General features: G+C 45.2%; 1 protein-coding gene, 2 long non-coding RNA genes and 1 pseudogene across 3 annotated transcripts; 2 read left to right on the forward strand and 2 right to left on the reverse strand.

The window, feature by feature from the left end:
- Positions 1–11,517: 11,517 nt before the first annotated feature.
- LOC124672614 lies at positions 11,518–17,871 on the reverse strand. Its single transcript, XM_047208818.1, has 3 exons — positions 16,423–17,871; positions 14,886–14,991; positions 11,518–13,025 (listed from the first exon to the last, which is right to left on the reverse strand). The coding sequence occupies exons 1-3, from the start codon at positions 17,869–17,871 to the stop codon at positions 11,518–11,520; spliced, it is 3,063 nt and encodes a 1,020-aa protein (XP_047064774.1).
- Positions 17,872–26,970: 9,099 nt separating this feature from the next.
- Positions 26,971–27,993, forward strand: LOC124669310. Its single transcript, XR_006992119.1, has 2 exons — positions 26,971–27,217; positions 27,801–27,993. It is a non-coding gene; the product is annotated as an uncharacterized LOC124669310 (long non-coding RNA).
- Positions 27,994–28,080: 87 nt separating this feature from the next.
- On the forward strand, positions 28,081–30,438 carry LOC124677857. The gene is made up of 3 exons (XR_006994254.1): positions 28,081–28,361; positions 30,099–30,203; positions 30,305–30,438. It is a non-coding gene; the product is annotated as an uncharacterized LOC124677857 (long non-coding RNA).
- Positions 30,439–52,635: 22,197 nt separating this feature from the next.
- LOC124672615 lies at positions 52,636–54,231 on the reverse strand (annotated as a pseudogene).
- Between the last annotated feature and the right edge of the window lie 17,858 nt (positions 54,232–72,089).

A 72,089-nucleotide genomic window follows, 5' to 3' on the forward strand; every position in this document is an offset into this window, starting at 1 on the left:
GGGCCGCGCCACCCTATGGTGTGGGCCCACCCCGGGTCCAGCTGGCTCCCCCTTCGGCTTCCTCCGTCATCACGGAAAAATAGGATTTTCCGTAAAACTCCCTTCCACGAGTTGATCTTCCGAAATATCGCATCTGACGGTGCTTTTCCAGCGAGAATCCTGGCTCCGGTGCTCGATCTCCAAATAATCATGAAACATGCAAAATAGATGAAATAAGATAAGTATTGTGTCCCAATATGAAATATATCAATGAATAACAGCAAATTATGATATAAAATAGTGATGCAAATTGGACGTATCAACTCCCCCCAAGCTTAGACTTCGCTTGTCCCCAAGCGAAACTGAACTCGGTAAACAGGTCCACATGTTTATGGAGTGAAGAGTCGATAAATAAAATACGGGCAAGAAGCATCATATTCATTCACACAAGACATTATAGTAAACAATTTCCTCCTACAACTCAACTTGAAACAAGTAAAAGGTAATCACAAATAAAGGTGCATAAGGAATCATAATTGGTGATGGCAAACTTTGTTCTTGGTCAGAGAACATTTAACAGATTATATTCATCTATTGAGCAGCGCTCTCATATTAAAGCTTATGGTAAACTTGCATACTCAATCATATTAATCATTGATGACTTTCAAGGCTATATTCATTCAGGTAAAACTTGTACTAAACAAGAAAGAGTAAAGACATGATGAAGCAAATCACAATATAATAGTTTGATCACAACAACTCAAATGCTTGCTTGAGATGGAGGGAAATAGGTTTACTGACTCAGCATAAAGTAAAAGACAGGCCCTTCGCAGAGGAAGCAGGGATTAAATCATGTGCTAGAGCTTTTTCAGTTTTGAAATCATATAAAGAGAATAAAAGTAAAATTTTGAGAGGTGTTTGTTGTTGTCAACGACTGGTAGCGGGTACTCTAACCCCCTTGCCAAACAGGCCTCCAAAGAGCGGCTCCCATGAAGGACGTTATCTCTACCAGCAAGGTAGATCATCCCTCTTCTCTTTTGTTTACACATGTATTTTAGTTTATTTAAGGATGACACTCCCCCCAACCTTTGCTTACACGAGCCATGGCTAACCGAATCCTCGGGTGCCTTCCAACAATCTCATACCATGGAGGAGTGTCTATTGCAAAATTAAGTTGCTTACTGATGAATCAGGGCAAAACATGTGAAGAGAATTATTAATGAAAGTTCATTAATTGGGGCTGGGAACCCCGTTGCCAGCTCTTATTGCAAAATTATAGGATAAGTGGATGAAGCCACTAGTCCTTTAGTGGAGGCTGCCTAACAAGGCTGAAAGATAAAACACCACATACTTCCTCATGAGCTATAAAACATTGACACAAATAAGAAGTAATAAGTTTTGAATTGTTTAAAGGTAGCACATGAAGTATTTACTTGGAATGGCGAGAAAATACCATGCGGTAGGTAGGTATGGTGGACACAAATGGCATAGGTTTGGGTTCGAGGTTTGGATGCATGAGAAGTATTCCCTCTCGGTACAGGTCTTTGGCTAGCAAGGTTAATTAGCAAGCATAAGAGTTGAGGGAAACAAACAAATATACATGTGATAGAAACAATCATGCATCTTACTTGTAAGCACAAACAGTTTTAACTTTAGAATACTAAGCTAAGAGCTGATAAGAAAGATAATAACATCTTCTACATTTGTTTCCTCTATTCTTCTAAAACTCAAAGTGTTGTTGCTATTGACCATTGCTAAGTTTGCCAAAGCCAAATAGATTAACTCAATGCTCCCAAAGTGGTACCAATACTAAAATCAAGATCAATCATATAATAGAAATTGCAAACTAAAATAAGGTGTGCAATATGTAAATGATAAGACTTCTCATTAATATTCCATAACGATAACTCACACCAAGGGATACATAGACAAACTAAAGGAGAGATACTTCCACACTGCAACCCATCTCATACGATAACTTCCCTACTCATGATATGACATTACTTGATAGTAAAAAGTAAAAGGTAATGATAATGTGATACCGCGGCACTCCCCCAAGCTTGGAACAAACCAAGGGAATGCCAATACCGATGATGGATTACTCCTTTGGTGATGGTGATGATGAATCCCTCATGCGCTTCTTACAGATCTCCTTCAGCTTCAGCTTCTCAGCTTGGCAAATCTGCACTAAGTCTCGAAGAGATTCATTGTTATCCGAAGTCGGTGATGGCGAACCTGTGACGGGCATCAAGTAATATCCCAGCATTCTACGGAGTCGGTAATTCTCCTCCCTGAGTATCTCCACTTCCCTTCTTAGAGCCCGGTATTGACCGCAAAACTCATCGGTAGTCCGCAGAGCTTCTTCCAGCGCGAGGGAAAGAGTCGAGGCCGAGAGCAGGGGGTAAGGGTCCACTGCAAGTTATGAGAGAAAGAACGACGAGTATCAACGAGATCCCACCAAGACTTGCTTACTCCCCACGACTTGTTGCTCTTGCTTTGACGACACCCTTTTCACTTCTTCCTTCGAAGGCCCCTTGCCCTTGTTGTCGGAGGCCATAGTGCTCCTAGATTGAAAATAGATCTTGGCAGAAACAGCTCGAAACAAAACACGTCGAGAAAACGATATACGGACCTCCAGGGGACCGGGGGATTTTATAATAAAATTTTTCGGAACAAACGGAAAGTACCGGATCGAACCGAGTCGGAAAGGGGCAACGAGGCGGCCGGACCATAGGTTGGCGTGGGCCCGAGTCGGGCCGCGCCGGCCTGTGGTGGCACCCCCTCGTGCGTCTTTTCCACTCCGTTTCGATCTCGTAATTTTTCTTATTTTCCAAAAACAACAAAAATAATGTTCGGAAAGTAAATCGCGAACTTTTCATTACCAGTACTGTTACCTATTCAAAGTTGAGTTCTGGCGGACTGTCAATTTGTCCCTTGATGAAAGCCTCCAGTGTTTCCACTCGAATAATATCAACATCAACATTATAAGAATCACCGAGATATAATGCTTGAGTCTTTGTCCATTCACCACTTGCGTAGCATTGCCTTGGAGAGAGCTAATTTTAATTGCTCCACGAACGATACACCTCCTCAACAACATATGGTCCTTCCCATTTCGAGAGTAATTTCCCTGCAAAGAATGCGAGACGAGACCGATACAATAGGACTTTATCCCCAATATTAAACTCTCTTTTGATGATCCTTCTATCATGCCATTTTTTAACTTTTTCTTTAAAGAGTTTAGCATTTTCATAAGCTTCACTTCTTCATTCATCTAGAGAACTTAATTGTAGCAACCTCTTATCACCGGCAAGTTTAGGATCTTTATTTAATTCTCTAACGACCCGATAAGCTTTGTGTTCTAGTTCTAAAGGTAAATGACAAGCTTTTCCGTAAACCATTTTATAAGGTGACATTCCCATGGGGTTTTCATAAGCAGTTCTATAAGCCCATAGTGCGTCTTTCAATTTACTAGCCCAATTCTTTCTAGATTTATTAACGGTTTTCTGCAAGATAGATTTAATTTCTCTATTTGATAGTTCTACTTGACCACTACTTTGAGGGTGATAAGCGGAAGCAATTCTATGATTAATACCATACTTAGCAAGAGTTTTTTCTAAAACCTCCATGAATAAAATGAGAACCTCCATCGGTCATAATATATCTAGGTACTCCAAATCTAGGAAAAATAACATCTAAAAGCATTTTTAAAGAGGTCTCACCATCGGCACTTTTTGTAGGTATGGCTTCCACCCATTTAGTAACATAATCAACGGCAACAAGTATATGAGTGTTACCTTTTGAAGAGGAAAAGGTCCCATGAAGTCAAATCCCCAACAATCAAACGGTTCAATAACAAGAGTATAATTCATAGGCATTTCATTGCGTACGGAGATATTACCAACCCTTTGACATTCATCACAAGATAAAATAAACTTCCTTGCATCTTTGAAGAGAGTTGGCCAATAAAAACCTGATTGTAGAACCTTTTGCGCGGTTCTATCTCCGGCGTGATGTCCTCCATAAGCACTACCATGACATTTACTCAATATCTCTTGTTGTTCATATTCGGGAACACACCTTCGCATAATACCATCCACTCCTTCTTTATATAAGTGTGGGTCATCCCAGAAATAATGCCTCAAGTCATAAAAGAATTTCCTCCTCTGCTTAGCTGAAAAGGTTGGAGGCAAGTACTTGGAAACAATAAAGTTAGCATAATCAGCATACCAAGGAGCTGTCTCGCGAGCTCACCTTTATTACAGCCAATTGTTCATTTGGAAAACTATCATTAACAGGAACGGGATCATAAGCAATATTTTCCAATCTAGACAAATTATCGGCAACGGGATTATCGGCACCTTTCCTATCTACAATATGTAAATCAAATTCTTGCAAAAGAAGCACCCATCTAATAAGCCTCGGCTTAGCATCTTTCTTTGTCATAAGGTATCTAATTGCAGCATGATCGGTATGAATTGTAACTTTTGAATCAAAAATATAAGATCTAAATTTATCACAAGCAAAGACTACGGCTAACAATTCTTTTTCGGTAGTAGCATAATTTCTTTGAGCAGCGTCCAGAGTCTTGCTAGCATAATGAATAACATTTAATTTTTTATCTACTCGCAGTCCAAGAACAGCGCCTACAGCAAAATCACTAGCATCACACATAATTTCAAAAGGTAAATTCCAATCAGGAGGTTCAACTATAGGAGCAGTTGTTAAGGCTTTCTTTAGAGTTTCAAAAGCTCCTTACAATCATCATCAAAAACAAAAGGTACATCTTTTTGAAGAAGATTAGTAAGAGGCTTTGAAATTTTGGAGAAATCTTTAATAAATCTCCTATAAAACCCAGCATGACCAAGAACACTACGAATACCTTTAACATCCCTTGGATAGGGCATCTTCTCAATAGCTTCAACTTTAGCTCTATCAACTTCGATACCTCTCCCGGAAATTTTATGTCCCAATACAATTCCTTCATTAACCATAAAGTGGCATTTCTCCCAATTAAGAACAAGGTTAGTTTCTTCACATCTCTGCAAAACTTTATCAAGGTTTCGCAAGCAACTATCAAAAGAATTCCCGTAGACGAGAAAAATCATCCATGAATACTTCCACAATACTCTCACAAAAGCCATGAAAAATAGCAGACATGCATCTTTGAAAAGTAGCGAGGAGCATTACATAAACCAAAAGGCATACGCCTATAAGCATAAGTTCCATAGGGACAAGTAAAAGTGGTTTTCTCTTGATCTTTAGCTTTAACGACAATTTGTGAAAACCCAGAATAACCATCAAGAAAGCAAAAATGAGTATTTTTAGACAATCTCTCTAGCATTTGATCAATAAATGGTAAAGGGTAATGATCTTTTTTAGTAACTTTATTAACTTTTCGATAATCAATGCACATTCTATACCCTACAACTACTCTTTGAGGTATGAGCCTATCATTATCATTAGGCACAACAGTCATTCCTCCTTTCTTAGGAACGCAATGCACATGACTAACCCATCTACTATCAGCAATAGGATATATAATACCAGCTTCAAGAAGTCGTAATACCTCGTTTCTTACCACATCCTTCATCTTGGGAATTAGGCAACGGCTGAGGTTCAACAACAGGCTTCACATCATCTTCCATATTAATGGCATGTTGGCAAATAGAGGGAGAAATCCCCTTCAAGTCATCAAGAGTATAGCCAATAGCACCTCGGTGTTTCTTCAATATTTGCAATAATCTTTCTTCTTCAAACTACGTAAGCTTAGAACTAATAATAACGGGATATATTTTCTTATCATCAATATGAGCATATTTAAGATTATCGAGGCAAAGGCTTTAAATCAAAAACAGGATCTTCCTTTGGTGGCGGTGTTGTACCCAAGTCTTCCACTAGGTAAATCATGCTTGAGAATAGGTTGGCGAAGAAAAATCTCCTCAAGCTCATCTCTTTCTTTCCTAAAAATTTCACTCTCGCTATCCTCCAAATGTTGCTGCAAAGGATTATTAGGAACAAGAACAATAGATGCACATTGCTCCATTTTAAAATCATTACTAGGCAAATCAGCTTTATAAGGAGTTTTAGTAAATTTAGAGAAGTTAAACTCATAAGATTCACCAGCAAATTTAGTCAAAATTTTCTCTTTCTTGCAATCTATAATAGCTCCACAAGTATTTAGAAAAGGTCTACCAAAAATGATAGGACAATAATCACTAGCGAGCAGAACCAAGTACCAAAAAGTCAGCAGGATATTTAATCTTACCACATAGAACTTCCACATCTCGAACAATACCAATTGGAGAAATAGTTTCTCTATTAGCTCGACTGAATAACCACATCAATATCTTCAAGTTCACAAGAATCAATTTCGTGCATAATCTCCGTGTAAAGCTCATAAGGAATAGCACTAACACTTGCACCAATATCACATAAACCATAATAGCAATGATCACCAATTCTAACGAGATAGCATAGGAACACTAGCTTGTTTGGGTTTATTAGGATGTGAAACAATATTAGAAGCATCTTCACGGAAAATAATATGACCATCCTCTACATTTTCGAGTCACAAGATCTTTAACTATGGCAACGACGGAGTTCAACTTTTATTTGTTCTTCGGGTTCTCTAGGTTTTTTTTCACTTTTATGAACCGCACTATTTATAACGAGTACTCTTTCATTTTAGCGAGGAAAAGGAGTTTTTTCAATATAAGCTTCGAGAATAACACGATCAACGGTTTCAACTACAACACACTTATTAATAGATGAATCAATTTTATCTTTATACGGTTCATGATACTTATCAAAATTCTTCTTAGGCAATTCATAATGAGAGGCAAAAGCTTTATAAAGGTTTGCGGCAACTTGAGAATCAAGACCATATGTAGCACTCATATTACGAAATGTATCGATATCCATAAAAGCTTCAATGCATTTATAATCATAAATTATACCTGATTCTCTATCTTTGTCGTTCTCCCAACCTTCAGTATTTTCTTGGATCCGATCAAGAAGGTCCCTTTTAAACTCTTCTTTATTGCGTGTAAATAATCCAGAACAAGAAGTATCCAGCAAGGTCTTGTCTTGAAAAGAAAGTCTTGCATAGAAATTATCAATAATAACATTACCAGGAAGCTCATGAATGGGGCATTTGAGCATTAAAGACTTCAATCTCCCCCAAGCTTGGGCAATACTCTCTCCATCATGAGGCCAGAAATTATATATGCGGTTCCGATCTTTGTGAATTTCACTTGGAGGATAAAATTTGGAATAAAATAAAGGCACAATGTCCTCCCAATCAAGAGAATCACCATTCTTCAGCAATTTATACCAATGCGCCGCTTTACCAGACGGCGATATAGAGAATAGCTTCTTCCTAACTTCATTCATAGCAATACTGCACATTTGAATAACCCGCATAATTCATGCAAAAACGAGTAAATGATCACCGGGATGGACGGTTCCATCCCCTTCATAGCGGTTATCCATAACATGTTCAATAATTTTCATAGGTATTTTATATGGTATCACTTCCTCACCTGGCGCCTCATCCACTACCGTTGCAGTAGTAGTAGATTTCCCAAATAGAAATTGAAGAGAAGATCTCTCCATAATGACTTATAGCAGCAGGCAGAAATAAAATCAGCACAAACGGTAAAGGTTTTCCTTACCAATTCCGCTTACCAATAGCGCTTCACTCCCCGGCAACGGCGCAGAAAATAGTCTTGATGACCCACAAGTATAGGGGGTGTATCGTAGTACTTTCGATAAATAAGAGTGTCGAACCCAACGAGGAGCGAGAAGGTGTTGACAAACGGTTTCGATGAAGGATTCACTTGTAAATGCTCACGAGACAAGTATTCGGGGGATTTTGATGTAGCAGATGAATAAAGTACAAGTAAGTAAAATGCGAGAGAAATAATTGCAGCGAGTGGCCCAATCCTTTTTAGCACAAAGGACAAGCCGGTTTGTTTACTTATAATGACCAAACGTTCTCGAGGACACACGGGATTTTAGTCTAGTGCTTTCGCTACATACGGTCTGATTAATCTTCATTGTTTTGATAAGTGTTGTGTGGGTGAACCTATGCTAATGTACCACCCTTCCTAGGACTAATACATACTTGTGATTATACCCCTTGCAAGCATCCGCAACTACAAGAAAGTAATTAAGATAAATCTAACCACGGCCTTAAACTGCGAGATCCTGCGATCCCTCCTCGCATCGATATACCAACGGGGGTTTAGGTTTCGTCACTCCGGCAACCCCGCAATTGGAAAACGAGTACAAGATGCATTCCGCTAGGCCCATAAATGGTGAAGTGTCGTGTAGTCGACGTTCACACGACACCACTAGAAGAATAACACCACAACTTAAATATCATAACATTGAATATTACTCAACCATAGTTCACTACTAACAATTAGACTTCACTCATGTCCTCAAGAACTAAACGAACTACTCACGAGACATCATATGGAACATGATCAGAGGTGATATGATGATGAATAACAATCTGAACATAGACCTTGGTTCAATGGTTTCACTCAATAGCATCAATAACAAGTAGAAATCGATGCCGGGAGAGTTTCCCCTATCAAACAATCAAGATCAAACCCAAATTGCTACAGCGGTGACGATGTCCAGCGGTGGAGATGGCGGTGATGATGGTGGAGATGATGATGATGATGATGATGGTGATGGAGATGATGTCCAGCTCGATGGCGGTGACGATGGCGTCGATTTCCCCCTCACGGGAGGAATTTCCCGGCGGATTCCTGCCCGCCGGAGAGCTCTTTTCTCTCTGGTGTTCTCCGCCCCGCGAGAGGCGGCTCGTAACCCTTCGTGAGGATTCCTGCGTGGCTTAGGTCTTCGGGACGAAGGGTTTCCGAAGAAAAGGAGGCGAAAGAGGCCGAGGGGGCTCCACACCACATGGTGGCGCGGCCGGGCCATGGGCCGCGCCACCCTATGGTGTGGGCCCACCCTGGGTCCAGGTGGCTCCCCCTTACGGCTTCCTCCGTCATGCTGGAAAAATAGGATTTTACGTAAAACTCCCTTCCACAGTTGATCTTCCGAAATATCGCATCTCGACGGTGCTTTTCCGGCGGAATCCCGGCTCCGGTGCTCGATCTCCAAATAATCATGAAACATGCAAAATAGATGAAATAACATAAGTATTGTGTCCCAATATGAAATATATCAATGAATAACAGACAAATTATGATATAAAATAGTGATGCAAATTGGACGTATCAGCGAGGGCGGGCCCGTCTCCACAAGGACTACTTCCACCTCACCAATCCGGTGTTCCCGGAAAAAGTGTTCCGGCGCCGGTACGAGGATGTCAAGGGACCTGTTCTTGGTCATTCTACGGGGCGTCAGAAACTATGACCCCTACTTCCAATGCAGGCCCGATGCAACAGGTGCGCTAGGCTTCACCTCCTACCAAAAATGCTCCGCGGCTATTCGCATGCTCTCATATGGAATGTCTGCGGATATATTCGATGAGTATCTTCGAATGGGTGAGAGCACCTGCCTTGAGGCCATGTACAGGTTTTGCCGAGCCGTGATTGTCGTGTTCGGAGAGTATTACTGTAGGGAGCCAACTGTTGAGGATACAAGGCGGCTCCTGTCTATCAACGAGTCTAGAGGGTTCCACTGGAATGATTGGCAGCATAGATTGCATGCATCGGGAGTGAAAAAACTGTCCATTTGGATGGCGAGGTCGGTACATCGGGCATGAGGAGGGACGGACTGTCATTCTTGAAGTTGTTATATCTCAAGATTTATGGATTTGGCATTCATTCTTTGGCATGGCCGGTTCCAATAATGACATCAATGTGTTGCACCGATCACCGGTTTTCAACCGGCTCATGCAAGGCAAAGCTCCCCGGGTGAGCTATGAGATCAATGGAAATGCATATGACAAGCCATATTATCTTGTTGATGGCATCTACCCTGACTGGGCCACATTGGTGAAGACTGTCCGTAATCCAAACTCCGAGAAGACGAGGAGGTTTGCCAAGATGCAAGAGGCTTGCAGGAAAGATGTGGAGCGCGGATTTGGTGTGCTCCAAGCTCGGTGGGCAATTGTCCGTCACCCGGCAAGAACTTGGTCGCTGAAGACAATGCATGAGGTGATGACATGCTGCGTGATCATGCACAACATGATCGTTGAGAACGAGCGTCCGATGGCCGCAATGAGAACCACCGAGAATTCCAAGGTGAGCTGGTTGCACCACTTCCCGGAGTTTTATCTTGGGCCGACTATCTACATATGAATGTAGAAGTCACTAATGAGAACGTCTGCAAACAAGCTGCAGACGGATCTGATTGAGCATCGATGGACATTGGCTGGCCATGAAGATCATGCCTAGAGGAATATTATCTTATTTTCATGTAGACTTTTCAAAATTCAAATGTAATAACTATGACTTCGTTGAATTCCTTATTTTGTTGTTTGGAAACTTCATAATTGATGGAAACGCGGAAATACGTCGGGCCGCTGGAACCACCCCTAGGTGCTAACGGACGCGCAGACAAAAAACGTCTATCTCGCCTCCGCCGCGCGACGCAAACGGACGCTGGCGGACACCGAAATGCGTCGCACCGCTAGAGATGCCCTAAGAGATCCGATACGAAAGAACATTGCATGCAACGCATGCGATAAGGTTCAGGTCATGTGCCCCTACACACACCATACAAAAAGATGACAAGTTGAGAATTGAACCGCTCAATGCCTCCTGTAGTTTTGTTTTTTTTTTTCAAAATGGAAGTATAACCTGGCCTCTGATTCTGACGCATACATCTTTGATTTTATTGCAAAGTTTAAGTTTTCAATCTTTAATTCTCAAGGATCACTCGGGTGCAAGTGGATCAAATGTGTAGCAATTAGGCCATGACAATGTAATACTTGTTGTTTAACATAGAACACATTTTATTGAGAAAACAGGAAAATATTAATGCGACGATAAACAATAGAACTTCTAAAACGATCATCCAAGATAAACTCCGTGCAAATCATTTAGTTAAATTGACATGAAACAAGTCTAATCCCCTAGCATATTCTTGTATAGTGCCATAAAGTGTCACCGTGTTTAGAATTCTAATTCCAAATGGTTTCAATATTATATACTCATAAGACGGGTCTTGCTTGAAAGTCCTCTTGAGGAACTCAAATTTGCAAATGAGCCTTTTGGTTCAAAACTTGACCTAGAATCGAACTTTGGAATAAAAGGAGGAGGTTGATCTAGCTTAATGGACGTGGCTAGTTTTCAGTCGACCTTGAATTAACTTAATTTCCGGCGAGATGACTACCACCCAATCTCATGTGTATGTATAGTTTATACAACCGGGTTACATATCTTTTTTCAATTCCACAACTTGTTCTAGAGTCGGCATAGAGCCAACTTAAAATTCTAAGTAGACCTAGAACTAGCAAAAGGTACGTAGCTTGATTGGACGAAAAAACAAGTTGCGCAAAAATTAGCAATAATGATCGATCACAATTCACAACATTGCCATCTCTGCTAGCTACCGTGCCTCGTCATGGTTGTGCTTTGCCTCATCTGGTGCGTGTCTCCTTCCTTGGAGGAATTCCATAAGCACCCCTAGCGCAGCATCGACATCCTCGCTCCTTAGCAGCATCTCTGACACCTCGGCCGGCGTCACCTCCACCACCGCAAGCAGCTCCTGTATCTCCGGGAACAGAGGGTGGTCATCGACGAGGTGATAGTTCCGGGCCAGCGTCTTGAACGCCTCCCAGCCGCAGTAGCCCATGTAGACATGCATGTCCATGCGTCCCGGCCGCAGCAGCGCCGGGTCGAGGCGGTCCTTGTAGTTGGTGGTGAAGACTATGATGCGCTCCTCGCCGGTTGTCGACCACAGCCCGTCGATGAAGTTGAGCAGGCCCGACAGTGTTATCTTGCGTTCCTGCTGGTAACCTCCCGTGTTGTAGTTATCGTACGTGTCCTCATTGCGACCTTCCCTCGACATGGTGTCGAAGCAGCAGTCAATATCCTCGATGACGAGGATGGACTTGTTGGGCATGTCGATGAGGAGCCTCTGCAGGTACGAGTTGCTGAACACCCCAGAGAGATCGAGGTCGTAGAGGTTGAAACGGAGGTAGTTCGCCATGGCGGCGACCAGGCTTGACTTGCCGGTGCCCGGGGGGCCGTAGAGCAGGTAACCGCGCTTCCACGCCTTGCCGATCCGCTGGTAGTACTCTTTCCTCTGCAGGAACCGGTCGAGGTCGTCGAGGACGGACTGCTTGAGTTCCGAGTCCATGGCGAGCGCGTCGAACGTGGCTGGGTGGTGGTGGTTGATGCCTTGCCACGCCCCCCCGTCGTTCAAGAAGATCTTGAGCGCGCGGTCCTGCCGTCGCAGTTCCTCCGCCGCGGACATGATGAAGGGCACGTACTTCTCGAGCGCGATATCCGCGTGCTCCGCGTCAAAGCTGAGCTCCAAGGACTCGCTGCCGCCCTGGCCCCTATTGCCGTTGTCGCCGCCAGCGTCCATGTACATCCAGCAGAACTCAACGCCTTCGAACACGTCTGTGGTTGAGCCCCCATCCTCCATGCTCAGGAGCGTGCGCCAGCTGCAGGTCCCGTCGGGCTCAATGAGGGGGGAGCGCGAGAGGCGGAGCCGGGGCACGGCGCGCGGATTGATCTTGCTGGCGAGGTACGTGCGCGCCGCCTCGAAGAGGCTGGACCCGTCGTCGAACGGGGCGCAGTGGTTCTTGTCCACCGTGCGGCGGATGATGATGGTGTGGCGCTCCTTCTCGCGGGTGCCGAGGCGGGAGCGCACGAAGGACGCGCCCCAGCGCACCGCCGCCCGCAGCTCCTCGGGGACGAGCTCCCGCGCCATGCCGCGCGCAAGCATGGCGTAAGCGCTCACCGAGGCTGCAGTGGCGAGCGCCTCCTTGTACGCGTTCAGAACCTTTGCCCCCTCCGCCGACGACGCCATACCCGCCAATGGCGATGGCAAGTAATCCATGGCTACCCTAATTTGCTTCAGTTTCCGTCGCTTCGTGTTGCCGGTGTCTTATATTGCAGATCAAGCCGCAGAATCTAATAAGTTAATAGATCCTACTTGAACTCGACCACGCAAGCTCTAGTCGGTATCGGATATAGTACTAGGTTTTTTTCTTTTTTGAGCATCGGATATAGTACTAGGTACGATCTCCTGGAGCCTTCCAAACTCAACACGGGAAGCAACGGACACGGCCATGCAAGCCCGGCAAGGACTCGTGCAAGCCCAGCAAGGACTCAAGCAAGCCCGAGTAGGTTTTAACGAACATACTCGACCGGCAGTACTTCTAGGTTGGATATAATTGTTCATGTAGTGTAAACTAAGTGAAAGCATATTTGGTGCACATGAGTACCGGTGCTCTCAGTTTTTAAATATTTAAAAATTATGTATTTTTATTTCAAAAAAAAATCATATTTATTTTATGAATACATACATATGTCCTGAATACTCGTGTGAAGTTTTTGGTCGAAATTGCATTGTATTTTGAGCTACATAAAAAACAAATTTATGGCTACGCATAGGAGTATATATTTATCATAAATTTGTATTTTTTGTATACCTCAAAATATACCATATTTTTCTCCAAAATTTCTACCGTACCTTCGAAATGTTTATATGTATGTGGGTATTTAATTTCAGTTTTTTTGGAATTCAAAAAGTATGATTTGTAGAAACCGAAGCGACTGGTGCTCATGTGCCGAACACACTTTTTCGAAACTAAGTCTCTTTTTATGAGTACCTTTTACTACCACAGGAGGTGGGTACTAGTATGAACTTAAATCTAGCAATTGATCTTCAGGGGTATTATAGCTTTATTATACACTAAATATCCTGTTTATTTAGCCTAAAACCTTGATAACCAGATCCATTTTTTCGATTTCCATATCTAACCTTCTATATTTGTCTAGATCCCTATAGATTTTCTGAGTTCAATGTGCCCATGATGGCCAGACGGCCGGTCGCCACGCAGCACACCACGCCAAACTCATGCCAACGGAGATAGCTTGGGCTTGCCTAGTCTTCTCAAACAGAGGTCATACAATTGTATCATGCAATTGCTATCTAGGGGCACCAAGTTCATGTCAGCACATTACCTCATTAGTATCAGGAAGCAAAATTTGAACTTTTTCATCTGATTTTCTTTTAAGTTAGGGAAGCGCATTAGTGATTGTCGTGACTCGATCTTTTTCTGAGATACCCATCAAAGGGAACTCTCTCACGGCATCTCTAACTGAAGTACAAAACTTTAGAGGAGTAAACAGATGAGTAAATATTTAGAGGAGTAAAGTTTTTTTTTGCCCCATTTCTTTCTAGAAATCCACATATGCAATCATACATCTCAAATAGAATTCATACAAACAATTGAAACATAAGGACAATTCGAAATAAAAAAAACATGCAGAGAGTTCATCCAAAAGTAGACTTCATCACATCAAGGTCACCCAAACGAAAATCATCGACCTTGTTCGATGCAAAAAACCACTAACATATCACCTCATATGTTGTGGACCACATCTCCACCTCCTCCTAGGCCAACACCATCACCACCACCATCACTTGCATCTCCACCATCACCACCACCACCTCCTCATCCAAGTCTATCACCACCTCTTCCTCCTCGACCAACTCCATCACCACCACCAAAAGATCTTTGAAGGATCTTTGCACGAGTGAGCTCCTCATATTTCCTAGCCGTGGCATCCATGTTGCTTTGGTCCATGAATATGATAGCACGCTCATCAATCTCTTTCTCTTTTGCAATCCTCTCCTCCTCAAGTGCAATCCCCTTCTCCTTGGCAATGGCTTTCCTCTCTTCGGTGGCCATCTTCTTCTTCCACTTCTTCTCCTCCATGGCCTTGAGCTCGGCCTACCTTGCCGCCTTCTCCTCTCTCCCCTCGGCCTCCAATGTTTTCTTGGTTTCAACCATATCACAAAGTTCTTCCTTGGATCCTCCTTGTGCACCTCTTTTCTTCCTCTCTTTTGCAAGATTTTTCCCTCGGGCCTCTTGTGCGGGTCTTCATCTTCCTCATCGTTGGACTCAACGGAGATGGTAACCCTTGACCTCTTGGAGTGGTCACCCAATTCCCCCGCACCCAATTTTCATTGCTAATAGACTATTTGTAGCAATGATGCAAGTTGAAAGCTTTGCCACCATTCTTCTTGTTGTGTAGCTTGTAGAGGTCTTGGATGATGGTCTCATACTCCCTAATGGGCACTCCACTAGGTGGGTTGGTGTGCACTTGATCAACACAACTAGACCAACAGTTACATTGCTCTAGAATGGCGCCCAACCGGTGGCCGAGAGAGCCGTGTGCGTGAGTGATTGGAACGGCGACGATGTTGTTGTAGTAGTCCTCGATACGAGCCCAAAACTTCTCTTTGGATTGGTAGGTGCCAACCGATGCGTCGAGTGGCACATTCATCCAAGCATAGCACAATGCAACATCCTCTTGTTGGTTATAGTTGGTGAATCTTGTCTTCTTTGTGCTCCCTTGTGTCTCCTCCACCACTTCCTCGGTGGCCTCGACCTCTTCATTGTCGAAGAGGATATCATCTATCCCGGCGGCATGGCTCCAATCCAATTGTCCCATGAAGTTTGCCACCTCCTCCTCCACCGCACTACGATTCATCACAACAAGATCACCGCATGTCTACAACCATCACCGAATGAGACGTGAAGAGAAAAAACGAAAAAATTACCTTGTCGGCGTTTCAACGAACACCTCCCTGTCATCGACGGTGACGACGACCGGACGGGTGGTCCGGCCTCGGGGAGGGTTTGCCAGCGAGTCCTTGCGAGACGAAGGGGTCGGTGTAGCCTTCGGAAGCGCTTCCGCGACCTTCTTCCTATTCTTGTTAGTCACTACCTCGGCGAGCGCCATTTTTGCTGGAGTGGGCTTGCTCTGCCGCCGACCGGCCACCGGAGCTAGCGGAGGACAAGGCGCCACCTCCGAAGCCTCCACGCGCTTGCCGCCCGGCCTTGCCGGAGGGCTTCACGGCCGTGGCGAAAGGCCGTACCACGCCGTTGGCCCCCAACCTCTTCCTCCCAGCGGTCGCGGTGGAGATGTTCGATTACGGCGGCGTCGGGGCGTTGGAAACGCAGGGGATGGAAGTTGGTGCGGCCGAGATTTGCGCGTCGATTTCGGGAAGAGTAGGCGACATACATCACGCCGGCAGGGAATTGTTGATTCTTGCTGTCGTTTTTTTTGGTAAGTATATGACGGATGGTTGGATGGTAAGCGGGGGACGTTTAGTAAGATTGGACTGTCAAGATGTTTTCAATCTTTGACATCAAACATTTTTAATGACATAAGAACTCACATATAATAGTAAAGAAATTAAGAGATGACAACATTGCTTTCTCTACTCCTTTGCTACGCCGTTCTCGTCCACTGCCTCATCTGGTGCGCGTCTCTTTCCTTGGAGGAATTCCATGAGCACCCCTAGGGCAGCATCGACATCTTCGCTCCGCAAGAGCATCTCGGACACCTCGGCCGGCGTCACCTCCACCACCGCAAGTAAAGCTTGTATCTCCGGGAAGAGAGCGTGGTCGTCGACGAGGTGGTAGTTCCGGGCCAGCGTCTTGAACGCCTCCCATCCGCAGTGGCCCATGTAGACGTGCATGTCCATGCGGCCCGGCCTTAGCAGCGCCCGGTCGAGACGGTCCTTGTAGTTTGTGGTGAAGACGATGATGCGCTCCTCGCCGCTGGTGGACCACAGCCCGTCGATGAAGTTGAGCAGGCCTGAGAGCGTGATCTTGCGCTCCTGCTGGTAACCTCCTCCTGCTCGGCGCTCGTACTCCTCGTGGTCCTCCTCCTCCTCCTCCGAGTAGTAGGTGTCTCCCGCCCCAGGCGCCTTGCGGGGTTCCCTTGACATGGTGTCGAAGCTGCAGTCAATATCCTCTATGACGAGGATGGACTTGTTGGGCATGTCGATGAGGAGCCTCTGCAGGCACGAGTTGTCGTACACCCCGGAGAGATCGAGGTCGTAGAGGTTGAACCGGAGATAGTTGGCCATGGCGGCGACCAGGCTGGACTTGCCGGTGCCAGGCGGGCCGTAGAGAAGGTAGCCGCGCTTCCACGCCTTTCCGATCCGCCGGTAGTACTCCTTCCTCTTGAGGAACCGGTCGAGGTCTGCGATGACCGACTGCTTCATGGACGGATCCATGGCGAGCGTCTCGAACGTGGCAGGGTGGTGGTGGTTGATGCCTTTCCAACCAGAACCCTGGTTGAGGAAGATCTTGAGGGCGCGGTCCCGTAGCCGCAGCTCCTCCGCCGTGGACATAATGAAGGGCACATACTTGTCGAGCGCGGTTTCCGTGTGCTCCACGTCGAAGCTGAGCTCCAGGGATTCCTTGCCCCTGTTGTTGTTGTTGCCATCACTGCCGCTCTCGACGGACGTCCAATGGAACTCAACGCCGTCGAAGGCGTCGGTGGTGGAGCCTCCGTGCTCCATACACAGGAGCGTGCTCCAGCTGCTGCTCCCGTCGTGCTCCTTCTTGCGAGACTGCTCGAGGCAGAGCCGGCGCATCGTGTGCGGGTCGATCTTGGTAGCTAGGTACGTGAGCGACGCGTCGAACAGGTCGTTCTCGCCGCCGTACGCGCTGTTGCCGAGCTGGCGCCGGATCACGATTGTGCGGCGCTCCTTCTCGCGGGCGCCGAGGCGGGAGCGCAACAGCGCCGTGCCCCAGCTCACCGCGGCGCGCAACTCGTCGGGGAGGAGCTCCCGCGCCATGCCGCGCGCAAGCATGGCGTACGCGGTCACCGAGGCCGCTGTCGCGAGGGCCTTCTTGTACGCGTCCAGCACCTTTGCCCCCTCCGGCGACGACACCATACTGGTCTTTGGCAAGTAATCCATGGCTTCCTAGTTCCTACCAAGGATTTAGATCCAAGATTCTGGAGGAGAGCCCCAAAGAAGACAATTGACGGTAGTTTTTCGATACAATGCCGATCTCCCCGTGTATTTATATCGCAGATTTAACTACAGGATCCAACTTTAATATGCGGATTCTACTCTGACTCGACATCCCGGATAGTACAATGTAATATCCAAAGATCGTTCTGAACTCAACGCGTGCACGGCACGGAAACGGCGATGCCGCGTGGAGGAACCAATTAGGAGTAGGAACGTTCCAAAGAGGACGTTCATAAGGTTTAGCGAACCGACTTGGCGACTTACTACCACTAGTAAAGGTGCACGTGCCACACACGTATTTTTTTAGAGAAAAAGGTGCATGCCCCCGGTTCCAATATATTGAAACCAAACATCTCAGTCTTACAGCATTTTCCAGCAGTTTAAAACCTTACACATCAAACTCCTCGCAGGGGAAACTTACTTATTACAACTCCAGACAACACACGAGAGAACCAAACACATAGAACTAAACCACCAGAAGAACACAGGCAAAGTCACTGCCTCCCCATGACCTGAAAGCAAGCTCCATCTCCCACCAGGACCAGGTCGTTTGCATCCAGAGTTCTTGCCAAATCTTCCGCAGTCATTAGCATTGGGCCCAATCCTCTCGCATTGTTTCGTCACAAACCTCCAGAGTAGTTCTTGCCTTCTTCTGTGGAATCACCCAGGATCCGGCCACAATATCATTGGTGGCAATCTGGCCACTCCTTCCAACCTGTTCATCAGGCCAATCAACCCTTCTTTTTCCTCCTCTTCCAACAGAATTTTCCATCAGGCACAGTTGTTTAGCAAGCGTCTCCACAAAACCTGCATGCCAAACCATTGTACCCGATTGAAAACATGGTCATTTCTGGTAATCCGAGATAGCCCTCAAAACAGCAGCAAAAATCATATTGCATTTTTTATATTTCTTTCTATTAGCCCACAAAGCAGCAACATCATGTACATTTGAGATATTCAAATTTAAACCCAGAGCACCTAAAACCTTTTCCCACATGTTAGCAGCAACAACACAATCAAAAAACAAATGTTGACATGACTCAATTTCATTGCAAAACACACAAGTCAGATCATCAACATTCTGTCTCTTGACCAAATTATCTCTAGTGAGAAGCTTATTATGGGAAAGCAACCAAAGGAAGAAATGAATTTTTGGGGGCACTTTTATTTTCCAAACACAGTGAATGTCAATGGTTTGAATCCCACCAAAATTAACCACAGCATATAAGGACTTAACACTATAGACCCCATTTGTTGCTCATTTCCAAATCAAACAATCTTTAGAATCATTTAAACAGAGAGTTTGTGCAATTTGCTGAATCTCCAGCCATTGCAACATAAGCTTGTGGTCAAAACACCTTCTAAAAGTCATTTTCAGAGAAGTACCATCCCATAGATCAGCAATAGTCTTATTTTGCTCATTAAGCAGGAAATAAACTTCCCAGAATTGAATAGCTAGAGAGCAAGACCCAAACCAATGGTCTTCCCGGAACTTAATAGTTCTACCATTACCAACTTTCCACATATAACCCATCTTAGCAGCCTTGGCAGCCCAAAGCACCCCTTTCCAAAAGGGGAGGCCCCATGATCGGAACACGAGAAAATATTAGGGTTATTCACCTCATATTTGCTATCTACTATCTGTTTCCAGATTTTGTTATCATCCAGGTGATATCTTTTAATCCAGGAAGCTAAGAGGCAAATATTCATCTCTGATAAGTCAGGGATACCCAAACCTCCATACTCCTTTTTCCTAGTGACCAAACCCCAATTAGCTAGGTGGTACTTATGGTGCCCCTCATAATTATCCCACAGACAGTGAGCCATCTGAGAGTTAATCAGAGTAATAGCCCATTTGGGGAATTTAATCACACTAAGCAGATAAATTGGAATACTGGCCAGCACACTTCTAACCAGTTCTAGCTTAGCAGCATGATTAAGAAGTTTGCCTCTCCAACCAGCAACTTTTTTAATAATTTTATCCACAACAGGTTGAATATCTTCTTTTTTAAGCTTACGGTAATGCAGAGGTACCCCTAAATACTGCAAGGGGAACTCACCCAACTTACAACTCAAAGTTTGAGCAAAAAGTTGTGCATCACCATCAAGAACATTAATAGGAACCAGATCACACTTATGAAAGTTGATTCTCATCCCAGACATATGTTCAAAACAGGCTAAAATCCACTTTATATTAATGGCAGAAGACAAACTTTTTTCAAGGAAGAGTAGAGTATCATCAGCATATTGCATACTGATGATGCCCCCTCCCCATGCCTTGCATAAGGCCAGCAATCCTTCCACCGAAGCGGCTTTATATAGAATTTTAGTAAAAACATCAGCCATAAAGTTGAAAAGAATGGGTGATATAGGATCACCTTGTCTAACACCCCCTGCTAGTAAGGAAGAAATTGCTATTGCAATCATTAATCCTAACCCCAACGAGAACCATTATACGACGAGACCCTCAATAATCCTCATCCACTTGGGGCTAAAGCCCCTCAACCTCATGACTCTAAGCAAAAAATCTCTATCAACCCTATCATAAGCCTTTTCATAGTCTAGTTTAAAAATAAAACCAAGTATTTCCACTATGAACAAGCATCATGAATAACTTCATGGGCAGAGACCACACTCTCAAGAATAAATCTTCCCTTAATAAAAGCGAGTCGATTAGGAGAAATGAGTTTCTCACTCACCACACCTAGTCTATTGGTAGCACATTTAGAGAAAATTTTGAAACTACGAGTTAGTCAAAGCAATAGGTCGAAATTTCCGTATAGTTACGACATCAACTTCCTTAGGAATCAAAGTCAACAGGGAGAAATTTAGCCTAAAAAGGTCAAGATTTCCCTCATTCCAATCCTTAACCATATCCATGAAATCAGCTCTAATGAGCTCCCAGAAATGTTGATAAAATAAGAAAGAGAAACCATCTGGGCCAGGAGCACCTTCAGCATAAGAGCCAAAAATAGCATCCTTTATCTCTTTCTCGGTAAAAGGTGCATCAAGCATATCATTATGATTCCGTGACACCATATCATCTGGGTCCCAGAAATCATCAACTATATCAACATCAAGACAAGGCTCTTTACAAAACAAAATCTTATAGTACTTAACAGCAATATCCAGCATACCTTTGTTATCCTCCACCATACCTTCATCACCTTGCAACTGACAGATTTGTTTCTTCCTTCTTCTTTGATTAGCTACAGAATGAAAGTAAGAAGTGTTACGATCACCTTCCAAGATATACCTTTCCCTGGATCTCTGTCTAGCTTTAATCTCCTCATTAGTCCAAATTTTAGTGAGCTCAACAGAAATATCTTTCATCCTTTTCTTAGAAACAGGAGAAAGACACTGAGTTTCAGCAATGATATCAAGCGAGATCATATTCAGCAACTAATTTTTGTTTGTTCTTCCTTTGAGCAGATTCAATATTAGCAGCCCAACCTTTCAAACCTTTTCTAGTATTCCTAATTTTAAAATTCCATCTGTCAATAGGTTTAATGAGATGACAAGGGGCTTGCCAAAATTTGGCAACCACCTGATCAAACCCCTCAATGTTAAGCCACCACTTCTCAAATCTAAATTGCTTAGTAACAGGAACTTTCAAAGCCCCGAGTATCCACAACCAAAGGAGTATGATCACTCCCAATTCTAGCTTTTGAAGATAAGCTACTAGCGAGGAAGAGAGCATCCCAACAAGTAGTCACAAAAACTCTATCAAGCAAAGCCATAACCAGATTATCCTGATTATTTGCCCAAGAAAATTGCCTACTAGGATTTTTAATTTCCATCAAACTAAATTTATTAACCCAATCATTAAAGAGATTGGCCCAGTGTTGGTTGATGTTTCCAGTGTTTTTCTCACACTTTTCTCTAATGAGATTGAAATCACCCCCAACCAGGGTAGGACCATTCCAACAAGCCATAACATTATGCAACTCATTGATAAAGTCTAATTTGTGTTCCTCATAAGCAGACCCATACACAGCAATCACTCTCCAAATGGCATTATCTTTTTTAGATTTAATCCGAACAGATACACAAGTAAGAAAGAATCTCCCATTTAATAACATCAAACAAATCAAAATTAACACCAACAAGGATCCCTCCAGCTAGTCTTCATGACCAGGCAACCAATTCCAGGTAAATTTCTCTCCTGGATCTAATTGCTTAAGCTGTATGCTAGAAAAGTCCTCCTTCTTAGTTTCAGAAAAACAAATAATATCAGGGCATGTCTCTCTAATGAGGTCATGCACTCTAGTTAGCTTATCAGGTCTATTTAGACCTCTAGTATTCCATATTAGAGCTACTACCATGTTTAAAAATCAATTGTCTTCTACCCTTTTTCTTACTTTGGACTAATGTCCAAGGTTCATCTTCATCGTGTACATCACTAAAGTGATCCTCCCGATCGAAACAACCTCATTCTCATCAACAAAACCAACCCTCATCTCCTCCACAGATAAACTAATGTCATTTGGGAGGAAACTCTCGGGATTAGAGTTATGAAAATCTATAAGCCTTTTTGTTTCAACTTTTTTAATTTCATTAATAACAGAATCAACCTCTAGACTTTTATGACCTAGGCTAATGCCAGCATTCTTTGCGGTGTCATATAAAGAAACATTATCAAGAGCAGCAAAAGAATTTGAGAAGCCATGTATTTTATTACCTTTAGGAATCTCCAAATTTTTAGCCTTCAATAAATCTTGAGCTTTTTCTATGGCAGATTTACCATCTCTTGTAATCCTGGAGCTCATCCTTGTAGCTTGAACAGGTCCCCAGTGTCTTCTTCTCTTTCCAAGCCATAGCAGACCGCCACGGGAGCAGGATTGTTGAGCACAAGACCATCTTCCTTCCGGATCCCAAGCATCGGCTTCCTCCTCACTTTCATCATCAAAATGTCTGTAGCAGATTCTTCCCAATATTTTCCTCAGCTTCCCTTAAGACTAAAGCCTGACTGACTTGCACAACTGGTTCTTTCCCAAGGACTTTTTCCAACACAGACATCTCCAGCTTCTGATGAGCAGCAGATTCACTCCTCCCACCAAGAGGCATAGAAGACTCTGTGTCCATCTTATTGTTAGCTCCACCTTGTTTTTCCTTATCCAATCTCTTGAAGTCATCTCCAAGTTCATCATCATCATTCACAGTGTCACCCTTATTGCCCAGACCAGGATCTTCATCATCATCTTCATCCACATCAATAGCTTCTCCTTCACTCTCTACCACAAAGTTGACCAGGTAAAAACATTGCTCCATCTCAAACAGCTTGTTGGTTGGGATCTTGGTCTTGTCTCTTACAGCAACCTTGACCCTGACCTCTTCATAGAAACTTCTGAATATGCCATGCCAATCAATATTAACAAGCACACCCGAGAGATGTTGAGACTTGGCAAATAGTTTTCCAAGTCAACCATTTTGCGAGTATCCCATATATCTTGATCCAAATTTCCTGAAACTCCTCAAAAGGCTCAGCTTCCCCCTCCCAATTCTCAAAAAAGATCACCACCCCATCTTTTTTCAGATTGATGGAAGGGTATTCCACCAAATCTTTTATCCTTTTGCTAGGTGGAAATCTCACTAAGAACTTCTTTGGACCAATCTGTCTTATCTGCCAGAACCAATTTGCCTTCCACATATCAGTGAAACACTTCTCCAGGTCACCAGCAGATATTTCACCTTCCTTGACCACCACCACACCAACATTGTCCATATTTAGCCATTGCACAGCTTCTGGACCCTCCACTTCCACATGGAAGAAACCCAGTCCTGGATTTGCACTCCCCCAATATTGAGCAGTAGGAAGGAGAGAGTACCACATAAGGCAATTGTCCATGTGATGCCCGATCTTGTTGCAGATGAAGCACCTCTTGATTCTAGTGCACAAGCCCACATAGTGTCCCAACTCTCCACGGTTATAGCATGTTACGGACTTGAATTTTGGATCCGAGAATAGGCCCGGGACCACCCATCACGGATAGTTGCGGGTTATTACCTCCTTTATCTCCACCTGTCTAGACCCATCAGCAACAGCATTCTTCTGAATCTTCTTCTTGCTCTTCCCAGCACCAGAACTTTGTGATTGCTGCACAGGAACCATACTGGCACTACTCCCCTGACTGTTTGATTGTGGGAGGTTTTGAGGAATCCCTTGCGGAACCATCAACATAGGATTGAAACCAGGTTGAGGGATTTGTCGGCTGCCGAAGAACCGAGGCCACCGATTCATCGGCATGTTCCACATGTGTGGCTGAATCATCGGGAACATACCTTGTCCAGCCCCCAATTGTTGCATCATTTGCGGAGGAAATTCCGACTTAACCACCACGAGCTCATTGACAGCACTCCGCAGAGGAGCAGCCGATGATGTCGCCGCCGCTGCTGTGGCCGAACGCCCACCACCAGACCCACGACCAGCCCCACCACCAAATCTGCCCGCACCGCGACCACCTCCTGCCATAGACACCACCTCAACAAAGGATCTCTTCCCCTCGGCAGCACCCCAGAGATCAGAGAACTTGATAACTGTTGCTCTAGGTAGATATCCACGGCCAGCCGGATAGCAGTCAGCAGGTGTGAAGGATCTATCCCGAACTAATTCTCTCCTGACCCAGACCAAGGTCGGAGCACTAGGCGTAACCCTAGATCCGACCAGGAGATTTTTGGCCGACACAGCCGGCGCAACCACAGATTTATAACTAGGAGAAGACGTACTTCCCAAAGACGCCAACCCTGAGGAAACCCGGACGGCCCGATTCCGCCCGGAAGGGTCCAAGCGACGACCACCGATCGCATCCACCAGCGAGTCACTGCGCAACGGGCCCCACCTCTGTTCAAACCATCCAAAATTCCCCACCCTCTCCGGCGAACAGTATCTCGTCGGAGAAGGATTTCCTCTCCTGATCCTCTCCCTACGACGCCGATCATCAGCCGAGCCTCTACAACCCGCAGCGATAGTAGGCCTCGAGACTCCTCCCTGCATCAGCACCGGGGACGACCTCGCCGGCGAGATCTGGAACGAGTTCATCACGGCTTCCATTTTTCCAGCTCCTCCAGTCCTTGCTCCGCCAATTGACGCCGCGGGTCTTCGGGATCCATCGCCTTGACCCTCGCCGGCGCCGCGGCCACCTGCTCCTCGAGCCCCTGCCCGGAGATCCGCGGCCTCCACCCCTTTTCCATCTCGCTCCACCGCCCACTCCGAAGCGAGGCTGATTTGAAGGATTAGGAGCTTCCGCTCCAAAATCGCCACCCTTCGCCCCTCCACCCTCTCGCGCTTCCTCTTCTGCCTTCTTCGCCGCCTCCTCCCGCTTCCTTCTCTCCTCTCCCCACCGCATCTCCTCGGCGAACGACGGGAAACCCGCAGATCCACTTTGAGCTGGACATCTTCCTTCGCCGAGCGTGCCGGAGAGTACCAGCACCGACGAGCGCACAGGGTAGAGATGGGGGAGGCGGAAGAGCTGAAGGTGGTGGCGAAGGTGGTGGTGGCGGCGGCGGTGATGGTGGAGGTGGTGGTGGACGGGCTCGATCGCCGCGGATTCGCCAGGTCGCCAGAGAGAGAGAGAGAGCGTTTCAGGGGAAGGTGACCCTCTCGTTCTCATTTTCTGCCACACGTATTACAATCTATAATAAAATAATTTTATTTTAAATTTTATTGTTTAGCAAGTTTTCTTAAAGAGGTACTTGTAATGTATATCTTGCCCAACCATGTGAGAAGCGAGTGTAACAAAGGATCCACGGACTTGTCTCCACATAAAATTCGCCATCATATAAATATATGTATTATAATTAGTTACAAAATTACTTAAAAATAACAAGCAAGCAACATTGTATCTTTTATTTATTCGTGGATGATGGTTCTATCTTGAAGGTCCACATTTTTATGCGATCAATAAGGCTTCATGCTATGGCTGAGATATTGTCTAAAGCTTCATTTGCTTCATACTTTCAGGATGGAACCAAATATCGCTTCCTTAGTTGAAAACCATCATATATATACATTATAGAATTTTTGTTATAATAAAATATGTGCAAAGTGCATGTAAATCAACATGGTGTAAAACTGTAAATACACATCGTTGGTATGCATGGACTGAAAAACCAAATAACCCGACAGAGCTGCATGCGTAGAATGTTACATTGCAGGCTGAATAAATAGGTATAGAATATAGCATATTGATAAGAATTTTACCGACGTGAGTTTGTCGGAACTAATAGGACAAGGAATGGAACTACTTACCCATTCGGTTCTGTGAAATCAGAATTATGTCAATTCAATAACGCTAGAGAAATTTTTACTAAAAGACATAATGAAATGAAAAAAATGTTGCTTACTCTAGTGAAGGGATATCATGAACCGTGCTGATGCCGTTGGATTGACATATGGTGATAGTAGCAATGATTGCGAGATGAACCCAATTTCTGATGATAGTTTTGATGCTTTGATGTTTTTAGGGGGTCCATCCACAATGACACAATCCGTGGGATCAAATGTATGGTCTTCATCATCTTTCAAGTCTCAATTCCTTATAGTATCATCATTTAAATGTGAATCCACCAAAATAACTGCTAGTTTGCTTCTAAAATCTGTCATATTGACCTATCAATTAGGAGTAACTACAATTAGTTTTCAAATAATAATGATACAATCTAGAATAAGTATCACAACATGCAGCGAATATACATGTTCAGAAATGTCAGATAAAATATCCCTCGTGAGATATTCCATAAAGTTTAACGTCCACAGACCACACGATGACCTGAATGATTACAACTTTTTGGTGATACAAAATTTGATATATCTCCAATAAGTACAATCATTATTCGCCAAAATAAATCTTCAAAATCATGAAAAAGGAAAATTTGAGGGCACTAATATTTGACCTGAAGCCCTCCCTCAGTCTCTCACAACCGAAGGCCCATGCACCACAGCCCGCGAAGCCCACGCCGGCGCCGACGCCGACGACCACATCCACATCCTCAATCACTCATCGCACACAACTTCTCAAAAAAAAAACTCACATCGCACGCAGGGGAAGGAATTCTTCCCTCGGTCACTCCCAGACCTGTGTCCGCCCCACTGCCGGAGACCGGAGCACAGCACCGTGAGAGCATCCCCACCCCGTCCCTCCTCCCTGCGACACCCGGCTGTGCTCTCCCCCATCTCGCCCTCCTGTGTGACCGTTGACGACAACCTCCGGCCGGAATTCCTGCTCCCCGAATCCTCTCCAACCTGCGCTCCAGGGACTCCATCCAGGCCGATTCATCCTCTCCAAAGATGGTAAAAATCCTTCTTTCTTCTTCCGTTCTTTAGTGGAGATTTTCTTGCAATAGGAGGATTTCTGATTCAGCTTAGCCTCAAGATCCAAGATTCAAGATATGCCCTTGCTTATTCTGTAGATATTTGGATTTTTTTGGTATTCATAGTCCAGCACATCTGGATTTTAGGGATTTACAGAAGATAGAGATGTGCTAAGTAGGTGCGCGTTTTTATGATGCATGCAGTCAAAGTACAGATGCATCACTCGTTGGTCACGTCACTGGAATTTTAGTTGTTGATGACACTGATTAGAACTTTTGAGCTTGATTTAGCATGAATAGACGATTATTATAAAGGTGTATATGTTATGACGATTAATCTACTGTGTGTCTATATTACTGGAATGAATTTTTCATGGATTTATTTGAAGCACAAAATTTGAACAATCTACTTATCTATATCCAACTATCTTATATATGCATTTATTCGAAAGACATTTTTTAGTGCTCTGCATTATTTATTTGGCCGTTTCTTGCTTTGTGAAATCCTTCTTCTCTTACTCAAGTCTTATATTATTTTGGTAACATCTATGCATAATTTGTAGGCTCAAATGATTCCTGGAGCTTTTGATGGTACTGGTACAGCTATGCATCATAGGGTGCAGCTTTATTCAGGTCCGATGTCAACATTTTAAATGTTGATGATTTGTCGGATGGCAAAATTTGAGGAGGTACTTTTTTGTGAATAATTTGAGGAGGTACTGATTGTGGAAGATGAAAATGGCAATATTTGTCGGATGGGAATATGACACAATGGAAGATAATGATGTCCTTGTCGAGTATATAAGGTTTGTGTCATCTAGATCATGAGGATACAGAGCAACATGTATGTATTTCACAATTTCAAGGACATTTTTTTGTATATGCAGAAATAATGCACCAAATATTATACACTATAGTAAGCTTGTTTGTGATTAGTGCACCATCTCATGCCGTTGCTAGTCTTTTCATAATATTTCTCAAAGCATTTTCATGTGACTTGATCCTTTCGTGTTTGCAGTGACCACTATTGGTACCGGTGGAATTGTTGTAGCAGTGTTGGGGGCTCGCACCAATTATGTGACTGTTGTGGTTATGAATTTAGCTGCTACTCCTCTCCAGCTAAGGTAAACATACTCTCGACATTGACAGCAGTAAATGAAAGCACACAGTACCCACTTGTGAAGATAGCAGGAGCCCTTCACAATTTTTTTAAACTTTGTAGAAATGACAATTAACCATCAGAAATGCTTTTCTTGTGGAAATTTGATTGGTATCTTATAGCTTATTTTCCATAATAAATCGCACGCTCTCATAGATTTTGTTTAGACTTCCTATGGTGGGTTAAGTAAGAGAATCTTGGTTTAAAGAGACTGGCTGTCTCTAACAAAAATAACTCCATGGACATCAAAACAAATAACACAATAAAAACTTAGTTTTGATTGCGTTGAGTGAGGAGGTGTACCCATCTGTCTGCAGGCTGCTCTTAATAACACTCTTCCCTAGGCCATGTTGTGACGTTTTGGTCCTTCCACTTGTCATATTTTAGTTCCATGTGACGCGAGGCAAATGTGAATACATTTTCCAATTCTTGCAGCTGTTGCAAATAAATGGCAAAGCATTAGCATCGAGGTCCTCGTGATGCATTCTTGTGCCTAGCGAGTCGAGCACTTGGATACATCGTTTTCTGACATTTATAACTGCTAGGTACCAATGAACATCTCCTAGGTTTACTGGAAGAAAAACCTGGAAAATATGATTATTATTAGTTTTGGTCACCTATAGACAAGGAGTCGTCCTCGATTGAATTCATAGTAATTTGTATGAAACTGAGACTAACCATATCATGTTCCAAATAAATTTTGACTCTCTTTAATACCCATGCTGGAACGTTATCCCGTAGACAGCTACCCTCCTTTATCATCTTAGAGATGCATGTAGTCTCTAAGAACACATGTCCACCTGACCTCACCTGTAGATGCTCCGTAGCACTTATGCAATATATGTACGCATTTATGATCTACAATTTCAAGTGCATACATTGGTTAGATATAGTAGATACTCATTAAATATAAATACCATCTTGTCATAAAGCTATATATACTTACTTCATCGCCAAAAAATTCTCTCGGAGTTAGAAGTAATAGCAGCAGGGATAGGACACATCAGTATAAATTATTCAATGTGAAAAATGCATGCTAAAACTTGTGATATTTAAGGTTTGTTATTCTCGAATATGAAATCTGCATTTTTCTGAACTCTGATGCCTTTTCTTCACATATGATGAATTAATTTGTTTGGTATATATTTTTTGGTGGACAGTAGACTAACTTGCAGTCCTCCTGTTCTACAATTTTGCCTACGTGCATGAGTTGTGATTGAAAGGCATGTATGTTTTTGGCAGTCAGCATCTATATCCTCATCCTAAGCTTATGGCCTACATGTGTTTCGAGATTTTTGACATACTAATCCATGTTCAGATAGTGTTAATGGTTCTCCACAAATCTGTTAAAAAATATCTCACAAAGTTATAAATCCACGTGGGCGCATGGTAGTTTGGTGAAAATCATAATCCGATGTGGTACAATCTCGGCCAACTCAGTACTGATATGTTTAAGCCCGAATGAAGCTATTCTACTGAAGGTGATTCCTGAATCTCAATTCTTAGTAAGACAATATTGACTGAGAGCACTTAGTTCTGAAAACCGATTATATATACCAGCTCTTTCAGTGCTAAGAGAGCACTCAGTTATGAAAAGCGATTCTATTATACAAGAAGTTGACAACTCAATTATATATAGAAGAGTTGTCTTATAGAATTCCCTTTCATAGTTTCTAACTCATTCTGATTATTTTACCTGCAGTGTTAAGAGAGCATTCAGTTGTGAAAACCGATTCTCCTGGTTCTAGATGGCATTCATGCTTAACAGGGAGTCTCCTCCTACCTCCTCTGTTGGCTTGAGATGTAGGTATACAAAGCTAGGCAATAGGCAATTTATTGAAGAAGAATGAAGTTGTAGATACATACATTGCGGGAAATTTCAAGTTGTCTCACCTAAAGGAATTGCAGGTTTGTGCGGCAGAATGTTGTCTCCACGGTGCCGGGAAGTGCTGTGGCGGCGATTGGCTAGAGTGTGGGTGTTGTCGCCTGGAAGTGTTCCAACGGTGATCGGCGTGTGGGAGTGTCTCTGGCGGCGATTGGCGAGCAGGAATGCTATCACGCTGGAGTGATTCGGCGGCGATCGCGGTGGCTGGCGAGCAGGAGTGCTGCGACGGCGAGCAGGAGCGCTGGCGAGCGGGAGCGCTTCGGCGGCGAGCAGGAGCGCTTCGGCGGCGAGCGGGAGTGTCGCGGCGGTGAGCGGAAGCTCTGGCAAGTGGGAGTGCTGCGGCCGCGATCGTGGCTGGTGAGCGAGATCGCTTCGGCGGCGGGCAGGAGCGCTGCGTGCTAGCGATCGGGATTGTCTTGGACGGTTGGCGTGCGTAGGTTGGGTGTTAGTGGGTGGGCTATACCGATTGAAAAACAGAGTCGTGCGTGGGATGGGTGTTCCGCTCCATCAAACATAGAAACGATGTGGTGCGTTGGATAAACTGAATGTACGTCCGTGATTGCCCGGATCAGCCCCTCTGGGGCTTTTATTAGTAGTAGAGATAGAGATAGAGATGAGTGCACTCCCTCCACCAAACTCGCAAGGCCAATCAAGTTTTTATCATAAATTAGTCTTTAATTTTTTTAATGAGTTTGGGCAGCTGATGTCTAGATCTAGGTCCACATTTTCCACCTAGGTTTAAAATACCTAGAATACAATAAATTTCACATTGAGATTTCGCACGTCTGTAGCATATCATTGGCTACATCTAGATTTTTTTTTCCAGATTTGTTGAAATTTTAAAATATAATTCTCATTTTTTTCGAAAATAAAAAGCTGTAGCTCGGCCTCCATTTACAATATTTTTCTTTTTTGGTACTATAATAGAAAGGTCACATGGCAGGGAGAAAATGGGAGGAAAAAATAGCGGTAAGGGCTTTGTCGTGTGTGTATTTGACGTGGCTTTGTCGTGTGCATTTTGCCGGTACATCCACAAAGAAAAAGCGGGATATCTCTCCACCCGGGAAAGTTTGGGCCGGAAGAAAAATGCGCGGGGAAGGGGCCATCGATGTGGCCCTCATTCTTTGCCTATGTCCGTTAGGAGACACGAAAAAGCTCAGCCATCGTAACGGCTCCTTCAAACACGGCCATCTGGGCCACGTGCCGCAACTTTGGCACTTATATTTCCTCTACCATGTTTTTTCATTTTTTTTGGCTTGTGCAATTCTTTGCCGAGTGTATTTTTGATCGTGCTGTGTGCAATACCGTTGCCGTGTGTTTTGATCTGCTTTACCTGATCAGATATCTATTGTATAACATTAGCAATGAACAAACTATAACTGTTGCGGAGCTGCTGCTTGAGGTTGGAAATTCACCTTCAAGAGATGGATGTCACCTGTTCTTATGGAACAAATGAATGGTTTGTTTGGGCTACTGATTCAGATCAACTTAACTGATGTGGGCGACCGACCCTTTTGAAATGGACAAAAAATGGGATGTTTTCTGTCAAATCAACCTACAAACACTTGTGTAGCAATGGCATCGACAGATCTTTCAGACAAGACCCCACGGTTGTGGGCGCGAGCGAACTTCTCCCACCCGATGTGCAGGTACATCTTGCCCTGCCCGTCGAACAAGGCCTCGACAGGCCATTGGCAAAAATCGCAGCTAGCCTACCACAGCCGAAACTCGACCGTTCGTGAACTCGGCGAATATGTCTGGGAGCCATTTGATGCTGAGGGGGTCCTCGCCGACGCGGAGGAGGAAATCGAAGCACCTTGCCTCCTACAAAGATGACGACGACACAGGCGACGACGAGCGTGGGGTGTTGCTGCTCCAGCACGGCGGCCCTGGCGCGGCCTCAACCGCCTCGCCGACCACTTGGACCCGTCATGGATTCCCTCGCAGGGGTTGTGAGAGAGGAGGTGGGGGGCGGAGCTACATTGAAGGTTGTGCGGCGGCTAGGGTTGTGAGGAGGGGATGAGGCAGCCCAATGCATGCCCCCTCTTTATACGCTGGAGGCAGCTAAAGGGGTGGCAATCTTGGCAATGTCATTAATTTTATTGGCAGAGGTAGCGGCGGCCGCTCGGTAGGTGAGGCATCGCCATTAACGTGGCGTAGAATATCGAAGCGATGCTGCCTCGCCAATACTAACGTGCCACTAAGAAGACGCATCGAGCTAGGTCACTGCCAGACGGGCCCGTGGGAGAAGCGACCGGTCACGCCGAGCGACCGCCCAGACGCACCCGAGTCGCAAATTTGGGCCGCCTTTGCGTTTCGGTGGACAGGCCGGTCGCTCTGCCTCGGGCAGCTAGGCCTAGGTACAGACACATATTTCGACCACCCGGTCGCGATGTATTTTGTCATAAATTAGTCTTTAATTTTGTTTTAATTAGTTTGGGCAGCTGATGTCTAGATCTAGGTCCACATTTTCCACCTCTAAATCAAGGTTTGACATACATATAATACAGAGAGTTTTACATTAAGATTTCGCACGTCTGTTGCATATATCATTGGCTGTATCTTTTTTTTTCAGATTTTTTGGAACTTTAAAATATAATTTTTAACTTTTTGAAAATAAAAAACTACATGTAGCTTGGCCTCCATTTATAGTATTTTTATTTTTTGGTACTATATAATAGAAAGGTCGCACGGAAGGTCTGTAAAATTGCCTAGTCATTATTCCGCTGAAAAGAATTATAATGTGGTAAAGTTTACACATTATTTCAGGCCAATCCCCCCCCCCCGGCCGTGCGCAGACGCCGACGAAGCCCGAGGATGCATCTCGGCGGTGGCGGCGAGAGGGGTTGAGGTGGTAGGAATCGGTGAAGGAGAAGCGGGTTGTGAATTATGTCTGTGATACATGGCTATATATAAAAGTGGTGCGGGGGCTAAAAGATGGCGAGGCAAAAACGGTTGAAAGGATTTGGCAGGGAGAAAAATGGGAGGGAAAAATAGGCGGGGAAAGGCTTTGCCGTGTGTATTTGACGTGGCTTTGTCATGTGCATTTACCTGGTACATACGGCAAAGAAAAATCGGGATATCTCTCTAGGCGGGAAAGTTTGGGTGGGAAGGAAAAACGCGTGTGTTCTCTGAAAATACAAAAGACGATTTTAACACTTGCGATCGTGCTAGTCGACATTGTCTTTGGGCCAAAGAAGATAGAAATTCCACACCTCACTCCCTTGCAGCTTGGTCGATGGTGTGTAGACCAAAAAATCAGGGTGGGCTCGGTGTTTTAAGCCTTGAACTGCAGAACAAGGCGTTGTTGCTTAAACAGTTACATAAATTTTATTCAAAAGCAGATGCTCCGTGGGTACAATTAGTTTGGAATTTATATGGTGACCGTGTGCCTCATGCTCAAGCAAAAAAAAAGGATTATTTTGGTGGCGAGACATTTTTATTCTGGTTGATGATTACCGAAGTGTCACACAATGCTCAATTGAAGAAGGTACCACGGTAATCTTTTGGAAAGATTTTTGGTCTAGTGGGGAATTACTGTGTGACACGTTTCCCTGGCTATTTTCTTGCGTCATTGATGAGGATATTTCGGTGGCTAGCATACATGCTTAGACTGACTTTTCTTCTCACTTTTCCTTGCCCTTGTCGAATGAAGCTTATCAAGAATTTCAGCAAGTTTCTCAGCTGCTTATTAATGCGCCATTAAGTAACAACACCACTGATCAAAGGAAATTCGCTTGGGGTGGATCCAATTATGCTCCTGCTAAGTTTTATCATTTTCTGTTCGCTCAACTACCGACTAATACAACCCTTAAAGCCTTGTGGAAATCTAAACTGCTCCCTAAGCTGAAAGTTTTCACTTGGTTACTTGTTCATGACCGGCTAAACACCCGAGATTTGATGAACCGCAAGCAGTGGCAATTAGAATCTGGCGATGAGTGTGTTCTTTGCATGTCACATCACCTAGAAACCAGAGATCATTTGTTTTTTGAGTGCTCTTTTGCAAGTCATTGCTGGGAGACCATTGATATTCACTGGGATCTGACAAACCTATTTTTAATCGAATTTTGCTTGCTAAGCAAATTTTTACTGGCCCTTGCTTCATGGATGTAGTAGCTTGTGCATCTTGAAATATTTGAAGAGTTCGAAATGATTTCATATTTCAAGAGCAGCCTTCTTCTTTTGGTCGATGGAGAGTTGGTTTCTCAAGTGATCTGATGCTTCACCAATTCAAAGTTAAAGCAGCTTCAGTTCAGCCACTCATTGACTGGTTGCTTCATATCTCTGTATAAGTTTTCATGTATCTTGTTTTTCACTACTTTCCACCTTGAGGTAACCCCTATTCTTCTGCACAATGTGAGTTTATCTTAATATGAAATTTACACCGTAGGGGCTTTCCCTATGGTAAGGTTGTCAAAAAAAAACGTGTGTGGTAAGGGGGCATCGATGTGGCCCTCATTCTTTGCCGAAAGACATGACAAAGCTCAGCCGTCGTAACTGCTCGTTCAAACACGGTCATCTAGGCCACAGGTACGCGACTTTGCCGCTTATATTTCCTCTACCGTGTGTTTTCAGTTTTTTTTTTTGGCTTGTATAATTCTTTGCCGAGTGTATTTTCGATTGTGTTGTGTGCAATACCGTTGCCGTGTGTTTTGATCTGGTTTACCATGACCAGGGATTTGCTGTGTGTTCTTTCCTCACGACAAAGACTGTTTTTCGGGCAGTGATGAGAAATAGAGTAACACATTAGACAGTAGTGAACACAAGTATACAACTAGACAATTACATAGGGAACGCTTACATTTGCATAAAGGGACCGTTACATAATCAACAAGCCAAAAACATACTCCCTCGTCCATTAATAGATGTTCCATGGTTCGTCTAAATTTGGGTGTATCTATACACTAAAGAGTGTCTAGATACATTTGAATTTAGATTTGACATCAAAAGATGGACAGAGGTAGTATACTTTTTTTTTTAGATAAAAGGCAATAGCATGCCCGACTTTAAATTAATAAAGCCCAAAGGTTTAACCAGTTATACAAACGCTGCGGCATACAGCTTAGCCAAGGAGAAACCACAAGACAATGTAACATCACAAAGGTCCAACCGGACAACGACAGAAGGGACACAGGCAAAAGCAACTCCGCAAGCCTGACTACTTCATCTTCAATGGCTTGAGTGATTTGGTCTCACGGCGGCGTACAGCTCCCTTAGCTTGTTCTCCAGCCACCGGAGGCCCTCCCGATCGCCTGTCTTGGCCATGCCGCTCCAAAGCTGTAGAAAAAGGGCAGTTTTGAAAATCACATTAGCGGGATGGTTAATGACCTTTTTTTCAAGAGTAAGTTTATTACGAATGTTCCACAGCGCCCACGATTGGGCAAGAAAAAGACACCAGACTAGCCTACGGACCCTTCCCGCAAGGCTGGAGAGAATGGCATGAAATTGTGGGAAATTCCCTGGGTTCCAGTTACAGCGGAGAATCTGTCTTACGGCGCTCCAAGCAAACCTAGCGAGGGAGCAAGAGAAGAAGATGTGCTCATGATACGTCTCCGACGTATCGATAATTTCTTATGTTCTATGCCATATTATTGATGATACCTACATGTTTTATGCACACTTTATGTCATATTCGTGCATTTTCTGGAACTAACCTATTAACAAGATGCCGAAGTGCCGCTCCCGTTTTCTGCTGTTTTTGGTTTCAGTAAATCCTAGTAACGAAATATTCTCGGAATTGGACAAAACGAAGACCCAGGGCCCTATTTTTCCACGGAGCTTCCAGAAGACCGAAGAACACACGAAGTGGGGCCACGAGGTGGCCAAGCTATAGGGCGGCGCGGCCCAGGCCTTGGCCGCGCCGACCTATAGTGTGGGCCCCTCGTCTGGCCCCCGACTCTGCCCTTCCGCCTATTTAAAGCCTCCGTCGCGAGACCCCTGATGCGAAAAACCACGATACGGAAAACCTTCCAGAGCCGCCGCCATCGCGAAGCCAAGATCTGGGGGACAGGAGTCTCCGTTCCCGCACCCGCCGGAGCGGGGAAGTGCCCCCGAAGGCTTCTCCATCAACACCGCTGCCATCTCCACCGCCATCTTCATCACCGCTGCTGCTCCCATGAGGAGGGAGTAGTTCTCCATCGAGGCTCGGGGCTGTACCGGTAGCTATGTGGTTCATCTCTCTCCTATGTGCTTCAATACAATAATCTCATGAGCTGCCTTACATGATTGAGATTCATATGATGATGCTTGTAATCTAGATGTCATTATCCTAGTCAAGTGAGTTTTACCTATGTGATCTCCGGAGACTCCTTGTCCCACGTGTGTAAAGGTGACAAGGTGTGCACCGTGTGGGTCTCTTAGGCTATATTTCACGGAATACTTATTCACCGTTGAATGGCATAGTGAGGTGCTTATTTATATCTCTTTATGATTGCAATATGTTTTGTATCACAATTTATCTATGTGCTACTCTAGTGATGTGTTATTAAAGTAGTTTTATTCCTCCCGCACGTGTGTAAAGGTGACAAGTGTGTGCACCGTGTTAGTACTTGGTTTATGCTATGATCATGATCTCTTGTAGATTGCGAAGTTAACTATTGCTATGATAATATTGATGTGATCTATTCCTCCTACATATGCATGAAGGTGACAAGTGTGCATGCTATGCTAGTACTTGGTTTAGTCTTTTGATCTATCTTACACTAAAGGTTACTAAAATATGAGCATTATTGTGGAGCTTGTTAACTCCGGCATTGAGGGTTCGTGTAATCCTACGCAATATGTTCATCATCCAACAAGAGTGTAGAGTATGCATTTATCCTGTTCGTTATGTGATCAATGTTGAGAGTGTCCACTAGTGAAAGTCTAATCCCTAGGCCTTGTTCCTAAATATCGCTATCGCTGCTTGTTTACTCGTTTTACTCAGCGTTACTACCGCCGCGTCACTACCGCTCGCGTTACTACGCTTGTTTATCGTCCCGGGCAAAGCACTTTTCCGGTGCCGTTGCTACTACTTATTCATACCACCTGTATTTCACTATCTCTTCGCCGAACTAGTGCACCTATTAGGTGTGTTGGGGACACAAGAGACTTCTTGCTTTGTGGTTGCAGGGTTGCATGAGAGGGATATCTTTGACCTCTTCCTCCCCGAGTTCGATAAACCTTGGGTGATCCACTTAAGGGAAACTTGTCTGCCGTTCTACAAACCTCTGCTCTTGGAGGCCCAACACTGTCTACAAGAATAGAAGCTCCCGTAGACATCAAGCACTTTTCTGGCGCCGTTGCCGGGGAGGAAAGGTAAAAAGACACTCATACTCCGGTCCCAGGTAAAGTATTTTTCTGGCGCCGTTGTGTGCGTGCTCGAGGCTATTTCCTTTAGATCCTGCAATTGCATCTTTTTGTTTCTTGTTTACACTAGTTTGGCATAATGTACAAGAGTGAGCTTCTTATTCTATTTCCTGATTTAAAACATGGATTGTTTGATGCGAAAATTAAAAAACCTATGAAATCTTATTTGCATGCCGGTAGTAATATTAGTATGAACGCTTTGAACACCATTGTTGATAATAATATAGAAAGTTCTAAGCTTGGGGAAGCTGGTTTTCATGATCTTTTTAGTCCCCCAAGCATTGAGGAGAAAATTTTCTTTGATGATACTTTGCCTCCTATTTCTGATGATTATAATGATAGTGGTCTTTTGATGCCACTTACTGCGGAGAGTAAATTTTGTTGTGATTATACTATGCCTCCTACACTTGATGAGAATAATAATGATAGCTACTTCGTTGAATTTGCTCCCACTATTACTAATAAAGTTGACTATGCCTATGTGGAGAGTAATAATTTTATGCATGAGACTCATGATAAGAATGCTTTATGTGATAGTTATATTGTTGAGTTTGCTCATGATGCTACTGAAAGTTATTATGAGAGAGGAAAATATGGTGGTAGAAATTTTCATGTTACTAAAATGCCTCTCTATGTGCTGAAATTTTTGAAGCTACACTTGTTTTATCTTCCTATGCTTGTTACTTTGCTCTTCATGAACTTGTTTATTTACAAGATTCCTATGCATATGAAGCATGTTAGACTTAAATGTGTTTTGAATTTGCCTCTTGATGCTCTCTTTTGCTTCAAATACTATTTCTTGCGAGTGCATCATTAAAACTCGCTGAGCCCATCTTAATGGCTATAAAGAAAGAACTTCTTGGGAGATAACCCATATGTTATTTTGCTACAGTACTTTGTTTTATATTTGTGTCTTGGAAGTTGTTTACTACTGTAGCAACCTCTCCTTATCTTATTTTTAAGTTTTGTTGTGCCAAGTAAAGTCTTTGATAGAAAAGTAAGTACTAGATTTGGATTACTGCGCAGTTCCAGATTTCTTTGCTGTCACGAATCTGGGTCTATCTCCCTGTAGGTAGCTCAGAAAATTACGCCAATTTACGAGCATGATCCTCAGATATGTACGCAACTTTCATTCAATTTGAGCATTTTCGTTTGAGCAAGTCTGGTGGCCTAATAAAATCCATCTTTACGGACTGTTCTGTTTTGACAGATTCTGTTTTTTATTTCGCATTGCCTCTTTTGCTATGTTGGATGAATTTCTTTGATCCACTAATGTCCAAGTAGCTTTATGCAATGTCCAGAAGTGTTAAGAATGATTGTGTCACCTCTGAACATGTGAATTTTTATTATGCACTAACCCTCTAATGAGTTGTTTCGAGTTTGGTGTGGAGGAAGTTTTCAAGGATCAAGAGAGGAGTATGATGCAATATGATCAAGGAGAGTGAAAGCTCTAAGCTTGGGGATGCCCCGGTGGTTCACCCCTGCATATTATAAGAAGACTCAAGCTGTCTAAGCTTGGGGATGCCCAAGGCATCCCCTTCTTCATCGACAACATTATCAGTTCCTCCCCTGAAACTATATTTTTATTCCGTCACATCTTATGCACTTTGCTTGGAGCGTCTGTGTGCTTTTGTTTTTGTTTTTGTTTGAATAAATGCTTGTGTGGGAGAGAGACACGCTCCGCTGGTTCATATGAACACATGTGTTCTTAGCTTTTAATTTTCATGGCGAAGTTTCTTCTTCGTTAATTTGTTATATGGTTGGAATTGGAGAATGATACATGTAGTAAATTGCTATAATGTCTTGGATAATGTGATACTTGGCAATTGTTGTGCTCATGTTTAAGCTCTTGCATTATATACTTTGCACCCATTAATGAAGAAATACTTAGAGCTTGCTAATTTGGTTTGCATATTTGGTTTCTCTAAAGTCTAGATAACATCTAGTATTGAGTTTTGAACAACAAGGAAGACGGTATGGAGTCTTATAATGTTTACCATATGTCTTTTATGTGAGTTTTGCTGTACCGTTCATCCTTGTGTTTGTTTCAAATAACCTTGCTAGCCTAAACCTTGTATCGAGAGGGAATACTTCTCATGCATCCCAAATACTTGAGCCAACCACTATGCCATTCGTGTCCACCATACCTACCTACTACATGGTATTTATCCGCCATTCCAAAGTAAATTGCTTGAGTGCTACCTTTAAAATTCCATCATTCACCTTTGCAATATATAGCTCATGGGACAAATAGCTTAAAAACTATTGTGGTATTGAATATGTACTTATGCACTTTATCTCTTATTAAGTTGCTTGTTGTGCGATAACCATGTTTCGGGGACGCCATCAACTATTCTTTGTTGGATATCATGTGAGTTGCTATGCATGTCCGTCTTGTCTGAAGCAAGGGAGATCTACCACCTTCATGGTTGGAGCATGCATATTGTTAGAGAAGAACTTTGGGCCGCTAACTAAAGCCATGATTCATGGTGGAAGTTTCAGTTTGGACATATATCCTCAATCTCATATGAGAATAATAATTGTTGCCACATGCTTATGCATTAAAGAGGAGTCCATTATCTCGTTGTCCATGTTGTCCCGTATGGATGTCTAAGTTGAGAATAATCAAAAGCGAGAAATCCAAAATGCGAGCTTTCTCCTTAGACCTTTGTACAGGCGGCATGGAGGTACCCCATTGTGACACTTGGTCAAAACATGTGCATTTCAAAGATCCGGTAGTCCAAGTTAATTAGGACAAGGTGCGGGCACTATTAGTATACTATGCATGAGACTTGCAACTTGTAAGATATAACTTTCATAACTCATATGCTTTATTACTACCGTTGACAAAATTGTTTCATGTTTTCAAAATAAAATCTCTAGCACAAATATAGCAATCGATGCTTTCCTCTTTGAAGGACCATTCTCTTTACTTTTATGTTGAGTCAGTTCACCTATTTCTCTCCACCTCAAGAAGCAAACACTTGTGTGAACCGTGCATTGATTCCTACATATTTGCATATTGTACTTGTTATATTACTCTATGTTGACTATTATCCATGAGATATACATGTTACAAGTTCAAAGCAACCGCTGAAACTTAATCTTCCTTTGTGTTGCTTCAATACCTTTACTTTGATTTATTGCTTTATGAGTTAACTCTTATGCAAGACTTATTAATACTTGTCTTGAAGTACTATTCATGAAAAGTCTTTGCTATATGATTCACTTGTTTACTCATGTCATTACCATTGTTATGATCGCTGCATCCACTACATATGTTTACAAATAGTATGATCAAGGTTATGATGGCATATCACTTCAGTAAATTATCTTTGTTATCGTTTTACTCGCTCGGACGAGCAGAACTAAGCTTGGGGATGCTTGATACGTCTCCGACGTATCGATAATTTCTTATGTTCTATGCCATATTATTGATGAGACCTACATGTTTTATGCACACTTTATGTCATATTCGTGCATTTTCTGGAACTAACCTATTAACAAGATGCCGAAGTGCCGGCTCTCGTTTTCGCTGTTTTTGGTTTCGTAAATCCTAGTAACGAAATATTCTCGGAATTGGACGAAACGAAGACCCGTGGCCCTATTTTACCACGGAGCTTCCAGAAGACCGAAGAACACACGAAGTGGGGCCACGAGGTGGCCAAGCTATAGGGCGGCGCGGCCCAGGCCTTGGCCGCGCCGACCTATAGTGTGGGCCCCTCGTCTGGCCCCCGACTCTGCCCTTCCGCCTACTTAAAGCCTCCGTCGCGAGACCCCTGATGCGAAAAACCACGATACGGAAAACCTTCCAGAGCCGCCGCCATCGCGAAGCCAAGATCTGGGGACAGGAGTCTCTGTTCCGCACCCTGCCGGAGCGGGGAAGTGCCCCTAGAGGCTTCTCCATCAACACCGCTGCCATCTCCACCGCCATCTTCATCACCGCTGCCGCTCCCATGAGGAGGGAGTAGTTCTCCATCGAGGCTCGGGCTGTACCGGTAGCTATGTGGTTCATCTCTCTCCTATGTGCTTCAATACAATAATCTCATGAGCTGCCTTACATGATTGAGATTCATATGATGATGCTTGTAATCTAGATGTCATTATGCTAGTCAAGTGAGTTTACCTATGTGATCTCCGGAGACTCCTTGTCCCACGTGTGTAAAGGTGACAGTGTGTGCACCGTGTGGGTCTCTTAGGCTATATTTCACGAATACTTATTCACTGTTGAATGGCATAGTGAGGTGCTTATTTATATCTCTTTATGATTGCAATATGTTTTGTATCACAATTTATCTATGTGCTACTCTAGTGATGTGTTATTAAAGTAGTTTTATTCCTCCCGCACGTGTGTAAAGGTGACAGTGTGTGCACCGTGTTAGTACTTGGTTTATGCTATGATCATGATCTCTTGTAGATTGCGAAGTTAACTATTGCTATGATAATATTGATGTGATCTATTCCTCCTACATATGCATGAAGGTGACAGAGTGTGCATGCTATGCTAGTACTTGGTTTAGTCTTTTGATCTATCTTACACTAAAGGTTACTAAAATATGAGCATTATTGTGGAGCTTGTTAACTCCGGCATTGAGGGTTCGTGTAATCCTACGCAATGTGTTCATCATCCAACAAGAGTGTAGAGTATGCATTTATCCGTTCGTTATGTGATCAATGTTGAGAGTGTCCACTAGTGAAAGTCTAATCCCTAGGCCTTGTTCCTAAATATCGCTATCGCTGCTTGTTTACTCGTTTCTATCGCGTTACTACGTCGCGTTACTACTCGCTGCGTTACTACCGCTTGTTTATCGTCTCCGGGTGATGTCTACGTTCCCCCTCCTTTCCCGTAGACAGTGTTGGGCCTCCAAGAGCAGAGGTTTGTAGAACAGCAAGCAAGTTTCCCTTAAGTGGATACCCAAGGTTTATCGAACTCGTGGAGGAAGAGGTCAAAGATATCCCTCTCATGCAACCCCGCAACCACAAAGCAAGAAGTCTTTTGTGTCCCCAACACACCTAATAGGTGCACTAGTTCGGCGAAGAGATAGTGAAATACAGGTGGTATGAATAAGTATGAGCAGTAGCAACGGTGCCGTAAAAGTGCTTGGCGTGTAGTTGATGGTGGTGGTATTGCGAGCAGTAGTAACGCAAGAAAAACAAGAAACAAGCAGTAGTAACGCAAGAGTAGCTCGACAGCCAGTAGTAAACAAGCAAGTAGTAACTCAGCAGCATTTAGGAACAAGGCCTAGGGATTACACTTTCACTAGTGGACACTCTCAACATTGATCACATAACAGTAACGTATAAATGCATACTCTACACTTTTGTTGGATGATGAACATATTGCGTAGGATTACACGAACCCTCAATGCCGGAGTTAACAAGCTCCACAATAATGCTCATGTTTAAGTAACCTTTAGTGTAAGATAGATCAACAGTACTAAACCAAGTACTAGCATAGCATGCACACTCGTCACCTTCATGCATATGTAGGAGGAATAGATCACATCAATATTATCATAGCAATAGTTAACTCCATAATCTACAAGAGATCATGATCATAGCATAAACCAAGTACTAACACGGTGCACGCACTGTCACCTTTGCACACATGCAGGAGGAATAAAACTACTTTAATAACACATCACTAGAGTAGCACATAGATAAATTGTGATACAACATGCCGCAATCATAAAGAGATATAAATAAGCACTTCACTACGCCATTCAACAGTGAATAAGTATTCTGTGAAATCTAGCCTAAGAGACCCACACGGTGCACACACTGTCACCTTTACACACGTGGGACGAGGAGTCTCCGGAGATCACATAAGTAAAACTCACTTGACTAGCATAATGACATCTAGATTACAAGCATCATCATATGAATCTCAATCATGTAGGGCAGCTCATGAGATTATTGTATTGAAACACATAGGAGAGAGATGAACCACATAGCTACCGGCACAACCCCGAGCCTCGATGGAGAACTACTCCCTCCTCATGGGAGCAAGCAGCGGTGATGAAGATGGCGGTGGAGATGGCAGCGGTGTCGATGGAGAAGCCTTCCGGGGCACTTCCCCGCTCCGGCAGGTGCCGGAACGGAGACTCCCGTCCCCGGATCTTGGCTTCGCGATGGCGGCGGCTCCGGCAGGTTTCTGTGGGTTTCGTCAATTGTTATCGGGTTTTCTGATCCAGTGGGCTTTTTATAGGCGGAGAGGCGGCGCGAGAAGGTCGAAGGGGGCCCACACCCTAGGGGGCGCCCCCTTGGCCGCGCCGGGGTAGGGTTTGGTGGCCTCGTGGCCCCCTCTCCGATCCCTCTCGTGTGTTCTGGATGCTTCCGGGATTCTAAGATCTTTGGCGTTGATTTCGTCCGATTCCGAGAATATTTCGTTACTAGGATTTCGAAACCAAAAACAGCAGTAAAACAGGAATTGGCACTTCGGCATCTTGTTAATAGGTTAGTTCCGTAAAATGCACGAATATGACATAAAGTGTGCATAAAACATGTAGATAACATCAATAATGTGGCATGGAACACAAGAAATTATCGATACGTTGGAGACGTATCGCATCCCCAAGCTTAGTTCTGCTCGTCCCGAGCAGGTAAAACGATAACAAAGATAATTTCTGGAGTGACATGCCATCATAAACTTGATCATACTATTTGTAAAGCATATGTAGTGAATGCAGCGATCAAAACAATGTATATGACATGGGTAAACAACTGAATCATAAAGCAAAGATTTTTCATGAATAGCACTTCAAGACAAGCATCAATAAGTCTTGCATAAGAGTTAACTCATAAAGCAATAATTCAAAGTAAAGGCAATGAAGCAACACAATGGAAGATTAAGTTTCAGCGGTTGCTTTCAACTTGTAACATGTATATCTCATGGATAGTTGTCAATGCAGAGCAATATAACAAATGCAATAAGCAAGTATGTAAGAATCAATGCACAGTTCACACAAGTGTTTGCTTCTTGAGGTGGAGAGAAATAGGTGAACTGACTCAACAATAAAAGTAAAAGAATGGTCCTTCAAAGAGGAAATCATCGATTGCTATATTTGTGCTAGAGCTTTGATTTTGAAAACATAAAGAGAGAATAAAAGTAAAGTTTTGAGAGGTGTATGTTGTTGTCAACGAATGGTAGCGGGTACTCTAACCCCCTTGCCGTACAAACCTTCAAAGAGCGGCTCCCATTTTATTTTATTTTTGGATGGCACTCCTTCCAACCTTTCTTTCACAAACCATGGCTAACCGAATCCTCGGGTGCCCGCCAACAATCTCATACCATGAAGGAGTACCTTTTTATTTTAGTTTTATTATGATGACACTCCTCCCAACCTTTGCTTACACAAGCCATGGCTAACCGAATCCTTCGGGTGCCGTCCAACAATCACATACCATGGAGGAGTGTCTATTTTTGTTAATTAATTTGGGACTGGGAATCCCATTGCCAGCTCTTTTTGCAAAATTATTGGATAAGCGGATGAAGCCACTAGTCCATTGGTGAAAGTTGCCCAACAAGATTGAAAGATAAACACCACATACTTCCTCATGAGCTATAAAACATTGACACAAATAAGAGGTAATAAATTTTGAATTGTTTAAAGGTAGCACTCAAGCAATTTACTTTGGAATGGCGGGAAATACCATGTAGTAGGTAGGTATGGTGGACACAAATGGCATAGTGTTGGCTCAAGTATTTGGATGCATGAGAAGTATTCCCTCTCGATACAAGGTTTAGGCTAGCAAGGTTTATTTGAAACAAACACAAGGATGAACTGGTGCAGCAAAACTCACATAAAAGACATATTGAAAACATTATAAGACTCTACACCGTCTTCCTTGTTGTTCAAAACTCAATACTAGAAACTATCTAGACTTTAGAGAGACCAATTATGCAAACCAAATTTTAGCATGCTCTATGTATTCTTCACTAATAGGTGCAAAGTATATGATGCAAGAGCTTAAACATGAGCACAACAATTGCCAAGTATCACATTACCCAAGACATTATAGCAATTACTACATGTATCATTTTCCAATTCCAACCATATAACAATTTAACGAAGAGGAAACTTCGCCATGAATATTATGAGCTAAGAACACATGTGTTCATATGAACCAGCGGAGCGTGTCTCTCTCCCACACAAGCATGATGTAATCCAATTTATTCAAACAAAAACAAAAACAAAAGCACACAGACGCTCCAAGTAAAGCACATAAGATGTGACCGAATAAAAATATAGTTTCAGGGGAGGAACCCGATAATGTTGTCGATGAAGAAGGGGATGCCTTGGGCATCCCCAAGCTTAGACGCTTGAGTCTTCTTGATATATGCAGGGGTGAACCACCGGGTGCATCCCCAAGCTTAGAGCTTTCACTCTTCTTGATCGTAGTATATCATCCTCCTCTCTTGACCCTTGAAAACTTCCTCCACACCAAACTCGAAACAACTCATTAGAGGGTTAGTGCACAATATAAATTGACATATTCAGAGGTGACACAATCATTCTTAACACTTCTGGACATTGCATAATGCTACTGGACATTAGTGGATCAAAGAAATTCATCCAACATAGCGAAAGAGGCAATGCGAAATAAAAGGCAGAATCTGTCAAAACAGAATAGTTCGTATTGACGAATTTTAAAATGGCACCAGACTTGCTCAAATGAAAATGCTCAAATTGAATGAAAGTTGCGTACATATCTGAGGATCATGCACGTAAATTGGCATAATTTTCTGAGCTTCCTGCAGGGCAGTGGGCTCAGATTCGTGACAGCAAAGAAATCTGGAACTGCGCAGTAATCCAAATCTAGTACTTACTTTTCTATCAACGGCTTAACTTGGCACAACAAAACTCAAAACTAAGATAAGGAGGGGTTGCTACAGTAGTAAACAACTTCCAAGACACAAATATAAAACAAAGTACTGTAGCAAAATAACACATGGGTTATCTCCCAAGAAGTTCTTTTCTTTATAGCCATTAAGATGGGCTCAGCAGTTTTAATGATGCACTCGCAAGAGATAGTATGTGAAGCAAAAGAGAGCATCAAGAGGCAAATTCAAAACACATTTAAGTCTAACATGCTTCCTATGCATAGGAATCTTGTAAATAAACAAGTTCATGAAGAGCAAAGTAACAAGCATAGGAAGATAAAACAAGTGTAGCATCAAAAATTTCAGCACATAGAGAGGTGTTTTAGTAACATGAAAATTTCTACAACCATATTTTCCTCTCTCATAATAACTTTCAGTAGCATCATGAGCAAACTCAACAATATAACTATCACATAAAGCATTCTTATCATGAGTCTCATGCATAAAATTATTACTCTCCACATAAGCATAATCAATTTTATTAGTTGTAGTGGGAGCAAATTCAACAAAGTAGCTATCATTATTATTCTCATCATCAAATATAGGAGGCATATTGTAATCATAATCAAATTCACTCTCCATAGTAGGTGGCACCAAAAGACCACTATCATTATCATCATCAGAAATAGGAGGCAAAGTATCATCAAAGAAAATTTTCTCCTCAATGCTTGGGGGACTAAAAATATCATGAAAACCAGCTTCCCCAAGCTTAGAACTTTCTATATCATTATCAACAATGGTGTTCAAAGCGTTCATACTAATATTACTACCAGCATGCAAACAAGATTACATAGGTTTTTAATTTTCGCATCAAACAATCCATGTTTTAAATCAGGAAATAGAATAAGAAGCTCACTCTTGTACATTATGCCAAACTAGTGTAAACAAGAAACAACAAGATGCAATTGCAGGATCTAAAGGAAATAGCTTCGAGCACACACACGACGGCGCCGGAAAAATACTTTACCTGAGACCGTAGTATGAGTGCCTTTTTACCTTTCCTCCCCGGCAACGGCGCCGGAAAAGTGCTTGATGTCTACGTTCCCCCTCCTTTCCTGTAGACAGTGTTGGGCCTCCAAGAGCGAGAGGTTTGTAGAACAGCAGCAAGTTTCCCTTAAGTGGATACCCAAGGTTTATCGAACTCGGGGAGGAAGAGGTCAAAGATATCCCTCTCATGCAACCCCGCAACCACAAAGCAAGAAGTCTTTTGTGTCCCCAACACACCTAATAGGTGCACTAGTTCGGCGAAGAGATAGTGAAATACAGGTGGTATGAATAAGTATGAGCAGTAGCAACGGTGCCGTAAAAGTGCTTGGCGTGTAGTTGATGGTGGTGGTATTGCAGCAGATAGTAACGCAAGTAAAACAGTAAACAAGCAGTAGTAACGCAAGTAGTAGCTCAGCGAGCAGTAGTAAACAAGCAGTAGTAACTCAGCAGTATTTAGGAACAAGGCCTAGGGATTACACTTTCACTAGTGGACACTCTCAACATTGATCACATAACGGAACAGATAAATGCATACTCTACACTTTTGTTGGATGATGAACATATTGCGTAGGATTACACGAACCCTCAATGCCGGAGTTAACAAGCTCCACAATAATGCTCATGTTTAAGTAACCTTTAGTGTAAGATAGATCAACGAGACTAAACCAAGTACTAGCATAGCATGCACACTTGTCACCTTCATGCATATGTAGGAGGAATAGATCACATCAATATTATCATAGCAATAGTTAACTCCATAATCTACAAGAGATCATGATCATAGCATAAACCAAGTACTAACACGGTGCACGCACTGTCACCTTTGCACACATGCAGGAGGAATAAAACTACTTTAATAACACATCACTAGAGTAGCACATAGATAAATTGTGATACAACATGCCGCAATCATAAAGAGATATAAATAAGCACTTCACTACGCCATTCAACAGTGAATAAGTATTCTCGTGAAATCTAGCCTAAGAGACCCACACGGTGCACACACTGTCACCTTTACACACGTGGGACGAGGAGTCTCCGGAGATCACATAAGTAAAACTCACTTGACTAGCATAATGACATCTAGATTACAAGCATCATCATATGAATCTCAATCATGTAGGACAGCTCATGAGATTATTGTATTGAAACACATAGGAGAGAGATGAACCACATAGCTACCGGTGCAGCCCCGAGCCTCGATGGAGAACTACTCCCTCCTCATGGGAGCAGCAGCGGTGATGAAGATGGCGGTGGAGATGGCAGCGGTGTCGATGGAGAAGCCTTCCGGGGCACTTCCCCGCTCCGGCGGGTGCCGGAACGGAGACTCCTGTCCCCCGGATCTTGGCTTCGCGATGGCGGCGGCTCCGGCAGGTTTCCGTGGGTTTCGTCAATTGTTATCGGGTTTTCTGATCCAGGGGCTTTTTATAGGCGGAGGCGGCGCGGAGAAGGTCGAAGGGGGCCCACACCCTAGGGGGCGCGCCCCCCCTTGGCCGCGCCGGGGTAGGGTTTGGTGGCCTCGTGGCCCCCTCTCGATCCCTCTCGTGTGTTCTGGATGCTTCCGGGATTCTAAGATCTTTGGCGTTGATTTCGTCCGATTCCGAGAATATTTCGTTACTAGGATTTACGAAACCAAAAACAGCAGAAAACAGGAACTGGCACTTCGGCATCTTGTTAATAGGTTAGTTCCAGAAAATGCACGAATATGACATAAAGTGTGCATAAAACATGTAGATAACATCAATAATGTGGCATGGAACACAAGAAATTATCGATACGTTGGAGACGTATCACTGGGCAAAGCACTTTTCTGGTGCTGTTGCTACTACTTATTCATACCACCTGTATTTCACTATCTCTTCGCCGAACTAGTGCACCTATTAGGTGTGTTGGGGACACAAGAGACTTCTTGCTTTGTGGTTGCGGGGTTGCATGAGAGGGATATCTTTGACCTCTTCCTCCCTGAGTTCGATAAACCTTGGGTGATCCACTTAAGGGAAACTTGCTGCTGTTCTACAAACCTCTGCTCTTGGAGGCCCAACACTGTCTACAAGAATAGAAGCTCCCGTAGACATCAGCCCAGCATCTTCCAACTGTCCGCAAAGGGCGCAATTGCCCGAGGCAGGGCCATGGCGAGTCGCGATCTGTTGGCTTGATGGTAATCTATCAATGATGAGCTGCCAAGCGAAAATCTTGATCTTCAGGGGTACCTTGGCTGACCAAACATCCTTATGATGCGCAACCGTCGCCCCTTGCGAGAGCTTGGCGTACAGCGATTGCACCGAGAAAGTACCCGAGGGTTCTAAGTGCCAGGCCACCTTGTCCTTAGCGCTAGAGAGGGTGAAGGGCTCCACCAGCATCCCAAGGTCTATCCACTGCCGCCTTCCTTCCGGACTAAGGGAGCGCCGGAAGGTGATGAAGAGCTCCCCAGTTTCCAGGGCCTCAGCCACCGAAAGGTTAGGATTGTCACATATGTTAAAAAGATCAGGGAAGCGCTCTTTGATGGGTTGTTCACTGCACCACCAGTCGGTCCAGAAGAACATGCGTCGACCATCCCCAATGATGTGTTTCGCACCAAGCTTGAAGAAATGCTTAATTTTATGCAAGCTTTTCCAAAATTGCGAGGCCCCTTGCCCTGAGCCCTCGAACAGATTATCGGCGTCGCGATATTTGGCTCTGATGATCTTCGCCCAAATCGAAGCCTCATCCTGGTAAAGCTTCCAAATCCATTTGGACAGAAGGGCAATGTTCATCTTTTTGGAGTTAAGCAGGCCTAAACCCCCCGCAGATTTCGGCCGGCAGACCGCAGGCCAGTTAACCATATGGTACTTGCGTTTATTGCCCGCTCCTTCCCAGAAGAACTTGGAGCGATGTGAGTCGAATCTAGCATGAATCCCGTCATGCAGGAGAAAGAGGCCCATGGCGAAGATGGGAATACTGTCCAGGCAAGCGTTTGCCAGAATCAATCTGCCCCCGGAAGTAAGGAGTTTACTCAACCACGGTTCAGTTCTACCAGCGAGCTTGCGTACCAAAAACAGCCATTGTTCCAGGCGGAGCTTTCTGTCCGAAATAGGGAGCCCCAAATACATAAAAGGAAAGGCTCCCCGTTTGCAATTAAGCTTATTCGCAATACGATGTTGTTCTTCTGGGGGTTGGCCCATCACGATTACTTCACTCTTATGATAGTTGATCTTCAGGCCTGACATGTCTTCAAAGCACATCAACAGAAATTTGAGGTTGGCGATGTTTTCTTCCGAGTTTTGGATGAGGATGAGCGTATCGTCCGCGTACTGGAGGTGGGAGATCCCACCAGGAATCAAGTGGGGGACCACACCCTGTAAGTGTCCTGCCGCCCCCGCGGCAGAGAGAATACCAGATAGTGCCTCGCCAATGAAATTAAACAGGAGAGGAGATAGCGGATCCCCTGGCGTACCCCTCTTTTGTTCCTGAAGTATGGGCCTATAACGCCGTTAATGGAGATGGCGGTTTGTCCACCGGAGACAAGTTGCAGCACTCTGTGGATATAAGCTTCTTCAAACCCTTTGCACCGAAGCACTTCCCCCAGGAAGTCCCGGTTGACCCGGTCGTAAGCCTTCTCGAAATCAAGCTTGAGGAGGATACCTCCTAGCTTCTTGGAGCGCAGCTCATGAACAATTTCAATAAGCGCCAGCGGTCCTTCAAGCAAGTTTCTCCCTTTAATGAAGGCCGTTTGATTGAGACTTATCGTCTTATGAGCAATGGGGTCTAGACGGTACGCAAACGCCTTGGAGACGATTTTGAAAATCACGTTGATGAGAGCGATTGGACGAAACTGCGAGACTAAGTCCGCCCCAGGGACTTTGGGAATTAAGGTAAGGATGGCGAAGTTCAGCCGTGAGATATCAATGCGACCGAGCATGAAATCATTAAGGATGTGGAGTACCCCGAGTCTGACATTGGGCCAGAAGCGTTTGAAGAAAAGCACAGGGAAGCCGTCAGGGCCAGGAGCCGTATCGGATTTCATCTCCCGCACGACAGACTCCAACTCCTCCTCCGAGAAGGTGATCATGAGCTGGTTGTTATCATCAGTTGACACTTGAGCAGTGGGAGGCCAAGTCCTAGGAGACAGACCACAGGAACGGCTCCCTGCCGATCCGAGAAGGTCACGGTAGAACTCGTAAATCGCAGTTTGAATCTTCCTGGGGTCGTTGGTGGTTTCGTTCCCAAGGTTGAGAGAAGAAATCGTACATTTTCTTCTCCTACCGTTGGCCACCGCGTGAAAATACGCCGTATTCGCATCACCTTGGAGTGCCCATTTGACCCTTCCTCTTTGGCGCCAATATTCCTCCTCCGAACTAACGATTTGCAGGAGTTGGTCTTCGAGATAGTATCTTTGTGCCCACTCCTCCTCAACCAAGCCAGTAGTATCTGCCTGTACGTCAAGCTGCATAATTTGGGCCATCAGGTTCTCTTTCTCTTGTTTGCTGTCCACTCGCAGGTTTTGGGCCCAACCCCGGAGGTGTTGACGCAGTGAACCAGACATAAACTGCCACCAGTCTATGATATCACGGCCACCCACCTTGGAGGAGAGATTGCACCAGGTGTTTTGAAGCATGGGAAGGAACTCCTGGCGTTCGAACCACCCAGTTTCGAAGAAGAAGCGGCTACTTCGCTCCGGCAGCCCTTCCCCGGAGTTGAAGATGAGCGGGGTATGATCGGAGCCCAAGCTCGTCTCAGCAGAAAGCGTGCATAATGGAAAGAAACTTTCCATGGTTCCCCGAAGCGTGCAGAGGTAGTATACTCGAAGATGCCAGATAGATATTTCATACTCCCGATTCCCTGAAAATGTTCCGACTCACATCACTAGGATTCCAGATTTCTGTGTTGTCACTGTTACTAATTAACCCAAAGTGCCACTTCAGTCTCATTCGAGAGCATCACAATGCAGGATCCATTATCAATGGCTGAAACTAGAAGTCACTGTGAATTTTGTAATTTCAAGACGCCTGAGGATAGACAGACCCGAAAGCTCGAAGAAACAGATAGCCAACACAAGTATACAACTAGTGAATTACATAGGGAATGTTTACCATTACATAAGCAACAAGCCAAAAACATATACTCTGAAGACGCCGGATAGATATTTCATACTCCTGATTTGCTGAACATGTCACGACTCGTATAACTTGGATTCCTGAAAGAGAGGATGCCGAAACCGACAACATTTACTTCATTTCCTTCTCTGGTGCTGCTTGGTCGTTCTTGATTTCTGTCACTTTCCTTATCCCACCACGCCTCTGCTTGTTTTGGAGGAATTTCACAAGCCCTGGCATCGCAGTCTCGACGTCCTCGCTCCGTAGCAGCATCTCGGACACCTCAGCGGGGGTCGCCTCCACCTTGGTTAGCAGAGCTTGTATCTCCGGGAACAGAGCATGGTCGTCCACATCGAAGTAGTTGTGGGCTAGCGTCTGGAATGCTTCCCAGCCGCAGTAGCCCATGTGGATGTGCATGTCCATGCGCCCCGGCCGCAGCAACGCCGGGTCGAGGCGGTCCTTGTAGTTGGTGGTGAAGATGATGATGCGCTCCTCGCCGCTGGTGGACCAGAGCCCGTCGATGAAGTTGAGCAGCCCGGAAAGAGTTATGTTGTGCTGGCGGTAAGCTCCCATGTCGTGCATTTCGTCGTCATCGTTGTCGTCGTCTGTGGCGATGGAGTTGTTGTCGCCATCGGCCGGCGGCTTGGGTGTCTTGCGCTTTTCCCTTGATTTGGCGTCGAAGCAGCAGTCAATGTCCTCGATGACGAGGATGGACTTATTGGGCATGTCCATGAGCAGCCTGTGAAGATTTGAGTTGTCGTACACCTTGGAGAGATCGAGGTCGTAGAGGTTGAACCTGAGGTAGTTAGCCATGGCAGCGACCAGGCTTGACTTGCCGGTGCCGGGCGGGCCGTAGAGAAGGTAGCCGCGCTTCCACGCCTTGCCGATCCGCAGGTAGTACTCCTTCCGCTTGAGGAACCGGTCGATGTCGTCGATGATGGCCTGCTTCAGGGACAGGTCCATGGCGAGGGTGTCGAACGTGGCCGGGTGGTGGTGGTTGATGCCGTTCCAGCCCCCCTCGTTGAGGAAGATCTTGAGCGAGCGGTCTTGCCGCTGCAGCTGCTCCGCGGTGGACATGACGAACGGCACGTACCTCTCAAGCGCGCTGTCCGTGTGCTCCGCGAAGAAGCTGAGCTCCAGGGTGGTCTCGCGGGGACCCCAGTGGCCTCCGCCGTCCTTGTTGTCGTCGGTGCCGGCCGACGTCCACGTGAACACGGCCGTCAAAGGTGTCGGTGGTTGAGCCCCCTGGCTCCATGCGCAGGCTTGTGCTCCAGCTGCTGCTCCCGTCGGTCTCCTTGTCCTTAGAGCGCGCGACGCAGAGCCGGCGCATGGTGCGTGGGTCGATGACGCTGGCCAGGTACGTGAGCGCCGCGGAGAAGAGGTGGTTCTCGGTGTTGAACTCGACGTTGCGGCGGATGACGACGGTGTTGGTCTCGCGGTGCTTCTTGTCGCGGGTGCGGCCGAGGCGGGCGCGCACCAGCTCCGCGCCCCAGCGCACCGCGGCGCGCAGCTCGTCGGGCAGGAGCTCCCGCGCCATGCCGCGCGCCAGCATCACGTACGCGGCCGCCGTGGCCACCGTGGTCACCGCCTTCTTGTACGCGTCCACGACCCTCTTTCCCTCCGGCGAAGACGGGATAATCGCTAGTGGCAGATGATCCATGGCGCTACTCAGTAGTACTGACACGGCCTGTCTTGTGTTCTGCGTGTGGTATGAGCCTACACCGATGATCGTTCAAATGCTCGCGTGCCAAGAATCTCAGTCTCTCTTCCCTTTTATAGTCAGAGGTGATTAAGCGGCAAACGCCAACGCTTGAAGGCACCCACCTCATACTCCTCTCAACGTCACAAGGAGGATTTGGAGCAGATGTGTTATTAGAGACAAGTGATTGATATCCATTGAAATAAGAGACGGTAGGCCACATGGACATGAAGATGGACCACGCTGCAGATCTGAACTCCACTAGCGTGTATGAGATATAGGAACAAAATAGTGAAAATATGTAGAATTCATATGACCTAAGTGGATTACATCCTGTACTTAAACTTGGAATTGAGTGTCAAAAGAAAAACTTGAATTAATGCCTATTTCGTCCATGTACTCTCCAAATATCTATTTTCGGTCCCTGAACACTCCTTTATGCTCCACTTTGGGCAATACCCTGATTTCATTGAATATCTAGTACGTATGAACAGCGCGCGACACAGAGGCAAGATGGTCTGGTTGTTTTGTTTTTTCAGATCTTGCCTAGCTCAACGGCGTTATTCTTTCAGTGGTAGGTGATGTGTCCGTCAACAGCGAGGTGTTTATTATGACTTCGTTAATCTCAAAATTTGCCAGCTTAGGCTCTCGAAGGTGCTCACAAGGCTATAGTTCATATGCATGCGTTTATAGGAGTGAGTGTCCATACGTGTGGGTGAGTGTAATGTGTTATTTATAAAAGCTCTTCTTGTCCAATAAAACATACACATTTGGTACTCAATCTTTCATCATCAACTCCGAGAGAGAAATATATCGTTGCGAGAGCGACCGGTGACCGACTTATAGGTTGCTTGCTCTTCACAATGAGACACCGCAAATAATAAATGGTTAAGTGCACCACAAATGCACAATTTTTTTTAAAATTTCCAAGCTACGTGGGTAGCAATAGCGTGATCTTTGAGTTCGTTTATAAGATTAGGGTTTTATGGCGGCTTTTTCGATTAACATGATAAAATTTGAGGTGTTTTTGATACTTTCTTTTGTCAATTCATATGACATCGACGATGTGTTCATTGGAGTGGTTGTCCATGGTGTCTAGCCTATGCAGATGTTCGGTGTTGCAATTTTGTGGCGCACCGACAACATTTAGGTATTGTGTATCTAATCCCAAGGTATATATGGCATGATAAGACAGTGGCAGTAAAAAGTTGATTAGGAACATGTAGCTAGGAAGAAGGCTCACTCTCTTTCACCGTTACGTTGCCGATTGATATGCCCAAGTAAGGCATTGCATCAGATATGAGTTGAGTAGACTGGCCTACTTGTAGTCTACGGGTTGGCGTCCACAGGAACAGGGAGCGGTGCAGTTACTAGAATGGGACCCTGTCGGCACACAATGAGCTGGGCACTGGGCAGGGGAGCTGAACGCTTGACTCCAAGTCTCAAGTCCGCTCGATCTCTACTAAACGTACTGATTAAGGTACCGTTCGGGACGCGTATAAACCAGCGATATGCCCAGTGGGAAAAGGACGAGAACGGGTATGGCGCGAGACCCTGGTGGCGTAGGCAAGTCACGAGTGAAGCCATGATCACGACTCACGGTCCTTCATCCTCGTAAGTCTTGGCAAAAATTATTGTGGAAAACCGAGAAAGTATGTTGGCTCAAACAGGTTATATCGAAATCTGGAGATTCTTATTTTTAGGATGGTATTATAACAATTAAGAAGTACTTTCTTTCGTATGGTTCTTTCACCATCGGGGGGTCGGAGATAAGATTCTGGAAGGATAAATGGTTGTGAGGAACCACCCTTCAAGAACACTATTTAGCTTTGTATAACATTGTACGCCATAAAGGTGATACCTTAGCAAAGGTGATGGAAACATCTCAACCGGCTATGATGTTCGCGCGTGATCTGATTGGATCTGGTTGGCTGTCGGGGGGAAGACCCCGGGTAGGGCAAACGACTAAGAACAACCGGCTCAAGGCCTGTCGGCCCGCGGCAAAGGCCCGCTGAGGAGCAGCCGGCTGGAGCCGTGGCCGACTGCCTTGGGAGCCGGCTGGTTCAAAGTCCACGCTGGCCTGGTCGCAGCCGACGGCGCTGTGGCTGGGCTGGCTTCAACTTGCTATATCCGGCTTGGTTTGTTTCTCCCTGATAAGGTCCGGGTTGGTGAGGCTTGCAGGAGAAGGAACTGGAAAGGTAGTCCGGCTCCTAAAGTCCACGTTGATCTCACTTTCCGTAAAGGGCGGAGCACTGTAGAGCAACAGTGCCTCCGCCGGACAGGGCATCATGGCGCCGTACGGCTACAGGTCATGATGGCGACAGGGACACCTCCTCTCCATGCCGCTGACTCCGGCAGGCGGATGGGACAGGCCATGAGGCCTCAACGGCTCCTGACGTCAACGCCTCGGGAAGGAGCAGAAGCCGAGCCGGCCAGCCGGCCACTAGGTCTTAGGGACTCTTATGTAAAGTGCCAGCGTCTATATAAGCTGCACTACCCCCTCATGCGGGGGACGATCGATCACTTCTTATTCATTCTAGTCTTAGCGCTGCCCTGAGAGAGAGACCTTCGTCTACCTTAGCCTCCCAGGAGTAGCCGGATACAGCTCTAGGAGCACCTTTGTACTGTGCTACCATCATATACACTCATAGCAGGAGTAGAGGTGTTACCTCCACCGGAGGGCCTCGAACCTCGGGTACGTCGCCGTGTCGCTCGTGCCCATACCCGCATCCGGATACCGCCGTGAGATCATCTAGGAACCACCTTCTTTAGCCACCCTATGGCATATGCCGTGACGATACCACGACATTTGGCGCCCACCGTGGGGCCTTCGGCGTCGCGGCCGGTGTCTTCATCCGGACGGGCCTCACCATCACCACCGGCGAGCGGGTCGCTTCAGGCTTGATCTGGAGATTCGGCTCCCTCGACTGCGTCAGCGACAACGCTGGCTGCTTCGCCGACAGGCCCTTCCCTGCCGGCGGCAGCGTCATCTCCTTCGGCGGCCACGACGTTGATGTCTACGTTCCCCCTCCTTTCCTGTAGACAGTGTTGGGCCCCCAAGAGCAGAGGTTTGTAGAACAGCAGCAAGTTTTCCCTTAAGTGGATCACCCAAGGTTTATCGATCTCAGGGAGGAAGAGGTCAAAGATATCCCTCTCATGCAACCCTGCAACCACAAAGCAATAAGTCTCTTGTGTCCCCAACACACCTAATAGGTGCACTAGTTCGGCGAAGAGATAGTGAAATACAGGTGGTATGAATAAATATGAGCAGTAGTAACGGCGTGTAGTTGATGGTGGTAATATGGTAGCAATAGTAACGCAGCAGTAGTAACGCAATAAAATAGTAAACAAGCAGCGATAGCAGTATTTAGGAACAAGGCCTAGGGATTACACTTTCACTAGTGGACACTCTCAACTTTGATCACATAACAGAATAGATAAATGCATACTCTACACTTTTGTTGGATGATGAACACATTGCGTAGGATTACACGAACCCTCAATGCCGGAGTTAACAAGCTCCACAATAATGCTCATATTTTAGTAACCTTTAGTGTAAGATAGATCAACAGACTAAACCAAGTACTAGCATAGCATGCACACTGTCACCTTCATGCATATGTAGGAGGAATAGATCACATCAATATTATCATAGCAATAGTTAACTTCGCAATCTACAAGAGATCATGATCATAGCATAAAGCAAGTACTAACACGGTGCACACACTGTCACCTTTGCACACGTTTAGGAGGAATAAAACTACTTTAATAACACATCACTAGAGTAGCACATAGATAAATTGTGATACAAACACATTGCAATCATAAAGAGATATAAATAAGCACCTCACTATGCCATTCAACAGTGAATAAGTATTCCGTGAAATATAGCCTAAGAGACCCACACGGTGCACACACTGTCACCTTTACACTCGTGGGACAAGGAGTCTCCGGAGATCACATAAGTAAAACTCACTTGACTAGCATAATGACATCTAGATTACAAGCATCATCATATGAATCTCAATCATGTAAGGCAGCTCATGAGATTATTGTATTGAAGCACATAGGAGAGAGATGAACCACATAGCTACCGGTACAGCCCCGAGCCTCGATGGAGAACTACTCCTCCTCATGGGAGCAGCAGCGGTGATGAAGATGGCGGTGGAGATGGCAGCGGTGTCGATGGAGAAGCCTTCCGGGGGCACTTCCCCGCTCCGGCAGGGTGCCGGAACAGAGACTCCTGTCCCCAGATCTTGGCTTCGCGATGGCGGCGGCTCTGGAAGGTTTCTGTGGTTTTCGTCGAACGCCCCGAAGTTTTTAGGTCAGGGACTTTATATAGGCGGAGAGGCGGCGCAGGAGGGCTTCTGGGGGGCCCACACCCTAGGGGGCGCCCCCTTGGCCGCGCCGGGGTGTGGTGTGGTGGCCCTGCCCCCTTCTCTAGCGGTTCTCGTGTGTTCTGGATGCTTCCGGGTAAAATAGGAACCCGGGCGTTGATTTCGTCCGATTCCGAGAATATTTCGTTACTAGGATTTCTCGAAACCAAAAACAGCGAGAAAACAGGAACCGGCACTTCGGCATCTTGTTAATAGGTTAGTTCCGGAAAATGCACGAATATGACATAAAGTGTGCATATAACATGTAGATAACATCAATAATGTGGCATGGAACACAAGAAATTATCGATACGTTGGAGACGTATCGGCATCCCCAAGCTTAGTTCTCGCTCGTCCCGAGCAGGTAAAACGATAACAAAGATAATTTCTGGAGTGACATGCCATCATAAACTTGATCATACTATTTGTAAAGCATATGTAGTGAATGCAGCGATCAAAACAATGTATATGACATGGGTAAACAACTGAATCATAAAGCAAAGACTTTTCATGAATAGCACTTCAAGACAAGCATCAATAAGTCTTGCATAAGAGTTAACTCATAAAGTAATAATTCAAAGTAAAGGTATTGAAGCAACACAAAAGAAGATTAAGTTTCAGCGGTTGCTTTCAACTTGTAACATGTATATCTCATGGATATTGTCAATGCAAAGCAATATAACAAATGCAATATGCAAATATGTAAGAATCAATGCACAGTTCACACAAGTGTTTGCTTCTTGAGATGGAGAGAAATAGGTGAACTGACTCAACAATGAAAGTAAAAGAATGGTCCTTCATAGAGGAAAAGCATCGATTGCTATATTTGTGCTAGAGCTTTGATTTTGAAAACATAAAGAGAGCATAAAAATAAAGTTTTGAGAGGTGTATGTTGTTGTCAACGAATGGTAGCGGGTACTCTAACCCCCTTGCCAGACAAACCTTCAAAGAGCGGCTCCCATTCTATTTTATTTTTGGGTGGCACTCCTTCCAACCATTCTTTCACAAACCATGGCTAACCGAATCCTCGGGTGCACGCCAACAATCTCATACCATGAAGGAGTGCCTTTTTATTTTAGTTTTATTATGATGACACTCCTCCCAACCTTTGCTTACACAAGCCATGGCTAACCGAATCCTTCGGGTGCCGTCCAACAATCACATACCATGGAGGAGTGTCTATTTTTGTTAATTAATTTGGGACTGGGAATCCCATTGCCGGCTCTTTTTGCAAAATTATTGGATAAGCGAGATGAAGCCACTAGTCCATTGGTGAAAGTTGCCCAACAAGATTGAAAGATAAACACCACATACTTCCTCATGAGCTATAAAACATTGACACAAATCGGAGGTGATAAATTTTGAATTGTTTAAAGGTAGCACTCAAGCAATTTACTTTGGAATGGCAGGAAATACCATGTAGTAGGTAGGTATGGTGGACACAAATGGCATAGTGGTTGGCTCAAGTATTTGGATGCATGAGAAGTATTCCCTCTCGATACAAGGTTTAGGCTAGCAAGGTTATTTGAAACAAACACAAGGATGAACCGGTGCAGCAAAACTCACATAAAAGACATATTGTAAACATTATAAGACTCTACACCGTCTTCCTTGTTGTTCAAAACTCAATACTAGAAATTATCTAGACTTTAGAGAGACCAATTATGCAAACCAAATTTTAGCAAGCTCTATGTATTTCTTCATTAATAGGTGCAAAGCATATGATGCAAGAGCTTAAACATGAGCACAATAATTGCCAAGTATCACATTATCCAAGACATTATAGCAATTTACTACATGTATCATTTTCCAATTCCAACCATATAACAATTTAACGAAGAGGAAACTTCGCCATGAATATTATGAGCTAAGAACACATGTGTTCATATGAACCAGCGGAGCGTGTCTCTCTCCCACACAAGCATGATGTAATCCAATTTATTCAAACAAAAACAAAAACAAAAGCACACGAGACGCTCCAAGTAAAGCACATAAGATGTGACCGAATAAAAATATAGTTTCAGGGGAGGAACCTGATAATGTTGTCGATGAAGAAGGGGATGCCTTGGGCATCCCCAAGCTTAGACGCTTGAGTCTTCTTAGAATATGCAGGGGTGAACCACCGGGGCATCCCCAAGCTTAGAGCTTTGTTGACGTCAGAAACCCACTGGCGGGCAGAGACGGGCAACACCGTAGAGCCGGGAACAACTAGGGCTGCGGCTGGCCCTAGTCCCTCTGAGCGACGGCCCGCAAAGCCTCCTGGTCGCACGCGCCGATGTTTATCACAGGGGCGTGCCACCTGACCTATACCTGGTCAGGAAGGTGTGGATGATGCCTCGCTTAGTTTCCTGCAGGGCACACACGTAAACGTTAAATACGAGCCTCGATCGGCTCTCGAGTTATCCCGTGAATCGGCTCAAAGAGCCGATCCACCCATGATTCGGACGAGGTGTCCGAATATATGGTGGTCCTGCTTGATCAAGGTAAAGCTAATGAGATCTACGACGATTTAGGGTTTTCACCACATAATCGGATCATCCTACTCACGATTGGGCCTCGCGCTCGCGCACGGTGACCGTAAGCCGATCCTAGACAGGGCCTAAAAACCAACACGAGGTTGATCCCCGGAACATCCGTTCTAGGACTAGCAAACGCCACCCTACACGCCGCTGGATCCTCCAACCCTTTGTAAGGCCTAACTATTGCAGATATTAAACTAATCCTTGTAGAACAAGGAGCAATCGTAACGGATCAGATCTACTAAACTATGATCAAGCGGGGTGCCGCCCCTACACCTAAAATAGGTGTAAGGGCGGCTAGACATGCAAGGGTTGCACTACGAAAGCATGTAACGTGAAGAACAATGCTAACCCTAACATGTCTAAGATAACTATGTTGCTCGCCATCAAAAAGGCTTCAGTACGAGCAACGCATGAACAACGTAGGCAGGCTTGTGTTGCCTAGATCGCAAGATGCGATCTAGGCAGCATGATGCTTACCGGTAGAAACCCTCGAGACGAAGGAGTTGGCGATGCGCCGAGATTTGTTTGTGGTTGAACGTTGGTTGTTGTTTATTCCATAAACCCTAGGTACATATTTATAGTCCAGCGGACTTTCTAATGTGGGCGTGCACCAAACCGTGCACGAGTAAGATTCTAACTCTAAACTAAGATGCGATCTAATATGTTACAGATACACAGGCAATTAAGCCCATCTTGATATAAAAGGCCGATCCACGTATTCCTTCTATATATATTTCTTCAAACCATCTCGATCGCGGCCCACCTCTGACTTGGTCAAATTCTGGTGATAACACATGCCCCCCTGGTTTTGGAAATGACATTTCCAAAATCATTACGCTTTCTTTCGTCGGGTCATGTCATGGCGGAGCGAGCTGCCGCAGAATCCCCATCATGATGCCTTGCCTCTTCCACTTCTCCACGTGGCCGTAAAATTTTCCTGTTGGGCAACATCTCCTCGGAAACTGCTGTGGCATTGAATCTCTCTCATATCCCCTTTATTTAACCGTCCTAAACGGCTTGCGTCTCCTTCGTCCTCCTCGCATTAGCACCAAAAACCCTCTGTGCCGCCATGTCTTCTTCCTCTTCCTCCGAGTTTTCCTACGGGTCCGACTCCTCCCGCGAGACGCCGCCGGAAATCGTGCCCCGGAAGACCGGGACGAGGAGAGCCATGCCTCCTCCATTTGGTCCGAGGACGACAAGTCCTTGACCAGCGGGGATGAAGATCTTCGGTTCCTCGTCGATGGGGAACTGGAGCCCAAAAGTGAGGACGACCGGTTCTCCCGGGACGGCTGCCCCACCTCCGAAGAAGAGGGAGAAGAAGACGACGACGACGACGACTCCCTCGAGGGCTACCCGCCAGCCGAGCGCCTCCGCATGTGGTGGGGCGACGACGGCAGCGACGACGAAGACGGGGATGAAGCCCCCGTGGAGGGCTACGGGAGTAGCGACGAGGAGCCCATCGGCAGCAGTGCCGATGAGAGTTCTGAGGATGACGATGAGGGCAGTGATGGCCCGTAGATTAGGATCTAATAGTATAGGCCTAGCAGTAGTAGGTTGGTCAATAGACCCTTCTTTTGTTCTTCCCTCCTTGAGCAATCGGCTCCCCATTGTAAGAAATCCCCATATTAATGAAGAATTCCCTTAGCTTGATTTCGCCGATTTCTTTCATGCTGAGTTCGTCGACTGTTGGCCTAATCCATGCTTAGTGACTGATGGTAATGCATCAGTTTCATGATAATCTGCGAGACGGGCCAATTTAGCCATCCCTCCAAGCTAGCTGGCTTCTGCCGATGACGATGACACAACCGATCTTGGCAAGCTGGCGACTTGATCTTTGAGCCAGCGACTTTAAAAGAGCCCTGGAACCGTCTTGGATGCTCAAACTGGTGACTCTGTGATAGAACACCGCTTTCCAAACCAGTTGTGTCGCAGGGCTAGCCGATTCCAACCAAATCGGCTCCCTAGAGCAATGACCTTTAGGGCGAGCTGCCCCCCGAGCCTTAGTGAAGGCGAACCAGACACATGTGCCGACATGAGCCTTAACTCATGACGTAGCCCCAAGCAGAGAACCTTCAAGGTGAGCTGCCCCCCGAGCCTTCTTCAGTTCTTGCCGGCCAGATCGGCTCCTTTCCTTTGGTGGACCTGATGCGCTCCATCCTTGACCTGATCTGCACGTCCAGGCTGCTCTTGGCCTTCGCCCTTGAAGAGAGGATCCGAGCTCTTATTCCTCTTGAGTCGATGGCCACGCATCGGCTTCCATATCCTTAAGTCGATGCCTGCTGCATCGGCTGTGCTCGAAAATTTTCGAATTTTTTTCAGATTTTTTAGGCCGACTAATGCATCGGCCCCCATATTCCAATACCCATCACCAAAAGATGAGATGCTTCCGTTGCACATCCTTGTATTTTGTCCACCTGGGTGCCCCCCCGAGCCGATTCTGTCAAGAGAATTGATGGTATCGGCTCTGTTGGATAACATGTTGAACCCAAGCAGAACGGTGGGTGAGGATAATTTTGGCCGTTTGCTGGAATCGGCCTCCACGTTGCTTGCTCGGCGAAGGTTTTGTGATGTTCCTCCATAAATTTTTTGGGGCCGATCACAAGGATCAGCCTCGCCATGTTTGCTCATTGACATGTTCTTGCTACTCGTTCAGGCCGGTAGACAGAACCAGCCCAATCTCTGACTTTATCATGTTGGTGCTCTTGCTGTCGCCCACCTTGGATATATCGTGTAACCGTGGAGCACCGAGCTTCGTCGGAAGAACGAGCACCATGTTTGTGCCAGCCGATGTTTCATCATCGGCTTTCCTTGCTTGGGGCGCCACTCCATTTTCCGTGGACGACCCTCTTCATCCAGGGTTCGCTGAACCTTCGCAGCCAGATCAGGCCTTGCTTTCCTCAATGTATGCAAGTATAACCTCTCGGCTTCTTCCAGGCCGCGCAATCGTTGAACCCTGCGTTTCTGGGAACGGCTGAGTCCGTCAGGGCACCACCTGGGCCGATGATACTTATCTTCTTCATCATCGTCCTCTAGTTCCTCGAGATCTTCTACCCGAGCGGGCTCAGCATACTTGCTCCGAGGTGGGAGGGGCCCTAGACGCTCGAACACGGACACGTTGGCTGCCTCCTTCTTCTTCCGGTTGCATTCTGGGCAATTCTCGATTGTTGGCAATCGGCTCATTCCTGAGTCCCAGCAATGTTTGAAGAACGGACAACTCCAATGCCTATCCATGTTACCCTGCCCCCTTGACCTTCGTTCAGTGCGACGATTGTATCCGTCGTCGCTTCTATCATGTTGACGGTACCTCCTGACCTCTGCATCAGACCGACAATTCCTCTCATCATCTACGTCGTAGCGCCGACGTCGGTCGCGCTGCTGCTCATATTTGTCGAGGAGGCGCTCGGAGAGTGGACGTTGATACCGCACGCTTCTCATCCCCTCCCCTGCCGAGTACCGCTCGTCATCATCTTGGGGCCGGTCGCGTGGATCGGCCTCCTCTTCATCGTTGCCACGGGAGTGGCTGCTTTCTGCTTCGTCTTTGCCGTGGCGGCTTGCAAGCCCTGCCATGTTGATACCAAAGGAGGACTTTGGCTGGCCTATGGAGTGGCTGAGATCCACCATGTTGACGCCGGGCGACGGACTCGAGTCTCTATCGAGCTTGATATCGTGCGGCCGGGTCTTCTCAGAGGAGCCGATGAGTTCGTCTTCGAGGGTTGCCTTGATCTCGTCATGTTTCCTTTTTAGCTCCTCGGGCAGGTCCTCGTACTTCAGTGACCTGGTGCGTTCTTCTGACGGGGCGGACAAGTCCACTCCATCGAGTGCGCCTTCAGGTGTGAAACCCTTCCACTTGACGCCATGGGAGCGGGTTCGGTGGAAGGAGCCGATGAGTTCGGCTTCGAGGACCGCCTTGATTTCGTCATGCTTCTTCTTGAGGTCATCAGGCAGGTCCTCGTACTTGACCGGAGTGCTTTCCGCCATCTCGGATGTAGATGGCGATATTTCGATGTCGAAGGTTGTCGTCGACTGTCCCACCGGGCGTGCCAGAATGTGTTGACGTCAGAAACCCACTGGCGGGCAGAGACGGGCAACACCGTAGAGCCGGGAACAACTAGGGCTGCGGCTGGCCCTAGTCCCTCTGAGCGACGGCCCGCAAAGCCTCCCGGTCGCACGCGCCGATGTTTATCACAAGGGCGTGCCACCTGATCTATACCCGGTCGGGAAGGTGTGGATGATGCCTCGCTTAGTTTCCTGCAGGGCACACACGTAAACGTTAAATACGAGCCTCGATCGGCTCTCAGGTTATCCCGTGAATCGGCTCAAAGAGCCGATCCACCCATGATTCAGACGAGGTGTCCGAATATATGGTGGTCCTGCTTGATCAAGGTAAAGCTAATGAGATCTACGACGATTTAGGGTTTTCACCACATAATCGGATCATCCTACTCACGATTGGGCCTCGCGCTCGCGCACGGTGACCGTAAGCCGATCCTAGACAGGGCCTAAAAACCAACACGAGGTTGATCCCCGGAACATCCGTTCTAGGACTAGCAAACGCCACCCTACACGCCGCTGGATCCTCCAACCCTTTCTAAGGCCTAACTATTGCAGATATTAAACTAATCCTTGTAGAACAAGGAGCAATCGTAACGGATCAGATCTACTAAACTATGATCAAGCGGGGTGCCGCCCCTACACCTAAGATAGGTGTAAGGGCGGCTAGACATGCAAGGGTTGCACTACGAAAGCATGTAACGTGAAGAACAATGCTAACCCTAACATGTCTAAGATAACTACGTTGCTCGCCATCAAAAAGGCTTCAGTACGAGCAACGCATGAACAACGTAGGCAGGCTTGTGCTGCCTAGATCGCAAGATGCGATCTAGGCAGCATGATGCTTACCGGTAGAAACCCTCGAGACGAAGGAGTTGGCGATGCGCCGAGATTTGTTTGTGGTTGAACGTTGGTTGTTGTTTATTCCATAAACCCTAGGTACATATTTATAGTCCAGCGGACTTTCTAATGTGGGCGTGCACCAAACCGTGCACGAGTAAGATTCTAACTCTAAACTAAGATGCGATCTAATATGTTACAGATACACGGGCAATTAAGCCCATCTTGATATAAAAGGCCGATCCACGTATTCCTTCTATATATATTTCTTCAAACCATCTCGATCGCGGCCCACCTCTGACTTGGTCAAATTCTGGTGATAACAAGCTTTCACTCTTCTTGATCATAGTATATCATCCTCTTCTCTTGACCCTTGAAAACTTCCTCCACACCAAACTCGAAACAACTCATTAGAGGGTTAGTGGACAATAAAAATTAACATGTTCAGAGGTGACACAATCATTCTTAACACTTCTGGACATTGCATAAAGCTACTGGACATTAATGGATCAAAGAAATTCATCCAACATAGCAAAAGAGGCAATGTGAAATAAAAGGCAGAATCTGTCAAAACAGAACAGTCCGTAAAGATGGATTTTATTAGGCCACCAGACTTGCTCAAATGAAAATGCCCAAATTGAATGAAAGTTGCGTACATATCTGAGGATCACTCACGTAAATTGGCATAATTTTCTGAGTTACCTACAGAGAATTAGACCCAGATTCGTGACAGCAAAGAAATCTGGAACTGCGCAGTAATCCAAATCTAGTACTTACTTTTCTATCAAAGACTTTACTTGGCACAACAAAACTCAAAACTAAGATAAGGACAGTAGTAAACAACTTCCAAGACACAAATATAAAACAAAGTACTGTAGCAAAATAACACATGGGTTATCTCCCAAGAAGTTCTTTCTTTTTAGCCATTAAGATGGGCTCAGCAGTTTTAATGATGCACTCGCAAGAAATAGTATTTGAAGCAAAAGAGAGCATCAAGAGGCAAATTCAAAACACATTTAAGTCTAACATGCTTCCTATGCATAGGAATCTTGTAAATAAACAAGTTCATGAAGAGCAAAGTAACAAGCATAGGAAGATAAAACAAGTATAGCTTCAAAAATTTCAGCACATAGAGAGGTGTTTTAGTAACATGAAAATTTCTACAACCATATTTTCCTCTCTCATAATAACTTTCAGTAGCAACATGAGCAAACTCAACAATATAACTATCACATAAAGCATTCTTATCATGAGTCTCATGCATAAAATTGTTACTCTCCACATAAGCATAATCAATTTTATTAGTAATAGCGGGAGCAAATTCAACAAAGTAGCTATCATTATTATTCTCATCAAGTGTAGGAGGGATAGTATAATCACAACAAAATTTACTCTCCATAGTAGGTGGCATCAAAAGACCACTATCATTATCATCACAAATAGGAGGCAAAGTATCATCAAAGAAAATTTTCTCCTCAATGCTTGGGGGACTAAAAATATCATGAAAACCAGACTTCCCCAAGCTTAGAACTTTCTATATCATTATCAACAATGGTGTTCAAAGCGTTCATACTAATATTACTACCAGGCATGCAAATAAGATTTCATAGGTTTTTTAATTTTCGCATCAAACAATCCATGTTTTAAATCAGGAAATAGAATAAGAAGCTCACTCTTGTACATTATGCCAACTAGTGTAAACAAGAAACAACAAGATGCAATTGCAGGATCTAAAGGAAATAGCTTCGAGCACACACACGACGGCGCCAGAAAAATACTTTACTCGAGACCGTAGTATGAGAGCCTTTTACCTTTCCTCCCCGGCAACGGCGCCGGAAAATAGCTTGATGTCTACGTTCCCCCTCCTTTCCCAGTAGACGGTGTTGGGCCCCCAAGAGCGAGAGGTTTGTAGAACAAGCAGCAAGTTTTCCCTTAAGTGGATCACCCAAGGTTTATCGATCTCGGGGAGGAAGAGGTCAAAGATATCCCTCTCATGCAACCCCGCAACCACAAAGCAAGAAGTCTCTTGTGTCCCCAACACACCTAATAGGTGCACTAGTTCGGCGAAGAGATAGTGAAATACAGGTGGTATGAATAAATATGAGCAGTAGTAACGGCGTGTAGTTGATGGTGGTAATATGGTAGCAGTAGTAACGCAGCGAGTAGTAACGCAAGTAAAACGATGAAACAAGCAGCGATAGCGATATTTAGGAACAAGGCCTAGGGATTACACTTGCACTAGTGGACACTCTCAACATTGATCACATAACAGAATAGATAAATGCATACTCTACACTTTTGTTGGATGATGAACACATTGCGTAGGATTACACGAACCCTCAATGCCGGAGTTAACAAGCTCCACAATAATGCTCATATTTTAGTAACCTTTAGTGTAAGATAGATCAACGGACTAAACCAAGTACTAGCATAGCATGCACACTTGTCACCTTCATGCATATGTAGGAGGAATAGATCACATCAATATTATCATAGAAATAGTTAACTTCGCAATCTACAAGAGATCATGATCATAGCATAAACCAAGTACTAACACGATGCACACATCTGTCACCTTTGCACACGTGCGGGAGGAATAAAACTACTTTAATAACACATCACTAGAGTAGCACATAGATAAATTGTGATACAAACACATTGCAATCATAAAGAGATATAAATAAGCACCTCACTATGCCATTCAACAGTGAATAAGTATTCAGTGAAATATAGCCTAAGAGACCCACACGGTGCACACACTCGTCACCTTTACACTCGTGGGACAAGGAGTCTCCAGGAGATCACATAAGTAAAACTCACTTGACTAGCATAATGACATCTAGATTACAAGCATCATCATATGAATCTCAATCATGTAAGGCAGCTCATGAGATTATTGTATTGAAGCACATAGGAGAGAGATGAACCACATAGCTACCGGTACAGCCCCGAGCCTCGATGGAGAACTACTCCCTCCTCATGGGAGCAGCGAGCGGTGATGAAGATGGCGGTGGAGATGGCAGCGGTGTCGATGGAGAAGCCTTCCGGGGCACTTCCCCGCTCCGGCAGGGTGCCGGAACGGAGACTCCTGTCCCCGGATCTTGGCTTCGCGATGGCGGCGGCTGCGGAAGGTTTCTGTGGTTTTCGTCGAACGCTCCGAAGTTTTTAGGTCAGGGACTTTATATAGGCGGAGAGGCGGCGCAGGAGGGCTTACGGGGGCCCACACCCTAGGGGGGCGCGCCCCCCCCTTGGCCGCGCCGAGGTGTGGTGTGGTGGCCCTGCCCCCTTCTCTAGCGGTTCTCGTGTGTTCCGGATGCTTCCGGGTAAAATAGGAACTCGGGCGTTGATTTCGTCCGATTCCGAGAATATTTCGTTACTAGGATTTCTGAAACCAAAAACAGCGAAAACGAGAGCGGCACTTCGGCATCTTGTTAATAGGTTAGTTCCAGAAAATGCAGGAATATGACATAAAGTGTGCATATAACATGTAGATAACATCAATAATGTGGCATGGAACACAAGAAATTATCGATACGTTGGAGACGTATCAGACGTCTACGTCGCTACCGTCGCACCGCCGCGCTACCCGCGGCAGGTGCTGTGCTGCACAAGCCCTCCTCTAGGAGCCGGCACCAGCAGTGCTCTCGCCAGCCCCTGCATCGTGCAGGTCATGACCACCGGCGACGAGCAGCCCACCAAGTCCGCGCGCGTCCGCGGCCCCAACTTAGAGCGCAACGTCGACAGCCACGCGTCCGGCTCGGGCCCAAAGCAGCCCGCGCCACCATCCCGGCTGGAAGCAGTCCGGGCAAAACTGAGCTCTCCGCTCACCGCAGGCGGCGATCCCACCACCGTCGAGGCGGACCTGTAGGCGCATCGCCGGCTCCTTGATACGTCTCCGACGTATCGATAATTTCTTATGTTCCATGCCATATTATTGATGATACCTACATGTTTTATGCACACTTTATGTCATATTCGTGCATTTTCTGGAACTAACCTATTAACAAGATGCCGAAGTGCCGATTCTTTGTCTCGCTGTTTTTGGTTTCGTAAATCCTAGTAACGTAATATTCTCGGAATCGGACGAAATCAACGCCCGGGTTCCTATTTTTCCCGGAACCATCCAGAACACCCGAGAGCCGCCGTAGGGAAGCCACAGGGGCCCCACACCACACCCTGGTGCGGCCAGAGGGGGGGCCGCGCCGCCCTATGGTGTGGTGGCCCCAGGCCCCCTCCGAGGCTGCCCTTCCGCCTACTTAAAGCCTCCGTCGCGAAAACCCTGATGCAAAAAACCACGATACGGAAAACCTTCCAGAGACGCCGCCGCCGCCAATCCCATCTAGGGGGATTCTGGAGATCTCCTCCGGCACCCTGCCGGAGAGGGGATTCATCTCCCGGAGGACTCTACGCCGCCATGGTCGCCTCCGGAGTGATGAGTGAGTAGTTCACCCCTGGACTATGGGTCCATAGCAGTAGCTAGATGGTTGTCTTCTCCTCATTGTGCTTCATTGTTGGATCTTGTGAGCTGCCTAACATGATCAAGATCATCTATCCGTAATACTCTATGTTGTGTTTGTCGGGATCCGATGGATAGAGAATACCATGTTATGTTAATTATCAAGTTATTACATATGTGTTGTTTATGATCTTGCATGCTCTCCGTTATTAGTAGAGGCTCGGCCAAGTTTTTACTCTTAACTCCAAGAGGGAGTATTTATGCTCGATAGTGGGTTCATGCCTGCATTGACACCGGGACGATGTGACGAAAGTTCTAAGGTTGTCGTGTCTGTTGCCACTAGGGATAAAACATTGGCGCTATGTCCGAGGATGTAGTTGTTGATTACATTACGCACCATACTTAATGCAATTGTCCGTTGCTTTGCAACTTAATACCGGAGGGGTTCGGACGATAACCTGAAGGTGGACTTTTTAGGCATAGATGCGGTTGGATGGCGGTCTATGTACTTTGTCGTAATGCCCAATTAAATCTCACTATACTTATCATGACATGTATGTGCATTGTTATACCCTCTCTATTTGTCAATTGCCCGACCGTAATTTGTTCACCCAACATGCTTTTATCTTATGGGAGAGACACCTCTAGTGAACTGTGGACCCCGGTCCATTCTTTAATACTGAAATACAAATCTGCTGCAATACTTGTTTTTACTTGTTTTCTCTGCAAACAATCATCTTCCACACAATACGGTTAATCCTTTGTTACAGCAAGCCGGTGAGATTGACAACCTCACTGTTTCGTTGGGGCAAAGTACTTTGGTTGTGTTGTGCAGGTTCCACGTTGGCGCCGGAATCCCTGGTGTTGCGCCGCACTACATCCCGCCGCCATCAACCTTCAACGTGCTTCTTGGCTCCTCCTGGTTCGATAAACCTTGGTTTCTTTCTGAGGGAAAACTTGCTGCTGTGCGCATCATACCTTCCTCTTGGGGTTGCCCAACGAACGTGTGAAATACACGCCATCAAGCTCTTTTTCTCGCGCCGTTGCCGGGGAGGAAAGGTAAAAGGCTCTCATACTCCGGTCCCAGGTAAGAGTACTTTTCTGGCGCCGTTGTGTTTGTGCTCGAAGCTATTTCCTTTAGATCCTGCAATTGCATCTTTTTGTTTCTTGTTTACACTAGTTTGGCATAATGGACAACAATGAGCTTCTTATTCTATTTCCTGATTTAAAACATGGATTGTTTGATGCGAAAATTAAAAAACCTATGGAATCTTATTTGCATGCTGGTAGTAATATTAGTATGAACGCTTTGAACACCATTGTTGATAATAATGTAGAAAGTTCTAAGCTTGGGGAAGCTGGTTTTCATGATCTTTTTAGTCCCCCAAGCATTGAGGAGAAAATTTTCTTTGATGATACTTTGCCTCCTATTTATGATGATTATAATAGTGATCTTTTGGTACAACCTACTATGGAGAGTAAATTTTATTGTGATTATACTATGCCTCCTACACTTGATGAGAATAATAATGATAGCTACTTTGTTGAATTTGCTCCCACTACAACTAATAAAAT

This window comes from Lolium rigidum, chromosome 7 (genome assembly GCF_022539505.1).
Source record: "Lolium rigidum isolate FL_2022 chromosome 7, APGP_CSIRO_Lrig_0.1, whole genome shotgun sequence".
Taxonomy (NCBI): domain Eukaryota; kingdom Viridiplantae; phylum Streptophyta; class Magnoliopsida; order Poales; family Poaceae; genus Lolium; species Lolium rigidum.

What these genes read in the sequence shown, in the direction of transcription:
- LOC124672614 (XM_047208818.1), bottom strand. Translation starts at nt 17,871, where the DNA reads ATGGATTACTTGCCAAAGACCAGTATGGTGTCGTCGCCGGAGGGGGCA. An exon ending in TCCTCCAAGGAAAGAGACGC is followed by an intron (nt 14,992 to 16,422) that starts GCACCAGATGAG and finishes ATCTTGCAAAAG; the next exon opens with AGAGGAAGAAAAGAGGTGCA. An exon ending in AGAGAGGAGAAGGCGGCAAG is followed by an intron (nt 13,026 to 14,885) that starts GTAGGCCGAGCT and finishes CTGCAATATAAG; the next exon opens with ACACCGGCAACACGAAGCGA.